This window comes from Genypterus blacodes, unplaced genomic scaffold, assembly GCF_046128005.1.
Source record: "Genypterus blacodes isolate CSIRO-AG114 ecotype Tasmania unplaced genomic scaffold, CSIRO-AGI_Gbla_v1 ptg000015l_1, whole genome shotgun sequence".
NCBI classification, from domain to species: domain Eukaryota; kingdom Metazoa; phylum Chordata; class Actinopteri; order Ophidiiformes; family Ophidiidae; genus Genypterus; species Genypterus blacodes.
Genome location: NW_027466829.1, coordinates 4,185,001 through 4,247,500, shown reverse-complemented (window position 1 = coordinate 4,247,500; position 62,500 = coordinate 4,185,001). Strand labels below are relative to the sequence as shown.

The following is a 62,500-nucleotide window of genomic DNA, read 5'->3' as shown; positions in this document are numbered from 1 at the left end:
TTATTTTGTACTACTACATGTACTGTAGTTGATAAGATAGGATAAGATAAGGTTGGGAGGGGGGGGGGGGTACTGAAGGTATGAGAAAAGAGCACTCTTCCACGTCTTGCTACGAAAGGAACAAAAGTGTCGTCATCAACCTGACAAAGTGACGCCATCAAACTAGCAAAGTGATGTCATCCAATAAACAAGCAGCCGCACCAGTCTAGAAACTGTTGATCTTAGCTAATAAAGTTGACATTGAATGTTGTGGGAGGAGCGTAGTTCAAACCCCTTTGGCTCCGCCCCCTTCCTCCGTCATTTACTGCGGAAACAGTGGAGTACCAAAACATCACGCAGTGCACATCAACATGGGAAACGTGTCGGAGACTCCGACGGTGTGTCCGCTGTGCAACGAGCAGGCGAACGAGCTCGTCACCCTGAAGTGTAATCACTTCTTCTGTCGGCGCTGCATCGGGGATCTATGGAGCGTCTCCCCCGACGGGCCGTACTGCTGCCCGGAGTGGAGGTGCACAGCGGTGTACAAGAGGCTGCCCTTTGGTAACGTTATGACCCGGCCATCGACGTCCAACAGATGGACATCAGGTACGCAACCATGACCTGTTCGCCATCTAACCTCAGGCTCCAAACAAAGCGTCGCAACATTCTCACTGCTGCTACTTTCTATTTGGACCGCCGAGTGAACGTGTGACGGCCGTTATCACCCAGCTGGGAAGTAGCGTGAACTAAAACACGAGTGGGTAGAACTATATACCCTATGATATGAATTTTAAATTGCGGCATTTATATATAGCCTCTATCACGCGTTTTATATGACGTGTGTGTGTTATCAGTGACTTCCTCTCTGAAAACGTCTCAGGCTCCACTTCCTCTGTGACGTCACAATGTTTCACTGTACAGCAGAAGAGCAAAACAAACACAGAATCCGTGATTGTAACGGGGCATTTAGTCTGCTATAGTCTTTGGTGCTTTTATGTAGTTATATTTATATATTACACGATTTTAAACTCAAATGTGTTTTTTATTATTATTATTCCTCCAGTTGACTCCAAACTTGGCACACACACATTGTTCATGTCATTTAAATGTTTGAATTTATTTGCAAGAAACAAAATATGTCACAGTTGTTAATGACATCATGTCAGGTTACAGGAGGGATGATGTCATTTTAAGGACCTTTTTTTTTTTGCATGGTTTATCTTTTACTTAAAGGCGCTTCCAGTCTGGGTGAGGTCAAAACGGATCTGACGAGACCCTCACTCCCCAGCCGACTGCTTGGGAAGAGAAAGGCCAGCACATCTGCACCGGAGCAACCCGTCACAAAGCGACCAACTGTGGAGTCACGTCTCCAGTCCTCCAGTACCAGTGACCCGCCTGCCACTTCCTCTACAGGCGCAATGAGCCAGTCGACTGGTGCTGAGCCATCTAAGGAAGCGGGGAGAGGGGAAAGTGCGCAGCCTGAACTGGGTGGTAGCATTTCGTCCAGTGACCTCTCTGGCAGTGACGTCATACTGATAAATGATGAGCCACCAAGCGCTCCCGGCCAACCAGAACCAGACTCCGACAGCTCCAGTGAATTAGATATATGTGATGCACCTGCTGATGTGACGCCCAAGAAAAACACACAGCCCACAGAAACACCTGAGTCACCAAAGATGGCCTCACCTGCCTCACCTGCCTCACCTGCTTCACCCTTTCCAACTCCAGAAAGAGTCAAAAACCATGGAACCCATGTCAGCAAGTCTCCTTTGATGTTTACCAAAGTTCCTGAGGCCACCAGGGGCTCCTCCAGCAGTGATGGTGCCTCTCCAAAACCCCAGAGCAAACATGCCAGCTCTGTGCCGTGCCATTACTGTCCCAGCTCTGGACAGCAGTCTGCAGTGAAGACCTGCCTGGTGTGTGGAGCCTCCATGTGCACAGAGCACCTGCGCTCCCACCTGGAGTCCCCCGTGTTCCAGAATCACATCCTGGTGGCTCCCTTGGATGACATCTCCTCCTGGAAGTGCCTGGAGCACCAGGAGATGAACCGCATCTTCTGCCGCCAGTGCGGGGTGTGTGTGTGCACCGTGTGTACCGTCATCGGCTCCCACCGCGATCACGCCTGCATCAGCATCAGAGAGGCGGAGAAAGAACTCAGGGTAAGAGTGTGACAAAGCAGACTGGTGACTTCATGGCAATGTTTAGAGCTGACTTCAGACGATGTTTAAAGTTGAGACGTACCTGGATTCAGCACCTACAGTAGGTTAATGTCATCAGTGTCAAGCTAAAGATTTGTTTTAATTGGCAGTGACTTTATGTATTTAACATGTAACTGGAATAACAACCAGTCTAGAACTAAGACAACAGACAAACAGAGAAATGCTAACAGATAGTTGTGTGATTTCTGTGCCTAATTGTTCGCAGGGGAACCTAAAAGAAGAGATTAGACAACTGCAGCATACTGAAATTCATCTGAAGAGCAGAGTGGCTGAACTCTCGCAGAAGAAAGGAGACTTTGGTGTAAGTCTGAGAAGAAACGGCGCAGCTGAAGATGCATTTGTTTATTTCTTTGTGTTGCTTTGCATGGCTGTACAGAACATGCACAAAGGATGCTGCTATGAAGCCAGAGAAGAAGAATCCACACACACACACACACGCTAGAGCTGCTGAATGGTGCTCCTTGTGTTGCTGTACACACATACACGCATGCGCTCTCCAATGATAGTAGTATTAAGAAGATACGATTACACATCATTCAGTTACATTGTGTCCACCGGTGGAAATGCAGCGTCCGTCCTCTCGTCTCCAGGCGAGTCTAAGTGATGCCCGAGCGGGGGTGAAGCAGCAGTACGGCGCCATCAAGGAGGCCCTGGAGCAAGAGGAGCAGTCGGCTCTGCAGTGTGTGATGACGGAGGAGACCAAGGTCCTGGGTGGGCTGGAGGAGCAGATCTGCCACCTCCAGAGCTCGCTGGAGTCCATCCAGGAGGGCCTGCACTCTCTGGAGGGGCTCGCCGACGCCAAGGGGGACAAACGCATGCAGGACCAAGCCTTCATCATGGTGGGTAGAGAGGCCGGGACCTTGTTCATGTGTTTGGCTTTAGATCACACAGGCCACTGAGAGATGAACTAAATGTGATGGTATGATTAAGTTCTCTTTCTTCTTTGTGTAGGAATACAACAAGATGACCCGAATGTAAGTCATTTCCTTTAAATCTCCACTTTGTTATGCCGCTTCTTCACTTCTCCTGCACCTGAAACACTGTCAGGACAAAAGGCAAGTGTCCTTATCGTTGTGCTAACCGTCCGAGAGCTTTACGGCCCGGCCTGCTCCGCCTCTTCTCCCTCCTGCAGGGTCGGTGACGTGGGCAGCAGCGTGAAGCAGCTGGAGCCTCCGGAGGAACTGAACCAGGCTCGGCTCGAATGTCTCCAGAGGTGGACGGAGAAGCGTCTGGACGCCGTCGTCCTCACGGCGCCAGACAGAGACTTCTATCGTCTGCTGTGTAAGAGAACCTGCTTGCGTACTAACATCTTGTTTACCCACTAATCAGCTGAACATCCACGATAAATGCATCATGACATCAGATGCAATGTCAAAGTGTGAAGCACGTGTGAAGTACTTGTAAAGTCTTCTTATGTCCTGATTTGCTTCCCACGTACAGACGGCACGAACCCCCTTTTGGACGCAGACACGGCTCATCCCAAGCTGCTGCTGTCCGAGGACAGCCGCAGGGTGACGTACACCGAAGCAACACGACAAGTCAACACGGCCAGCGAGGCTCAGTTCATGTCCTTCCCGCAGGTCCTGGCCTCCAGCGCCATGCAGGGAGGTCGCCACTACTGGGAGGTGGACGTGACGGCGCAGGACGGCCGCTGGAAGGTGGGGCTGTGCGAGGGCCAGATCGAGAGGAAGGGCCAAAAGGACGGCTCGCGTCTGGGCTTCAACTCCTTCTCCTGGTGCATCGGCTGCGAGAAGAAGAAGGTGGAGGCTCTGCACGACAAGGTGGCCGTCCCCGTGGCTACAGTCGGGCTGGAGAGGGTGGGCGTGTTCCTCGACTTCGATGAGGGCACTCTGTCATTCTATAAGGTGACACCAGAGGGCGGTATGGTCTTGCTGCATTCTTACCATCACCAGTTCTCTGATCCTCTCTATCCAGCCTTGTCTGTGTCCAAAACACACCTGACCGTCTGTGATCTCTTCCAGCAGCAGCAGTAGCAGCATCATCTCATCTTTGCACTCTTTTGACTTCTGTGCCTTTTTATCTCTTATCTTCAATCATTTGTTCAGTCTAAATGCTCTTGAATGATGATACTTTTAATGTTAGATTGTGTAAATAACATTAAATCTTTGTAGGAATCCTTCAATGTGATTTTTATATTGTTGTTATAAAAAAAAGAATGAGCCAGGAAGTCTGTTTACTTTTAGCCACAACATTCCAGGGCTGCTCAGGTTTTACACTTTATATACACTTTTCAATCATCAGTAAACATATGGGGACATTTTAACAATGCTGTGACAGTATATTAACAATTTTTACCCTTTGTTTTAGTCTGATCTTTCCTCCTGTAATGACGTCGTCTGTTGTCTTACTGCAGAAATTCAGTGATAAAAGTTTCAAAAGCCAAATGTGAATCACAGTTTGCCTCGACTCTTTTTTTTAATTGCACTTGTAGAGAGGAACACAGGTGTGTGTGCGGGGGTGGGTGTGTGTAGAGAGGCACGCAGGTGTGTGTGTGTGGGGGGGCGGGGTGTGTGTGTGTGTGTGTTGTGTTTCCCTCATAACAGGTGACAGGTGGTGTGAGAAACTTTGAACTCTGGTTGCCCTCACTGCATGCGGGATTTACAGACAACAGACAGCGGCTGGCACAAACTCCTCACAGATCACTGCTGTGTCTCACTGCTGTGTGTCTCTGGCTCCCGCCCTGAAATCTGTCCAGCTTATTCGCTCTGACTGGGCGCCGCTCTTTTGTTTACATCTACATCTTTACATTAATGCCTTTTTGATAGTAGTGATTCAGAGAGCTGTCTCGAGCCAAACATAGAGAGAAAGATGGATTACAAGTCAATGTGACCTTCATCGACAGAGAGAACCTCTTTGAATCGGTGAGATACGGTGAAAACAATCCCTACAATCGGGAGCTTGGTTCTTTGGATGCGGCGCTCTCAGGGGCTAATGGAGTGCTCTCAACTACATTCAGAACAGATCGCCGGAGATAAATGACGCTCTCACAATCCAATACTTAATTAGGACCAATCCAGACTCATTGATGACGACTCATCCGAGTGTTGTGACTGCTCTCACATTCATGCTCAAAATATCTCCCCGCTCTTGACTATTCACTGTGACACTGTAAGTGGGCTTCAGTGGTGAGACCCTGCTGTCAGCTCGCTCTCTTCTTTCAGTGTTTCCCTTTCACTTTCCGCTCCATTTCTGTCAGGAGGGAAGGGAAATGGTATAAAATTACTAAGGGCAGGTTTTTCAACAAATGGCAAGGCTGCAGCTCCTCCATTCAAACTGTCTGCTGTGATGCCACCAAATGTCACGCTTACTCAATTCCTGCTCGGTGACTCGGATGTTTCATTGTGCAGAGAGGTTGATACAGGCTGATGATGACTGCTGATCATCCGCACCCGGGAAAAGTTGCCAACTTCATTAGCATTCCTTTCATGAGACGATCTGAGGTCTGCGGCTTCTCCTGGATGGAGAGCAGTGATGAGGGTGTGAGTGTGAAACCCACTCGAGGAAAATGTGACCCTTATAGCGCTGCAACCAGACAGTTGCCTTGATAACAAAGAGGAAGAGATAACAATTAATTGCCCACACTACTGATCTAATTAACCACTTGGAGGAGTGTTTGTTATTTGCTCCCTCTCCTCTGCGAGCTTTGATGATTTCACACATTCCCTCTTCCTCCACAAACCGCTAACATGGCCGCTGCCTGAAACCTACGGTGTCTGCAAGAAATAGTACCTGTGCTTATTTGTTTTTGTGCTCGTTAGAGAGATCATAATTGCATGCAGTGTGTATTTTCCTCCTCAGAGGGCAGGACTGTGGTTTGCCAGCTTGTCAGGTAACATTTGAGTCGTGGGCTGCCTCACCATGCAGACCACAGGTTTGACAGATCCAGTACAAGTTTGACATATCTAAGTACCAGAGTGGGTTAATTATTTCACTCTGACTTTCCACAAACCAACTCTAAAGGAATCCCACATCTAAGCAGAGCTGGCCGCACATGATAAGCGAAAATAAGCTGCTTAGAGCTCCGGGAGTGCCAATTATCCTTTAAGATTTTAATGGTGTGTGAAATAATTACTAAACCAAAGAAATGTGTCCGCTTTAAAAAACATTCTCTCATCTCTTCTATCAAAGTCTCTCTCTGGAGGATGGGTCCAGCTCTGGCTCCGTCCCTGTACTCTCTCACCTGTCACGCCTCGCCATTATATTCCCGTCGGCATGGCAACCATTTTGGAGAGCTCAGGTGAGCGGGGAGTTTCATGTGTCTGACCCGGTCACCTGCACAGGCTCTGGTTCAACTCCTGGAAATGTGAGAGAGGCGATAGGCGGCCGTGCCTATTGTGGAGTGACATGTCTATTCTCTCTCCTCCACCTCTCCCCACGGCAAATCAATTTCCTCAGAGCTCCACCACAGAAGAAGAAAGGCCCAGTGACTCTCACGTGCCGGCTTATCTCCTGAGTCTGTCCATCAGCCTCGCCTGGTGAATATGAAACCGTTTCTTAATCATAAAGTCGCCGTCATTGAAGCATTTTTGTGGAAATGCACAATTGAAACGCTCGCTTCATTCCATCGCACACGTTTCACGTTTGAGTGACAGGCAATTACTGTATGTACCACATCTGCTTTGGTCTCCTTGCCTTCCTGTTCCTGGCTGCCCTTCGTCTGTCATTATTCTATGTCAACACGTTAAGACGAGGAGGCAATCGGCTGCATCTATTTCAAACACTCTCTCCGTTATCTCCCTACTCTCACGTTACTCTACCTCTCCTCTTCCTCCATGGCTCCATCCTCTTTACACTCGGCCTCATCTTCCCCCGGGGAGGTCAGGGTGCAGGGGGAGGTCGGAGGCAGAGTACGCCTCCAGGAGCTGGCTCGGAATTCTGTGTTGTTATTTCCGAGACATGTGAGGGGAAAGGTCTCACAAGATGTGGATCTGTTCCACGTCGGCCCCGCTGCCCCGGCGTCCTGCAGGGAACAGCAGGGGAGGAATTACTGCACTGCCCAACGGCGGAGAACAAATGAAGCCAACCCTTGTTTCCACATAAGGAAATCACAAAAGCAGCTTATTTAAAGAACATGAAATATAAAAAGATTATAACCACTATATCCAATTTTTCCCTTCTATATCTCAAAAAGTTATTGATTTGAATGGAACTTGGGATTCGGGGGAAGAATCTGTTCAGTTTTACAATCTTTTGAGTCACAAACTGGCAAAGCTACACACATGGAATGACGCAAATCCTATCTTTGTGTTTTGGCTCGTGGATGAATGAGTCCATTAAGACCAAACTGCTCTCTGGATGCCCTCTGGTAGTATTTTGTTTCACTATAACACAATTGATTCCTTTGTCTTCTCCCCATTGCAGCCATCAACGCCATCTCTCACTGAGTTTTGCCTGAGCCGCTCACAGAGGGACCAACAAGCAGGCCCGGGATCGATGTTATTGATAAGCTATTACCATGACACAAGGACACAGTGGTGCTGCTTGTGCATGCATTGTCCCGGTTCAATCATATCTGTGTGGGTGAGGCTGCGTCTCCCCCTCGCCTCCTCCCCCCGAGGTCTCACTTGTTCTATAAATCAGTAGAAATGAGATCAGTATAAATCAGAGTTCATTATAGACTCCTGTGACCCGACGCACACGCAGCTTCTATCACAGAAACACAAACAGGAGGAATGAACAAACAGAAAAATGATCAAAACACAAACTCAAAGTCGGCGAAAATGAGAATCTTTCCGAATATGTGAGCGATCATCAATCATGAGCTGCGATTTCCACACGAGCCGTCATCTTCCGGAGAAATAAGCAGCAATCCCACGAGGCAAACATTTACTGCTCGTCAGCGGTTCTCAATCCCGACCCCACGTGACCCCAAACAGCCCGTCCTCCATCTCTGCCCACCCAGTGAGGTAAATCAGGTGTAAGACAGGAAACCAAAGAGCCGCCGCCTGCAGTCTGGCTGGCGTTTCGTAACATTCCTGCAGGTGGTGATAAACACAGCGTGACATCTGCGATCAGTCACCGGGGTTGTTTTGCATTCGGTTCCTAATAATGTCTCGGAGAGCCGCGAGGAGGGACGACGCTGCGGAGTTATGATCCATTTAGCGAGACGCCGATCCGGGGCAAACAGCAGCCACAGTGCGCCGGCTCCTTTATTGTTTGCAGTAAATAACACAAATGTGACAATCCAGACAATTAACATTCATCTATTTTGCGGGGATGTTAACTAAAGAGTGTGTACGGCACATTAGGGAGACACAACGAGAACTTTGTCCCTCAGATTGATACACGCAGGAGTGTACGAGTCCATTCTAAAGGAAGAACAATCAGACTTTGCTTGAGCGAGAGAATTGCATCGTTATTGTAATCAACCGTTGAAACCTCGCCCGCCTCATTTCCCTCCGCCGTTCCTCGTGGGCCCACTTCTACTTCGTCTCTTCGCCTCTCGCTGGCGGAGACAAAGGCTCTGCGGGTATCAGGGTGATGCTGGGGGCGGGTTCAGGCCTGGCAGATGTGACCCCCTCAGTATGAATCATGAGGTTAGTGCTGTTTTTATGTACGCCGATGACGTGCAGAACATGGAGGTGATTTAAAAGCTACAAATCATAATCGTCTCTCCTCTAATGAGCCCTTTGATTGTGTACAATGAACCACGCTCATTAAAATGACATCTCCACTGCTCTCGCTCGTTCTCTCCTTCACTTTGTTTCAGTCCATTAGGAATTCCCAAAGTTCTCTCTCTCTCTCTCTCTCCCTCTCTCTCTCTGTCTCGCTCTCATTTGTCTCCCTGAAGCTTTTGCTGACTGAGTAATTCCATAAGTCAGCCTCAGTCCCCCTATGGTGAGATGTGTGGATGCTTGGGGGCAGCAGACTGAGAGTCACAACTGAATTCAGATTCTCCACACCGGCCAGTCTCAGACTTTATGACCCAAAACATCGACTATCTGTGAAGGCTTTTCTTTGTTTGTATAACATTTCCATACATTTCCATATATTGAAGATGTTTTGAATCTCCGCAAGGTAGCATAGCACAGTAGCACCGCTGGCATGTCCTGCAGTTTGAGAACCACAGCTCTAAACATTATTAGTATGTCCTGACCAATATAACAACATTATGAAAGTATAATTTATTCATGACACAATAAAACAAACAGCTTACGGCTGCGGCTTCACGCTGCAGCTCAGAGCCGTCAAAAACCCAATAACGTTCTGCAGGAGCTGATCACATTTCCTTTGCCTGAGGCAGCGGTGTGCTCCAGGTGAGAAGACGTCCCGGTCCATAGCTAACAGGGACGGATGGAACACCTTGTAAGAGGAGTCACCCTTCATCCCACCTCCCAGGAGAGTGGAGGTTTAAATCCCCACACAGAAGCTTTCAGAGGCTCATTTCACCTCAGCTCCTGTCGGGGAGGAATTCTGCAGCACTCTCTGTCCTTTCTGCTCCTGTCAGCAGGATGTGGAACCAATCAATGTGTTCCTTTACATGAGAACGTCTCTGATGAGCTGAGGTGTGTCAATCCAGTCAGCTGGATATCCAGACACACTCACTCAAACACACCCTGAGGGAGATTCAGGGACACTCTTATTAAAACAGAGTTTAGCAGCTTTGTGATATTCAGTGACTCTCTGAATGAATTCATACCTTTGCCCAAGGCTCATGGAGGTCCGTCCATTACCACCAGGTTGTGTGTGAGTGTGTGTGTAGTCACTCCTCTGTGCCGTGCTGTTTCCCTGTGCTGGTGTTTACTGACGTGTGAACCCCGGCGATCCCGAGTTCCTGACGCTCAGCCTCAGCTCTAATCTTCCAATCTGCCAGAGAGGAACACTTAAATCCTCCTAACACACACCAGGCTGGACCTCCCTCTAATCTGTCTGCTTTCACATTCTGCTGCACACTGGCAACTCTCTGCTGTTCTCAACGGGCCAGTCATCTTATATAATTTCCCCTGCGGCTCGGTGATTCTCACTGATCTATGCAGTACTACGGAAAAATCATTCAATGGTTGTTAGTGATATTTTCCTCCCACGCTTCATGGATACGTGTGTGTTGTTGTACACAGTCTGGGTCTGCAGCAGCAAAGCATGTGTGTAATAATATATCTGCTTAAACATTATTGGTCTCTGTGTGTCCTGTGATCTCCCGTCTCGTGTGTCTGCAGGGTAGAATCCAACCCGTTTGACGCGACATTAGTCACCTCTGCATGAGCCATTTCCTGTGTAATGACAGGGATGGCATGTAAATAGCACATGCAGCTGCAGGAAGTCATATCTTCACTCCGGAAGATGGAGTGTGTGATGATCTGAGGAGACACACTGTGCAACCTGACCTGAAACACGCTGGGAGTTATCGATCGGAAGGATTTGACAATTTGAAGCTATTGGCGTTTTCCATGGTGTGCAGACGTGTGTGTGTGTGTGTGCATCTATGCAGATGATTAATGAGTGTCAAACAAAGCGTAAGATAACTGGACTCTGCGGTGATGTCAGTGTTTCCTCTGTGACTCCTCATCCTCCCTATATGGTATATGCAGTGTGCTTCATCCTCTATGTAAGACTCCTGCAGCATCATCGTCTGCTCCTTCAGGCAGCTCGTAAAAAAAAGCTGCAAATCTGAATTAAGCCTCTTTTGGATACATTACTTTCTGGTGCTCATGACAAATAAGTCCAAGGTTCTTAAAATAGCTCTCTTGGCTGGAGCACAGAGGAAATTCAATTAAGAAGAACACCATTGTTTCCGTAAGAGAGCAGCTTAGGTGTTAAATATTAAGTGTGAGCCCACGCAGGAGAACTCCTTCATATAAACAGGCAGCTTCTATTTACAGAAGCTTTACATACACATATACATCCTACAGACCAGGGAGTGGTGATTGAAGATTTGCAAGAACTCTCACTCGCTCCTGGATTTATTATACTTATGGTCATTCATGGGGAAGTTATTCGTATTCATCTGTGTGTTGATGATTACAGCTTCTGCAATTCTCTGGAGCGCCGAGTGGAGAAAATAATGATTAGTCACAAAGTAAAGGATGAGTCAGGGGGGGGAATGATTAACGAGCCCTCCAGTCTGGTGGAGTCCAGTTCAATAAGCATTAGAGTGGAGCGCGGCTGTAGCTGGAGGCCTTTAAATAACACTTGACCTTTGCTTCCTTTCACTTTTGAGCAACTGTTGTTCTGGAGCCGAGCTTCATGCAGAGCCGGAGTGGATAATCGGGAGGGAGGTGGGAGGATTCCCGGTGGGCCGCGTGACTTCTCACCGGCCCTCTTTCTCTCTCTCTCTCTCTCTCTCTCTCTCTCTCTCTGTCTCTGTCTCTCTCTCTCTCTCTCTCTCTGTGTCTCACTCACTCGCTCACTCACACACACACTGCAGCTCGTACCAAAACCCGGCTGTTCTAAGGAGATAAGAGTCCTTCTCCCAAAATTGGTTGAGCCCAATTTTGCTTTCGAATCGATAGATGGTGTGGAGTGAACGGAGGCGTTGGTGGTTCTCTTCCCTGACCACATTATAGTGAAGCACAAAGGCTCATGGGAGTATTGTTAATAAAGTTAAACTTGACTTAGAATGTAAACATCATAACTCAAATGTTTATAGAAATGAATCCCATCCATCTGGACAGACACAGGGCGTCGGTTGTTATTGGTTGTCATGTGATCGGTGTGGGTTGAACACCTGCAGGCTGCTCTGAAGGTCGTGCAGTGTTTGGGGCACAGGAAGTGGGTAAATAACAGAGAACTTTATCACACGAGCAATTCTCAGAAACAAGTTGTCCTCATTATTATTAGCACGCCGTTACGAGATGATTTCTGATGATTACTCACTTCCCTCCCTTATTATGAGAGAGATACAGACTTATCTTGGGTAATATAAAGTTCATAAAAAGAGCTCAAACAGGTTCCTCTTCCTCCAGATCAACCCCACTCGCTCCCTGTCCCTGATGCTTTCTGATAAATAAACATCCCAACCTTTGACCCAGTAACCTGCTGCTCCTCAGATACTGCCAGTGTGACCCTCATGCCCGTATCTTTCAGTACAGCACATACAGTATCTTCCTCTGCAGCCTTTGCAAATCCACCTCCCACACCACAGCCATCTCTCCTCCTCCTCCTCCTCCTCCATCTCGCTTTACGCTGCCACGTCTTATCACCGTGCCATTACTCGCTGTACTCAGCACCGGGCGCCTATTCTTCTTCCTTTTCCAGGAATTCTCTGTCCTGGTCGATTTCTTCCTCCCGTCTTCCTGCGAGATGGCCGGCTTCAGTTTCCCGCCTCCTCAGATTCCTCACTGGCAACATCTCATCCTAATGAGACAAATACCACAGTCGCATATCGTATCTTCTCGAGGCGAAGGGGGTGGAAGAGTCATTTCTGAGGCCATGTGAGGACCGCCGTGCGATGTGAGGTGAAACGAAGCATAGCAGGACGTTTTGGAAGCTCAAATGATGAGTGGGAGTGAGGCTCTGCTAGACGGAGCTGATTGGAGTTTCTATCCCATACTTTTGTGTTCAGCATCGCCTCAGGGAAACCCAAAGAACTCAGTTTTGACCAACAAGTGGCCATGAAACAAACAAAACATAATTGGAGTCAGTACCTGATGAAGCAACAGCACAAGCTTGCAGATGAATTCACCGTCTTCACGCGTTCTAATTAATTTCTGCTGCACGCAGGATGAATGTTATTATCTCCGTCCCTTTGTTGACAGAAATCAAAGAGCAGGGATTCTCACTGGAGACGTTCCTGGTCCAGCAAGCAGGATATTGAGTGCTGCTGTGAGCTGGGGGTGGAGGAATTGTTTGTTTGACAGGTTTGAGTGTGGGCAAAGACTAAAGGCACATGCCACCCACTTACAGCCCCGTCCCTCAAGCCTATCATGTCTTGTTTATTTCTCAAACAATATCTCTCACACATCCACATTCCTGTGCCCGCAGGCTAAAGATGGCGCCTATTGATACGTGTAATAGGACAGGAAATGAAAGCCTTCGTCACGCCCGCTCATCTCTCTGTTGCCCATGCCTGTGTCTTCTTCTCCCCTTCCCCAAACTAAACATCCAGATCTGATTAACCTCGTCTGCAACTTCAGCTAGAGCACCGAATGTCGTCTACGAGTTTATTTGGCAGATAAATATTCATTTACCTACTATCAGTCTGATCTGCACATCTGAAATAACAATACCACAGACGCCTGGGATCTGCATGTAATATTATATGAACCAAATACTGGAAGACGCTGACTAAAGTCGCCCCATAATGAATCTCATCCGGGGTTATCATGTAAAGTCTGGCTCATTGTAAAAGGCAGATGTTATCCTGAGCACAGCTGCTTGATTTATTTGAGTCTTGAGCGTCTCTAAATTTAGTATTAAGGCTTTAAATTTAGCACAGGCCTCTTTCATATCTGCCAATGATGGGGCTGACGTCTAAGCAGATATCTAATATTCCTGCTTGGATGTAAAAAAAGAACACCACCGCTCTATTTCCATCACAGAAGCACATCTCCTGGGTCCAGATGAGGAAAGGGAATCGGCCTGTGTAAACACAGCCAGAGCAGGAATGCAAATCACTGTGTTTTGTTTTCGATTCACAGTTCACGAAGGCAGATTTGTGCCATTTTCACACGCCGTATCACTGCATGTGCCGTATCTGCTTTCATGTGAGTGTGAAGCCGTTGTTTTGAAAGCGTCTACTCTGCACACATACACACACACACACACACTCGTTCCTGCCCTCAACCCATCTCCTCCCACCACTTCCATTCTTCTTCTACCAGCGTATTCTCACTGGTCTCTCTTATTTCTCTTTGACAGCTTCCTCCAACACTAATTCATCACCTCTGTTCAAAATCTGACGAGCCGGGCGATCATTCATTAGCACGTGCGCCGGTTCTCTTGATGCTGTTGCTTGATAATTAACCCCTGCCGCTCACACTTAAACTTGGAGCAGAAAATGTGAGAATAGAACTCTGACACGCCGCGACTGGGCTTCCCTGTTATTAACGGCTGGATGTGAAAACAGATGCTGCTTATTCCTCTGATGAAGGAATAAGCAGCCTCTGTCACTCCTCTGGGGGAGGATGTTCATATTCATTGTGTCGTTTCTGGAGGCCATTTTCTATCTAAACTCCGAAGAAAGGTTCTTGTATAGATCCTAAACATATGAATAATTTATTGTAATTTAAGTTTGTGGTGGTAAGCAAACCTCTTAATGTCTCCCCTTGAATTTAGATGCTGTTTACATCAGCGCGATTTAATGCAATTATTTCAGTTGCTTTTAATCTGCGTAGACAGAAATGTTCTAAGAAGATTTATTACTGAGTAAACTTATGTACTCTTTTATGTTCTTGCTTTCTGCCGTTCTCTCGTCTTCCCCGGCCCGCAGCCAAACACACCAGAGAGGGCTCAGTGTAGGACGGAAAGATCAACAAAACAAACAAACAAAAACAAACTGAAATGTTACATTTTCTGTGTGTTTGAAGGTACAGGGAGGTCTGATACCACGTTTCCTCCCTGAGTTCAGCTTTAGCGGGGCATCACCTTACAGAGCTCCGACTGGAGAAGGAGCCGTCTGACATTTGGGGGAGATGTGCAAATTCACTATCTCAGCTGCAGCCGCACGAGAAGGTCAACGTCAGATTCATCTCTGCCTCTGGACGAGTCTGGAGTGTGTCTACTTTGACGACTGGCAGCAGAGGGAAACATTTAGTCTCAGTTTACAATGCAAAGCCTTCCATAACCTTGTAAACCTTGTTAGTAAGGAGGCCTGTCTCCAAAAGTCAAACAGGCTTTGTTTAGAGTTCCGACAGCAGAGACGTTGCAGCTCCAGACTACGAGGGTCAGACTGTATGAAGCCTGTAGGTGAAAATGCATTGAGCTTGTTATGTAGATACTCTTTCAACCACATCATTTCAATGTACAAGATTCTATGGATAGAAACAACTAAAGATAACAGCAAGGACAAGGAGTACAGGTGAGCTGAAGCTAGGTGTCTTCTATACATTACTGGGGCAGCCCTGTAACATCTCAAGCGAAATTATTAGTTCCTTGGAAGTAAGTAAGTCTTCTTGGTCGCCTTGGCTGTGACGTAATGGATGAACGAGTGAATAACGAGCAGCACAACACGGAGTTTGCGCCTGTAGTGGACACGTTACGGTAGCTCGGCCCCCCTGCGCGTTTTCGTTCGCGCTCCCTTCTTTACGGTAACGCGCAGCTCCGCGTGGGATCGCTCGCTCTGCAGCTCGTGAAAGCGCGGAGCTCGGCGATGTGACTCCGCACTGTGACCGCGCTCACGCACTGCAGGAGCGGACACACTGTGGACCAAAGTCCCGGGAGAGGCGTTCACGGTCACCACACACCCGTAAGTTCCACACACACGCGTTAAACACACTTGGGCGCGCTTGTTTTTCTCACTGTGTGGTTTTTGTTTGTGCTTGTGAAGATGTTGGACATTTGTCTGTTGGGTTTCGGTTAAAATGTGCGTTTCTTATCTTGAGATCTCCGCGTGAGACGTTTGTTTGGAGGGAATTGCGTCGTACAAACTTCTGTGAATCTGCTTTGAGGTTTGCGTTCCTGGCCGGAGGAGCAAAGTTGCAGCGTGGTTGCGCTCGACGTCTCTGTCCAAACAAATTTCAGCAAACGCTTCAACTTGTGCAAAAGCAAGGACACGGATTTATCTTCACCAGAGGATGAACCCGAACTGTTAATTTCTCAATCGTGTTGCTCTATAACCGCCTCGTCTGCTGCGTTTGCACCCCGCCCAGTTTCTGTGAAGTTATTTGTTCATACACCCCATAGTTTATGACTAATGATGCTCCTGTAGGTGTTGTGATCATTCAACAGAAGACACATGAACCCACAGTCGGTGGGGATCCGTTTCAAACATGTAGATTCGCCTCCATATCTGGATCTATGTGACATTACTCAACATTTTAAGATAGAATGTTTGGAGGTGGTGTGCTGTGATTCATCTTAATATTGTGTTTCTGCCACTTTTTTTTTATTGTGAATTAATTTTGGCTTAGTAATGAAATGAGCTGGCTGCGAACGGCAGTGGGATGTGTTGGAAACTGTTTCCTGGAGCCACAGGTGAGTGTGCTGTGTCAGGACTTGTCCCCATGTGCAGCAGCTTCACATTGTTGCAGAATACTAAGCAGAAGCCAGTACCTCCACAGCTGCTTTTAACTCATCCTGATGCCACATTGGAATTCTTGTACTTCAAGCATGAAATTGACAAAACTGTGGTTTCTGTAGGAACCAGAACGCTTTGATTCTTCCTTCCCCTCAAATGTCCCCGTTGCCGAATTCATCAGGCATACAAACGACATCATTGGCAATGCTTGAAGTATTTCAACACAAAGGCAAACCTGAGATGCTGGTTTGAGACAAACAGGCAGACGGCAACATGAGGGGAGCGACATGATGGCCTGTACTGTCCTAAAATAGCAGAATGAAATAAGATAAGGAGACAAACAAGGGCCTTTATCCTTCAAGCAATAAGCCTTTTGTCTTTCCAGGAGTCAGACCTGACTGCCATGGCAGCGGCAGCACTGTTATGGTCTGATCATCTCGTGATCAGGAGCGGCCACATCCAGGCTCTGTGGGGGTGTGTGTGTGTGTGTGGGGCGGGGGCTCTAATTGGCCGGAGAAATAAGTAGGATGAAAGGAACGGGGGCTTCCTCCGCTGGTCTCTGTGCCCATGGTGACCAAGTGTCGTCTTTGTGGAGCATGAATCAAATCTATGCCATGTGGGCGTCGGGGTGGTGGGTGTCAGTGAAAGACGCCGCGGCCGCGTTTAGCCCTGGGCACTTTTACCAGCTGGGTTTCACGGTCTATGGTGTTTTTGTCCATTTCTGTCTGATGAGATGTTGTGTGAACATAATGCAGCTAAAGCATGGAGTGTCCCCGCTGTTCCACGCCTGCTCAGACGCAGCAGTGTCACTGGTAAATGGGTCAGATCCCCTCCAATAATGACCTTTTACTCTTTATCCAAAATGTTTCTGACAGCGGGACACAGACGCCTCGGTACACGCTGATATGAAATTCCCGTCTCAATGAGGGCTCTTGCGGGGACTAAAAGCATGAAGGGGTGTGAGGTCGTCCTATATTCCATTTCATTCCGACTGGGAAATGCTTCATTAAAATCTAACCCCTCATACCGCAAAGGGGGGGAGTGGACTCCACAGCGAGGGCCCAACAGGTTATTACATTTACGACAGACGCAAGGGAACAATGAGAGTGTCGTCTCTCCAAATTGGATATTTTGAATGTGTCTGGCTGAAGTCCACCAGGCTGGATGGAGAAGAGCTAAGCCGGTCTGAGAGGAGACGCTGGGCTGAGCCGATCCCCCAGAGAGTGGAGCAGTGCCACAGATGTAGACGGCCCAGTTTGTCACAGAGGAGCTCTGAGCTGGAGCCCATAGGTGCTCTACACACTCCACACATGAAGCCGTCTCCCAGTTAAATATGATCTAGCTGACGTCTTGTTTGCGTAGTCTGACACAGTGGATCCCTGGTCTCTATTCTCCATTCAGCCATAGAACCTTCCTTTTTTAATTATCTCTAGATTTGGTGCTTAATGGCAAACCAATATGATTTACTTCAGCAAACATGGCGACAAGCTATATATAGTTCATGTAGCCGCTTCTGGTATTTGTCTCCAGGGGCTACTGTATACCAGCTGTATTGTTCTTCCGTTGAGGAACGCGTTCTTCCTGCCATCCTCGCGTTTAATTTATGGAATAACGACCCTAACGGCAGCTGTGCGTCTGTTTATTTCCGGTTTCCAAGATTAGAACGGTGGAGCCCATATGTTGCTCCTGAGACGTGGTGGTTTTATGGCACTGATGGGCTGAGCGGCTGGTCGCTTATATCCCAGGAAGACGGTTTCCACAGTGGAGCGGTGGCAAAGAGCTGTGGACCTCTTCCGTGTGTGTGTGTGTGTGTGTGTCACAAGTCATTTCCCTCAGGCAGCCCCAGCTGTCTGCAGAAGCTCATTTTACATTCATTATCTCTGAGAATCCCTTAATTTCGCAATCGAATAATTCACAACTGCTGCTGTCATTCTTTGTTTACCTCGATTTTTACAAGGCACCTCCTGTTTGGTTTGCAGGGAATCTTAAAGGCGTCCTGAGGATCATTTGGAGGAAGGACGGCGTATAAACAACAGCACCATCATCCTCTTCGTCTGAGGTTTGGGAGCAGATCTACATACAGAAGGACATAAACAGTAAGTCCAAGTTTAATTGTAGATGTGTGTAATGTGCCAGGCAGATGTCCTGTGACGAGCTGCTTACAGCCTTCAGCTTCAGACACGCTCTCACAGTGAAGCATTGTGTCCACTCTGGCTCGCTGTGAGTGTGCGCGTGAGTGTGTGTGTTAATAAGGTTTCACATTTCCGTCTGCCATTTTGACAAAGTCACCTTTCACTTCTCTCCAGCTGCACTCGGAGTTCAGGTGAATGTGTTCAGCAGTCAGGGGGTAACTGAGGCCGCTCGAGCCCTCTGCAACCTTCTGAGTGCCTGAACTTAACTTTTACAAAGCGATTGAAGAGACAGACATGGCCTGAGCCTAAAGCTTAAGCCTTCTCTCAACCTACATGAATCTTTATACTGACCTCATTCTGTCACCAGAGAACTGCACAAAATATAAAAACATTTATTAGACAAAATCACAACATTTTCTACCGACAGTCAACAACAACGACAAGATTTTTACCTTTCTTTAACCTTTTCTTCTATAAATCAAGCTTTTCCTCATAACATTCCAGACAGTTTTCACAGCCCTGGACCCACTTCCTGTCTTTCCCTGGTTTACTCTTATTGATTCCATGAAGACATCAGAAGTCAACAGCAGCCGTCGCTCACATTTCCTTCCCACTGCTGTCGCGGCTGTTGCTAGTTTGCTGAATAATGGATCGCGTTAAGTGCCCGGTTCGTTTTGAGGTCGTGTCGGCAAAGTATTTTTTGTGCCGGTGGGAATGCAACCCACTGATCTGAGTCAAAATGTAATGATCATTAATTCTCACACCCACTGCCATGCTAAAGGGAGAGCAGGGGACAGACGGCTTAGCACGGAGATTTAAGATGCTTCCTACGGCTACATTAGTGAGTTTGCACCAACACTTTGCAGAGCTTTTTGTGTCTAAACCTCCTGTTGTGTAGGTTTAAATGTCGTTCTAATGATGCATCTCCAATTAGCTGTGTGTGTGTTTGTGTGCCGCAGTCCAGATTCAAACTGCAGGCTGATTTTCAGTGTAGCTGGCAAGGCTAATGAGCTGCCGTCCCTCTAAGGCACCGGTGTCCAGTCCTGTGCCATGGAGCTCCGTCATGAGTTTCCACTCTCCACACACACACACAAACGCACAACACAGTAGCTGGCTTCACAAACCGTTAACACTGATTAATGCTTCCCTCTGTGTTGGAAGACGAATCAGCGGAATCGGACAGTTTTCTGCTGTTGTTCCAGTGAAACAGACACACCTGCGCACAAACGCTTTTTTTGCTACACAAGACGAGGTCGCAGTGAACGTCAGCGTGTTGGGATGAAAGTTGACGTGAGGATTGTGTGTACATGTTACGTAAGAAAGAAACGCACACTCGGCACCTTATGTTCAGAGTGCTCTCGTTTGTCACACCCGTCCTGGTGTTGTGAAGGGCGACATACAAATGATGCAATGTTAAATGTCACCCATACCTCATTTGCATATACTCTGTACAAACACAATCATCCGCCCCTGTTGGACGTTTGTGCTCTATATTCTTACTGATTAACGTGTATTACAATGAGGCTGAAATGGTTTTGATTATATTCCAAACTTTGAAGTAATAAATCAAATCCCTGGAAAGCTTAAGCTTATATAATGAAGGCAAATTCATGCATCTAGCCAAGCCCCCCCGCTCCCCCCCTCGCTGATTGATTGCCAGCCAAGGTAAATTATAATTCCGCCCTGAAGGCAAAGAAGAAACCCCTCTAAACCCCAGAAGTTACATAACATAATGTGATTTTGTTTATGAGACCTCATCTCAACACGGCCAGAATTATCCACCCCCCCGTCCCACCCACCAACCCCCCTGCGTCCAGAGCTCACGAGGCTGAAACACAGAAGCTCCACAAGACTTTGTTAACACTGAAGCTTTATTACCACAGCGTCGTGCAGTTTTAATGCTCGCACACTCGTGTGTGTGTCCCGCTGAGAGAGAGACGGTGCCATTTCCTCGGTACATTGCTGACATAATCACCCAGTAATTCTGATGTGTTTCCCTCTTATGTTTGTCTCGGTGCAAGATTGCATCAATTCCAACCGCCTCATCACAGACCTCTGCATGCATACCAACTGATCTGGATATTAGATGTTATTTTTAAAGCTCGTTATGCAGTTACAGTTGCAAACTAGGCAGCAGTCGGGACTACTAATGTAACTCTCCCCTAACCTTTTGTCGTCTTAGATGATTTCCTGTTGCTGATTGAGTTTTTTGATAAGAGCCGAGCGGGAGAAGCCCGACAACTAGCTGCCATTTACTAGTTTAATTTCCTCCCTAAATACAATACAGACGTCAAGCGCATCAAACTGAATCTAACGCCGCTGGGAGGCAATCGTGACCTTTTTCCTGATTAGATATCCGCCGCGTCACTTTGTCATCACCAACCATCGCCAGCGGGCATTGATCTGCCACCTGCACTGAGGTTGAGTCCCTCATTTGTTTTTGTGTAAACTCAGCCGAGCCCTCGTGGCATTTGTGGTGCTCGGTTTAAAAAAAACAAAAAAAACCTGATTAGCGAGCTGAGTTGGTGTGTTTTCAAAGAGGTTTGTGTGTGTGTGTGTGTGTGTGTGGACGTGTAGAATATGATTGATAGTCATAATGAGGTTCAGTATTAGGAAATATTTAATCATAGAAATATTCAGAATAGAGAAGAGCTTATTTTTTAAATAATGGTAAAAATCTGATGGTGGGTTCAAGTAAAAACAGAATAACAGCATGAAAATAGAGAAACAAGAGTGTGAAGTGTGTGTGCGTGCGTGCCCGCTCGCTCGCTCGCTCAATACCGACATCGAGCTGTGGGCCGCGTTCCACTTCCTGAACAAGGATGCAGCATTCCCCAAAGACGCGTAATGACTCTTCTAAGGAAATGTCAGGAATTCCTTTGCCTGTGATCTGTTTGCTTTGCGGCCCCCGAAACAATCAATGCATCCAACACAAAGGCTGCAATCCCGCCTTATAAAGAGCCACTCTGCATGTGTAGATATGCAGTAGTTGGATCAACCTTCACTCTGAACCTTCGTCGTGAATGCAGAGTGAAGGAATTATGGACAGTCGTGACGAGGGAACGAGGCTTGTATACGTTTGTCTGGATGTTTGGTGCCAAAGTGCTCTGCCTACCAATGGAACACTTGAATCAACCACCTTTTGTGTCAGGACGAGAAAACACGGAGGCAATGACAGCGTGATGAAAGGTTCAAACAAGTGTGTGTGTGTGTATCGTTGAGAGCCAGCGGCATCACATCTTTCTCTGGCAGCTCTTTGAGAAAATTGTGCATTTTGAACTTGTATGTTTTGTCGCAGTCTTCAGCTCCTTCGTCTCTAAAGCAATGGAGGCGGCTCGTTAAGCTGGGAAATCTGAAGCAATTTCCTTTATAGATTGTTAAGGAGGTGCAACTATCGATTATCTATAAATCAAGGGTGAGGAGGGACTGCAGCTCATATTTATTTATTTATGGGCAACAAACAGAAATCCGCTCTTGTCCTTTTATAAAACCCTATTTGTTAAATATTGAAACACCTTTTCATTCTTCAATTAGAACTTACAATCTACACGTAGAAATAGTCAATATTTTCAATTTGGCCCAACAGATTCATGGTGTAGAGTGGTTGTAAACTTGTTGTCTTCTGCGGCTCGATAGCTGGCTCGTCTTCAGCTCCTCTCAGATACTCCCGTTTGTAACATGAAAACAAGGTGATTTGTCGCACCTTCACATGAAACTTAGCACCGTATCCATCAAAAACTCAGCGTGAGGAAGAAGTAAACTATTTCCGCAATCAGTGGAGGAAATCACAGGGTGCACAAGGCAAAGTCGCCCCCATAGCATGCATTTCTTTTTCCCCGAAACCATCATATTTGTAGTAGTGATTGTAGTGAATTGACTTGAATCAAAACCCGACCGAATCATTTTGAGTTGCGTGGATGTGGATGTGAGCCAGCTGTGCACTCTGGGCTCCGATCATGAGAGGATGGATTTTCTCTTTCCTAAGGAGGGGAAATGGACTGAGGCAGGCGGCGGAAAAGCTTAACCAAGAACAAGCCAGTCCTTCACACACACCAGAGTGTCTGTAATGACGTTAAAACCTGCTGAAGTGTTAAACCTCTGAGTTATTACAGGATTCTGGAATCCTGGGAGGGAGCGAGAGAAGTCAGGACCAGGATTTGCCTTTGAAATCAAAAAATGTCGCAGGGGGAAAAAAAATGTTCTTCCCATGTTGGTAATGAAGAAAAATATGTTTTGAAACATCAAAACTCAGTCACATCCTGCTGTGTGTGTAAGCCCACATAGTTTCCTCCTGTTGAAACGTGTGCGGTGTTCTGATGGGAAGATGATAGTTACGTGTGTGTGTGTGTGTGTTCCTGACTGAACCACCATCCACACTTTAATGCTTAATTGGTTGTGCCCATTACCGCCTCCATCTTAGTAACTCATTTATTCTTTATAGGCAATAGCAGTGCTGTGAAGTGGTTTATGTATGTGTGTGTGTGTGTGTATGTGTGTGAATGCGTCTGTGTGTGTGCATGCATGCATTAACAGCTCCCCGCCTGGAATGAGATTACATAACTATTTTCCTCAACACGTGTTCAGGAGGTAAAGACTGTTAACATGTAAGCGCAGCTGAGACCCAGATGTGACGGATCCTCTCCGGTTTGGGATTCGACCTTTTTACAAAGTGATTAAAGCCAAATCAAGAGATCATCCTTGAATGACGCAGAGCCAGAGCCCTCGAATTAGCGCTGCTCGTCATCCGCCAGCGCTGCCTAGCAACCAGGTAGCGCATCAACCAGCAAGACGAGTCGAGGGGGTGTGGGGGGATGAGGAAGGGGCGGAGTCAAAGGCTTGTTGAAGTAGTGGCGTCGTGGCTCTGGCACATGATCACGTCTGATAGCAGAACACTGAGGCTGCAACAGGTGGCCAGCTGTTTGTGTGAATGCTGCAGCCCTCCTGCTTCACTAGGAAAACACTATGTGTTTGTGTATGTGTGTGTGTATATGAAAAGGTCTGCTATGTGTTTACAAATGTTTAATCGGTGCAACCAGAGCAGCACAGGAATGTAAACGGAGAAGGAACAACCAATCTAGATTTCCCCCACATCTGCAGCTCTAAAGGCATCATAGTACGTCAGGTTATCGTTTTGCATAGACGGGCATCAAATATCACAAGCAGTGGCCTAGATTTTAGAGATTTACCACAGGAGAAATGAGTGTTTGCACAGAGCTGATGATCTCAGGTGGAGGCAGGACTGTGGAGCAGCAGGTAGGGAGGAGGAAGAAGAGGAGGAAGGGAGGTGGGGGGTCGATCAAATTATCTCTGCGATTCCACCTGCAGCATAATGTCAAGTTACGTTTAGGTTGCCAGGTTCAGGCGCCCCAAATCTGATTTATGGCCCGCTGGTCTCATCTGCATCATTCTGGCTGCAAAGCTCACAAATCAGGTCTGAGTCGGTGTGTGGAAGTGATCAGGTGCTGCTCAGAGTGAATGAACCAACTTGAATCCATTTGGTTTCTCTTTATAACCTCAAAATTGCCCACTTTGCTACCTGACGTGATATGCACTGGCTGACAATGAAACGATGATACAACTCCGCCCCCCCTGGCGTCCCTTCCTTTGTTGCAGGAGGTAAACGTTGCACCGTCACACTCGGCCCTTTCACCGAGCTCCAGCCTGTGGCCTCTGCTGGGAGTAATCACTCTCAGCATTACCGATGGTTACCAGCAGCTTATTACGGAGCCGCTCATTATTCTCACGGCCTCTTACATAAATGCGCTTCGAGCTACGATAAAAGCTCTCTGCAGTCATCCTCGTCTCGGGCTGCGGAGGAAAATGACATCATTCACAGCACGTCTTTAAAAAAGGCTCTGCTGGGCCGGCGGAGCGGCTCGTCGCACGTCACACACGGCCTCTGGCTGTTTTTCAATCGCAGAGTGGAAAATGTCTGGTTGTCCGAGGCTTTTCTCCATTGGTAACCATATGTTGTGCGCCGTTAAACACTGTCTCATTAGATCAGCTAATTACTCTTTGCTAACAGTTACCCAGAGATCTGAACAGTTGGCGTCTGGTCTTCCAAGCCATCACACCTGTAATTTCACTGTCAATTCCTCCCAGCTAACGAGGGCAGGCTGGAGATACGTCGCCATAGAGACTCGTATTAAAGCTTTCTTTCAGTCGTAATGAGATCTGTCTATCTCGGCGTTGCAGTGCTTAAAGAAACGGGAAGTGCATGCAAGAAGTCATGATTTTTGTGTGTGTGTGTGTGTGTGTGTGTGTGTGTGTGTGTGTGTGTGTGTGTGTGTGTGTGTGTGTGTGTGTGTGTGTGTGTGTGTGTGTGTGTGTGTGTGTGTGTGTGTGTGTGTGTGTGTGTGTGTGTGTGTGTGTGTGTGTGTGTGTGTGTGTGTGTGTGTGTGTGTGTGTGTGTGTGTGTGTGTGTGTGTGTGTGTGTGTGCTCTTTCCCCTCCTCTCCGTCTCTCCACGTGAGCCTAGTCCCCCGCTGCGTCGTGATGGGTTTGCTCTTTGAACGAGATCACTCACCTCCCAGCTGCGCGCGGAGACCAAGTGTCAACTCTGCTTTCGCCTCACCACGTCTCGGCTTCACAGGGAACCGACCGCCGCTGCTGCAGAGATGAGAGCTCCAAACAGTGAGGGGAAGGGCTGGGTGACCCGGAACCGACGGAGCCCGCCCGGCCAGTTATCACAGACGGGCCCAGAAACGACCCACAGTTCTAATTGGTGTCGCTGCTTGTCACACATCAAGCTGGAGACTCAAACTCGGGCAGCAGTTACGCTCCATTTTAATACGGATATTTAGATTCTGCCCATTCTGCTGAACTGTTTCCATTCTGCTAAAGTGGAGCTGAATGGCTGCGACAGTTGAGCCTTTAAACCAAAGTCCTGCCTCTAACTGCAGAATACACACATCACACACATTTCACTCACAGCATTCTGCATTTCTACAGAAATCTTTATTTACTCTGGGTTTATTTATTTAGCTGTGATGTTCCAGCTAGATTCAGAATTTACCCTCAAATCACCAGTTCCAAGCAGAAGGAAAATGTATTTGGCCGACTTGTTTCTCCTTCTGGTTTATGAGGGGGTAGAAGAAATGGAAAGAAAAGGGGGGGGGTGGGGGGGAGGAGGAACCTGCAGGGGGTCCACAGAGACTCAGCTGGGCAGCTGTGCTGTGAACACAGTCATTATCCAGCATCACTACAGCTGAGTTCATATAACAGAGCTGCAAACAAGTTATTCTCCATCTCTGCTCTGCTTTGATGTGGCAGCACAGCAGACTGGCAGTAATCCTGATCAGGACGCGTTTGAATTGATCACATTTAGTGGTGGATTGATTGTTTCATCCATCATCTCTGTTATACATTTGCCTCTTTGTGTTATTTGTGATCCTCAGCGATCGCTTTGACGGGGTGCCGATCAGACAACAAGCCGATAAAGTTACGCTGTGTGTGTTTGATGCAATGATAACAATATTAAACTGGGAAACCCCAAATCCCAGCAATCATTAGCCCTTGTTAGTTCCATGGTAACGCTTCACACACCATTTAACAGTATGAATCTGCAGAGCACAATAAGCTATTGAGGGCCACTGAGGAGCCGTTCTCTCGGTGGACGCGTGCTGGCACATATCTTCTCTCTGGCGTATGACGCTCTCCAGAACCGCGCAATGGAAGTCTGTTCTGACTCCAGGCAGGAATTCACTGCCCTCCCCATTGTCCTTTTGTTTACGAGCGGCTGTCATAAGCGCTGCTTTGTGTGGTCGTGTGTTTTCTCTGCCCTTTTACCAGCGTCGGACCTCGTTTATAATCTGCAGCACAGAGCGAGAACATGTCAGGCAGGGGAAGCAGCGAGCCGGAGTCTGACCACTGAGCTGCTGGAGACGCTTACAGGACCTACAGGTGGAGACTCACAGCGTCTGAGCACAGTCTGTGTTAACGCGGCGTATTGATCCATCCTGCTCCACTGAGTCATAGTGATTATTGATAATCGTCTGTGCTTGTTTCGAGAGTGAAAGAAGCATTTAACCCTTCTGGTGCTGCTCAGACTCAACCTGCATAGATCTGTTTTTTGATTGCATTGCTTTTTAGTTTTAAACAAAAGTTATGTGTTGGTGGTTTTTGTTCAATTTAAGGACTCAGAGATTTATTGTCTTCTGCACAGACGATACAATGGAATTTTTACTTAATTCCATGTAGATTTCTGAGTTAATCAAGCTTTTCGTCATAAAGTTTGAGTTCTTTCCAGCATGGTACACCCAGGACACATGATCACTGCAGGCTAAACCTCAGAATAATGAACCATTACACCGAGCAGAACGTATTTTAGAGGCTTGTCCATTATTAGTCTGAAAGCCTCAGATTTCAAATGAAAAAGAATGATGGTTTACAATTTCTAACAGGGTTAAAGCCATCCTGGTTAAACAGCATAATTGCTTTGTTTCATTCCTAATTTCCTTTTCTAATTAATCAAACCAATAAAGGGTTTATCACAGTTTTATGAAAAGTGTTACTGACAAATCTAATTCAATAGCACTTCAGGTTGGGTTCAGGGACGTGCGGGCGTGCGTGTGGGTGTGTGTGTGTGTGTGGGTGAAGAGGGAATGAATCTACTGAGAGCGAGTTCACCTGGAGACACAGATGATTCACACATTAAATTTGGTCAAGACTAGTGAAGCACTCGACACAGACACTCAGACTGTGTGTAGCCATGGCTGCTGTGTGTCAGGTCCAGGTTCTTCCTCTTCAATCTCCTCAAACGGGAGGAAGGGGCAGTTTGTAGCGTGCCGGGAACACAAAGAGACGCACACTGTTAGGCCGTCTCCAATCCAATAAAGGGTCACGGATGCTCCCTGTAATTCCATCAGAGCACAGGAGAGTGGCTCCTCCTGTCCTCAGCTTTAACTTATAGCCTCAGTATTCCCCCCGGCAAACGGAAATCCATACGGTGAACGCCAACCAGGAGAAGTAATGCGTTTACTTATGGTCAGTGCATCATTCTGAGTGGACACTGGAGACGGACGTTTGGTTGGGGATGAACTCCCGGCAGTTCGTCTCTTTAGGCAGTTAGGTCCAGGTGCCGTTTGCTTCAGGAGGAAGACGAGCCGAGTCTCCACTTGGCCGTCTTATATTTGAGTAACACGTTTGCTCCCAGGTTGCTGCTCAACACTCCGCCCACAGCTTTGTTCAGATGATCCACAGGCTTTGCTTTTCTTACCGGACTGAACAATAACTCGAAATCCGAGTTCGCACCTTCCCCCCTGTGTCCTATGTTTAGCAGCTTTTGATTCCGAGAGAACACAAACACACACACACACTATCGGGAAATCTCTGGGGCAGGCCGAGCTTCTCCTCGCTCGCAGGGATCTGATTGCCCGCACAACTTGTCAGGTTTTGATTCATTCTTGGCACCGTGCGGCCCGACCTGGCCTCCGCCTCGCACGCCGTGATGAATTTAGACGTTTTTCCGGAGTTGTTTACCCCACAGGGAGGAAACCGCATTGACACTCCGCACAGACTCGCACGCTGACTCACAGGAGATGAAAGCAGCTCTTTCTTTTCAAACGACACCGGCATCCCAGTGTCATTTTCTAGACCCCGGGGCTGAGACACCCACCTGCTTCTCTCACCGCAATCCCCCAGGCCATTTCCTGTATCGGTCTTTCATCAGTCTGCATGGAAGCCTTATGATGTGCTTCTTACAGGGAATAGAATCTGATGTGAGTGGCCTTCCTAAAGCGAGCGGTGAACAGCTCTATTGCTTTCCTCCATCTCTTCACACTCGTCCACCTGATGCTATACGCTTGAAATGAGAAACCTTATTTCCCCAAAGCTTACAGCAAGAACAACTATTTCTTCCCGACTGCTTCTGCCTCTACTTCCTCAAGGAAACGATTATTATTGATTGATTGGTTTGCCTTTTATTCTGGCGGTGCCGAGTTTGTCGTCGTAAGCTCTCCGGCTCGTCGTAAATTCTAAATTTGATGTTCTCGTCAGGAGAGGCTTTGTTCCTCCGCACGGACGCTTTGATCCACTCAAGGCGAAACAAATGTCAATGTATTCAAACTCTGTCCGAAAAGGGCACAGTCACATTTAAAGATGATTAATATTCCAAGATAAATCCATTAAAAGCATTTTCAAGTCTAGACCCTCGACAATGGGCGGAACAAAACCCTCCCTGCTGAAGTGTTGGGGAGCAACGGATTGAGACGTGAGCTTTCCCGTTGCTCCGAGTTGAAAGTACCGGGTGAGATAACGGGCTGTGTCAATAGGGCTCTAAGCTCTTTACAGCAGGATTGTGATCTGTTTCATCTAAAGTACCCCTCATAGAGCATACCTGGTGTTTGCACACGTGTCTGCAAAGCCTGTAGAGACGTCGCCTGAGCAAACACGGGAACATTAATCTCAGCCGTGGCTCAGTTTGCCATTCTTGGATCCTGTAGCTCTTCATCCTTTCTAGCCGACTCCATAATTCATAGTTTCGCACGTCTCGTCTTCGCTTTCAGCCCGGTCCCCGCATCATCGGCCCCAGATGCGTGTTTGGTTCATGCAGACGTAGCGAGCGCCGCCTGATCGAGCTCCTCTGGGTGTTGTTTGTCCGGACAAGAGGGCCGTTCATTAGGGAAACCGTCTTTATCCCGGCGGAGTCAGATCTCCCTCATTTGCGAGCACAAGAAGAGCAAAAGGAGCCGCCGGTGCCTCTCAAAGCCCTCGTCATCAAAGTTCAATCACGAAAGGTGGCGTTTGATAATGAAGAAGTGAGCTGCTCCGTTGGCAGGTTGCTAGGAAACTGCATCAGTGAAGGAGCACTCGTAGGGAAATCCAAACGGGGAGACGTGAGTGAGTGCGCGTGTGCGTGCGGGGCTATTTTTGCATCTGGAAGAAACGCAGAAATTGGCAATTTATGAAGTGAGGTGTGTCTCATCTGCTGCTGGGTCACAGATCTGTGATGGGCGTCCTGTTCTCACACTCTGGGGCCCAGGAAAACTTGATGAATCATTGTAGTCGTCTCTCTTCTCCTCCGGGATGAGATGAGCTGACAGATGTAACAATCAAAGCACGATGAACAATTCGATTATCAGTTGGTAGATCTGTGTTTTCTTCATGGAAGTTTAGTAGTAGGAGGATTATCTGCGTCTTCCCACCGACACAGCTGTTGGAGATCTCGGCGTCTCTGAGGCTGCGTTGGGATTTCGCGTGGCATCTTTGACGCCAGAAGCCCAAACACATGCTGCCTGACCTTTGAGTGACCCCTGCTCTATATGCAAGAGCTGTGATTACAAAGTGCCGCTCGCACGTCCTCGCCACATGCATCTCAGACAGGCGCACGGAGATTAGAGGCTCTTCCTGTTCCCACCTGTTCCCACCGCCTCATACAGTATGGAATGTGTACAGTGTGTTTGTCTTCTCCTCAGTTTAATGACTTTTAAACCCCCCTCGTTCTCTTTTGTTTACATAATGCTGACCTTCTTTTTCGTCATCCGCTCTCTTATTTCCCAGTTGTACCAACATACTGTATACCTTTTTTTTTTCTTTTATGCCGTCGTTTTATCCCTCTGCCCCCGTCAGCTTTCAGCGAGTTCGCCGTGTGTGGCTGCACGCGTTCGCCGGCCTCCGGCTGCGGTGGCAGTTATCGAGTCGGCCTTCTTCTCCCCTCATTCGGCCCCCAGGCAGCGGTCGTTAATGCTGATCAATGGAACCGCGCGCAATCAACAGCCGGCAGAGGCGGATATGCATTCATCATTTAAGTCTAATAATCCCTTACTTGGGCGTAGACGAGCTGGTCTGGTTGGCGGTGCGGCGCTGTGCTGATGATAACGGGCTGTAAGAAAAGGTGCTGGAAGCTTTCACTGCTAGAATAAATGTAGAAATCCTAACTTTTATTATGAGATCTTGCAAATGAGTTGAACTTTTGCACTCCTGTAGTTGCTGGAGTTTTTCATTACTTCTCAGCACTTTGTGTGTCTGGCCTCCGTCCAAACCAAACCCGAGCAGCCTGCCAGTCAGCTCATCAGTGCTGACGGAGGAAGTGGAGGAACTGGGATCGATGTGTGTGTGTGTGAGACCCTCCGAGTCCTCATAGTCCGACTCCCCTTACACCACCTGCACATATCGACCCGGCCCGGCGGAGGCAGAGGACATCTGGCTCCTGCCTCCAGACGCCACTGAAGAGGCTCCTACGGGTCGAGGACCGTGTTGTGTAATCCCGTTGCATAAGTCGAATCCCCCGGGGGTTTATTGGTAGATTGGCAGATTCTCTTCTGTCCTTTATCGTGACAATAACCCGAGCAAACGTCCCCTGGTGCTGCTTATACAAATTAGAGTAATAAGTTATCATCTTTCTCTTTTTTACTCTCTTTATCCCATCACCCCCCCCCCCCCCTTTCTTTCTCTCCCAGGTGTGTGTGCGCCATGGCGTCTAAACCTCACCCTCCCCTGATGAAGAAGCACAGTCAGACGGACCTGATAAGCCGCCTGAAGAGCCGGAAGATCCTGGGAGTAGGCGGCGAGGATGATGACGGTGAAGTGCACCGCTCAAAGGTCAGAGCCTCCTCAGTTAATTAGTTATTGTGTCGTTACACAACTCGCTTGTTGTCACTGGCAACACTTGAAATCACCCGTTTAGGCCTGCTAGAGGATTTGTACCCATTTTTATTGTCTAGATTGAGTGAAATCCTTTACATTATGTGCTTGTGAGTGTGTGTGTGTGTGTACCGCAGGAAGATTGCCGATGCACTGGAGATCCAATGAAACGAATGAGTGTTTACCACATTAAATACAACTTATAAATGTGGACGCTTGCGTTAAGCTGTCGTCAATTACACGGATTCTATTGCAACAACAAACACACATAAAGCGTCACCAAACCACAGGAGCGGCAATTAACCAGAAGAGCGGCTATAGATTTGTTTGTCGCCGGCACAATGGCTCTGTAATTGGCTCATCGCTCTGCAAATGTCCCCTTGTATGCATTTGCCGCTTACGCTTCATTGAATCTACATCACATAATCCGCCGGCTTCCAGCAGGCTCCGCTGGGACACGCCTGGGCCTCCGCTGGGAGCCTCACACACACACACACTCGTGCTGTCACGGTGCGTCGACGTGTATAACAATGCGTTTCATGCCTGCAGACTGGAAGGCACTCGTTGTACGAATCCTTCTTTGTTATTGCGCTCATAACAACAACAACAACAACAACAAATCAAGATTCAGTTTGAGGCCGAAGACGAGTTAATGCTGCTCAGACTGACGTATGAATCAGCCGTGCGGGAGAGAAGGGAGCAGACGGCAGCAGCCATACGGCGGCGGCGAGCTTGTGGCGAGATGTCGGCCCCCTTCCTTCTCTCGGCCCTCCTGAGTGTTTGTTTTCTCTCTCAATGTTTTAGCGGAGGAGGCCAGCTCAGACATCTGCCGCTCAGATCCATCTAATGCGCCGATAGGCCGAGATACAGAAACGCCACAGACGAAGTAAACAGTTGCTCGGCTGGGAGATTAGACGCCGGCTCTGATTTCATCTTTGATTCTGCGGTCGGGGATCTGGCACATGCTCACAATAGAGCGCTAAAGTGTTTCTATTACAGGCTAATTGTTTGGCCGTGGCTGTTATTCTTGAGACCATTCACTTGTCCTTGCCACAAGTGCATCTGATAACAAACACCCGTGGGAGTGAGTTAAGGCTGCGGAGGAGGAAAGGGTTGATTCTGTGCCTGTGGTCTCCGTAAACAAAGGAGGGAAGTGCTCCTGTGGCCCGCTGGCTGTCTCTTCCTGCCTCCCGCTCGCCGCGTAGAGACCGCCACACTCGTTCCTGTTTCTGTTCCAGCGTGATGCAGGCTTCCCGTGCGTTCTGCTCCCCCCCCCCCCCGCCCGCGTCGCTCTTTACTTCTTTCAGCCTAAAAACTAGCGGCGAGATAACGGCAGCGGGAGATCACGCCGCCGTGAAGAAGACGCCTTAGATTGCTCCCCGCTATTGTTATGATTATTGTCTAGTGTCCTTGAGCGTTGATGGGAGCCTAGAATAAGCACGAGGCCTTCAGAGGAGAGCGATGGATGGCTTGGTGATTGTGTTTCTCCTGATCATTCTTCCCTCTGCTATCTGGCTGAAAGTTGCTCTTTGTTTATGCGACGGAGCGACTGAGAGATTGATGACAAGCCCATCGATAACAGCTGTGATTAAGCACCGTCCATTCTCCACATTGTGTATTTCTTCCTTTTCCTGTTTTCTCCCCCCCTCCTCTCTCTCTCACACTCTCCATCTCTCTCACGCACTCTCCCTCTCTCTCTCCTTCGCTCTCTCTCTCTCTCTCCCTGTCTCCCTCTCTTGCTTTCTCTCTCTGTCTCTCTCTCTCTCTCTCTCTCTCTCTCTCTCTCTCTCTCTCTATCTCTCACTATCTCTCTTTCACTCTCTCTCCCTCTCTCTGTCTCGCCCTCTCTCTGTCTCTCCCTCTCCCTGTCTCTCTCTCTCGGTCTCTCTCTCCTTCCGTTCACGGGCCCCTCATCATTGGAGGCTCTCTTCCCTCCCGAGCGTTTCTTTGCCAGTCATGAATATTGATGCGTCCTCTCCCTGTCAAAAACAGCCCCTGAAAGTACGACACAGGAAGTTCTGACTCACCTGGTCACATGATTGAGAGCGGCACAGATGGGGCCGAGGCAGATTCACGTACATTAGCCTCCAGAATGCCGTTCAGATTTCTAGTGAATATTTGAATAGGTCGAGCCTGACAGGAAGCTGCCACAGGAAATGTTAGATAGAGGATTTAATGGTGCATTCAAGGCCACATTTGCGCGTTGAATCTCTCAACTTCACATCATAACCTCGCTTGCATTTGTGACGACTCCTCTCTCGCGATCTGATGGCGTAATTAGGCGCCACGCGGTTGTTTGTTTATAAAGGTTCCTTCATCTTTCCTCCCGCTCGCCTGAATCATTTTCTGTTACTCACTCACATTTCACAGTCTTGTCATGCTGAAAATGACTTTCCGTTTCATCCCGAGTGCCTCTCGCCGCTGCCAGGCCAGACGGAAAATTAACCATCTTCCAGTTTCACTCTCGCAAACAAAAGAGGCATTCTTGAATGTGCGAGGTGTCGGAGTAAACGAAGAAGAGACGGCTTCCATAGAAAGCAGCTTCTCTGTGAGCTCGGGTCCGTTCATGCAGAGAAAAGGCATTCATTTTGTCTCAGGAGTCATAAATATGCTCTCTAATCCAAAGCTTCATCCTTCAGCCAGAGGTCAAACTCAATATGGGCTCATGTTTACTGTTTCCATCTTGTATAACTCTATACTTACATGCTGTGTTCTGCTTTACTCTTAACTACACACTACACAATGCTTCAGCCCACTAATTATAGCTTTTGTATAGAGCTCTTGTTGTATTTACCGTCGTACCGTCATCATGTTGAGCCTCAGACGGGCGCTGATGAATGTTTTCTGCCGTTCAGACATGGAGCCCTGCGGTGCGTTCGATTGCTCTGTAAACATTGCTACCGCCCGTGTGTTTCGCAGGGTCATGTGAATGCACGAAAGCCGCGCTGCAGATGCCAAACAGAATGCAGTTGGTGGCGTTCCAGCGTATTCTGGCATCTGTCTTAAGTTATGATGAGACTAATGGATATAAACGGGGGATTTATGCTGCATTCTGTCCATTTTTGGGGTAAAGATAAGTTGTAGAAGCTCCGTCAACTTTTCTGGCTTAAGCATCTATTTGAATACATTTTCCAATTATCCCGTCTTAATTCCCGTACCGCTTCCGCTCCGCTCGCCCGCCCACCCTCACTCTCCCATTGTAGCTCACTGAAGCTTCTCAGAATAGATATTTGTTAAAACGACATGATTGCTTTTACACTCGCCTCCTTTTATGTGTCTTATTCTCTCCCCCTCTCTCTCTTTCTCTCTCTCTCTGTCTCCGCTTTTCCTCTTTGCCTTGTTTCGCCCACAGATCAGTCAGATGCTGGGAAACGAGACCAAGTTTGCAGTGCGTGAACCCGCCGGGCTGAGGTGAGTCCAGGGTTAACGCAGCAGATTGGGTCAGAGCGTCTCTGCAGCACGTCCAGCAGTTAACATCTTCACCTTTCTCTCCGTCTGTCTCCGTCTCTCCCACCCTCTCTCTCTCTCTCTCTCCCCCTCTCTCTCTAGGGTGTGGATTCTGATCTCAGCCGTGGGTTTCACAGTCATGGCCTTGATGGTAAGATGTTTCACATTTATGATGTAACACTCGTCTATTGATTTTTGTTTTGTTTTACATTTCATCGTCAAGTTCAGTTATCAGGTTCAAAGTCAGTCTAAGGTTTCATTCAGCGCCAACAGACGATAACTTTTCAGCCTGAGTGAAATCTGCTCGACTCGTTCTTGATCCTCTGTCCCGTCTCGAGGGATGGGGGATGAACGGGGGCGAGCGAGACGGGGGCGAGGCAGTATGGGCTTTAACAACAGAAAGCAGGAAACTGGGTCTTTAAGTGACTCGTTCCAGTCTTGGCCATGATGTATAAACCCCAGCACTGTGTTACTATAGACTCCCTCTAACTTATCAATGGTGGACATCTGGAGGAAACAGCTCCGTCTTTGTTGGCGTCATCACCTCGCATCTCAATTTCCTCACTGTCCCGACCCAGAGACTGACATTCGCTCAGACATTCGCTGTATTTGTGACGGAGGACAGACCGCTGCTGTGTTGATGGGACAGAGTTGTGTTGTGCTTCTGTCCTCCCACACAGGCGCTGGTGTTCCCCAACCAGCTCTATGAGGTGCTGTTTGACGAGGAGCTCTCAACAACCAGCATCTCCATTCGCCTCTATGGAGGAGCCCTGCTGAGTGAGTCGCAAATCACCATACACACGTACACACACTTATTTATATGAACGCTATAAATACAGACTACTGCACATGCTCCTTAGTGACAGTGTCATCAAACACACACACGAGCCAAAGTGTGTGTGTGTGTGTGTGTGTGTGTGTGTGTTCTCTTGGAGAGGCAGGCAGACACTAATCCAAACTCTCCCTGTAGCTTGTTTCTGTGCCTCATATATCAATGCTTAGTCCTGTGAGAACACTGTGGGGGATGGCCGATCTGTGTGTGTGTGTGTGTTCTGTCACTCAGAGGAGGAGGCAGTGTGTTTCTCTCCACATCAGAAAGTTTGAGGCTTATTCATTTCATCACACTTCAAACTGAGCCTCTCTGCTCTCCTCTGCCTCGCCAGTCGACCTGCGCACCTGAATTTGCCGTGTAATTATGGCGTCGACCGCTCGCCTCTCTATAAAGAAACCATGTGGGACATGCGAGTAATTAACTTAATGGCTTTAGTCTGAGATGAGGCTATCAGGGGGGAGTCAGGTGTTGAGTCATGGACTCAGTTAATGATTACAGGGTGTTTGATGTATCTGCACAGAGACACCACGGGACTCTGGCACAGGCAGGTAGCACACGGGCGCCTGTGATGGAGGAGGAGAAGAAGAAGAAGGAGGCATTAGGTGGGCGGAGAGGGAGGGGGGTGAGAGAGACGGTCTAAGGGAGAGAGAGAGAGAGGGCTTAACATTATTCAGGAAGCTTTGTCAGGTTGCTACTCTCTCACCTTAATGAAAGCTTAACATGTGTCAGAACATCAGCGCTCAGATTACAGGGGCGTGTGTTCAGGTGGAGGAGGAAGAGGAGGAGGAGCAGGAAGTATCTGTGGTGTGATGCATCCTCGTACTTCATCATGAGAATGCAGCAGAGGACAGAAAGTTGCACGTCATCTGTCGTATGTAGAATATATTGATATGAATATGAGCTCTTTGATTTAAAATGTCATGCCGTCTGTGGGGATCAGCAAGAGGGCAGGACGCCATCTTTGGTAAAGGGGAGAGAGCATATAGATGGAGCCCTGACAGGGAGAGGAGAGGAGATGGTCCATCAGTCCGCCCACCTGCACGCCCACCCATCCCCCCCGCCGCTCGTCTCCATCGCCTCAATACGTGTGTGTGTGGGCAGGAGAGGAGCGCAACGCAGGGAAAAGGAAGTGGAGAAGGGCAGAGAAAGAGCGGATAGAGAGCAAAGAATCATGCTGAGGAATCAATGGAGCAAACATGATGGCATGAGGGCATATTTGGGAGTTAAAGTTAAAGCTTTTGCAGGTGTGTGTGTGTAGTCAGTGTTGTTATCATCTTGATCTTCTGCAGGCTTGTCCCTCATCTTGTGGAACGGCCTCTACACTGCAGAGAAGATCATCATCCAGTGGACTCTGCTCAGTGAGGCCTGCTACTTCGCCGTCCAGTTTCTAGGTATTTCACTTTGTATACAAATTTAGTTTTTCTTAGCTCAGGAGCTGCATTTTTTACCAGATGTAAGAAGAGAAATCCATCAGGTAGCACAGAACATGCTGCTGATTAATGCAGCCACACTGCCCTCTAGTGGCCATCATGTCGAATCACAGCTTTTGCATTGAGTCAAAAAAAGGAAAACTTCATTCACTTTGTGTGTTTCTGAATCTAAAACGTGACATTTCATTGACTGTGTTGTCTCTGTGTGGTTCCAGTGACGTCCATCACTCTGATGGAGATCGGCGTGCTGCCCAACGCCGCCGTGCTGCTGCTGCTCAGTCGAGTCCTCTTCCTGGTGGTCACCCTGGCCTTTTACTACCACCTGGGCCGCAAGCCAAAGAAGATCTGAGCTTCTCCCCATGCAGGTTTTTGCCCAGCACAGATCACACACGCGGGGGTCAGAAGGTTTGGAATATTTTACGATGGGGTGCATCGGAGCATTTAGTTTCCTCAGCCTGCCCCTGATCCACTGGACCTTATGTATGCTAACCCCCCCTGTATTCCACAATGGGCACCGTCTCACATTCCAGACTCTTTTAAAGAAGGAGAAGCCTCCATATTGAAAGCTGTGGTCAAGCTCCTCTTGTGACGCCTCACAACATACTTCAACTCTAGCCAGTAGGGGCTCGCAAATCCTAGTGCATCGTGTGTGTGTGTGTGTGTGTGTGTTATCTGCTAGTTCTGTGATTTGATATGTACAGAGTGACTTCAGCCCCGAGCCGTTCCAGCTACAGGTTCAGTATTTAGTGTTTTCTGCTGCGTTAAAGTCTAAACAGCTTCGCAATCGCACTCGAGGGCCCGGACTTTGTTTTTTTGTTTTGGTTTATTTGTCATTAAGCCATTGAAAGTGAACACCTGATTGTATGAGTGTGTGCAAGTGTGTGTGCGCGCTCTTGCATGCTTTCATGTCAGTTAGCTCCGATTCTGCTCTGGGTTCCCCGTCAGTCACGTTTAGACTCACAAGACGCCCAAATCAGCTTAGCAGGGGACCGACTGAACCTGTCATTGCGTACATGTACAATATTCACACTGATTACATGAATATATGTAGTTTAGATAGAGGAACAGCAGCACAGTCCAGTCTAGTGTAGTGTTGTCCATACAGAGCACCGTTGGCTAGGATCTCAGTCCGAGTTATGTTACTGAAAGTATTTATTATCCTCAGCTTTCTTTACTGTAAAACTATTCTCAGTGTATTAGGCCAAAGTACTTCCTTGTCGGTGATGTAGCAGTTTGTTTTTTACACACAACTTATACTTAAAAGAGTCGACACAGCGTCCTACTTCTTGTATATATGTAGATAAAAGCATTTACCATCATTTGGTGTTTTTGTGAGCGGACCAGGGAATTAGTTTAGCGTTAATGTTCATTTCATTTCTCTTATTTGTAGATGAGTAACATTTTACCATACAGATATAGTGTAGCAAACTTCCACCAGAATTGTAGCTGCAATGCAAAAGGTAATAAACGTGTGTGTGTCGAAATCACAGCAGGGGGGCGAACGCACGAGCCAAACACACCGAGCATGATTAAAAATAGGAAGTAATGTACAACAAGCAGTTAAATCCCTGCTCAAAAACAAACATTACGCAACACTGAACAGCTTTAATCATTTACAGGATCAATCCTTCCTCTACCTCCCGTTATGTGGACGCCCTCTCAGGTGCTCCACATTCCCGCCCCTCTGTTCTGTGCCGGCGCTCTTAAATTGGCATCTTTGATTCTAAACATAGTTCCCGTTTGGTTCTGTGACTTGAAACATCTCAAAGCTAAACGGGGAAACGTGGTTCTGCCTACAAAGGTGGTCCACATTGTTGCAAATGACCATGTTGGGTCCGGCCTCAGAAGGGAGTAGTCCTGGGCTCAGTAGGGATTGTGGGTTTGCGGTCGCGTTCGTCCGACTTTCAAGGCAGATGTGCTTGTTCCTCTGGTGAGTTTTCGACACAGATAGGGGATGTGAAACATGGGTGAGGTCTCCCGTACTCCTGGAAAGCAGCAATTATCCCTTTTTTGCAGCGTTTAATTAGACGCGGCGTCTCCTGGAGTGACATGGTGCAGCCCCGGCCTCGCTGCTCTGCCCCGACGAAGCGCCCTAATTATGGAGTCGGAGAAAATATCATCCATTTCCGTGGACGCGAGAGGCCTCAAATCATCGGCCTTGTGAAAAACTGTTCAAAGTTCTGGACGGGCGTGTTATTTTGGATGAGAGACGGGCTCAGTTTCACTTAGACGCCGGCGGGGCGAGGGGAGGGGGCGGGGCAGGAGGGAGGTAAGGACACGGCGTCCTCCCCATTCCGCCGCCGCAAATTTGCAGCGTCATGTCGAGGCCTTTATTAAGATATTAATTTCCTCTCATGCGGATCCAAACTCTATTTCTGCTGTTGTATATAAGCACACAAGGTTTGTTTGTTTTTGTTTCCAAGTTGTTGCGTTGTGTTTTTATGTATATATGTGCTATATTGTACCTCGAAAGGGAATTGTTATGGATTTCCACTATTTACTTTGAAATAAAGAACACAATTGTTTCTAACGATGACTCTAAACAGTAATGTGAAGACACTTTGTTCCCTTCTGAGTGTTTGCAGGCTGAGTGAGCTGTAGTGATGTAGAACACACAGACATAGAGTGTATGATGTAAGTAAGATGTAAGTGCATGATAAGTGTGTGTGAGACAGTCAGTCAGTCAGTCCCACAAAAAATAACCTGAATTCCAAAGGCCAGGACAAACGATCACTGTTAAATGTACCAAACTTTTCTTTAAGTGTATGAATCATACATTGAAACCTCAGTTTCAGTTAGAATAATGAATAATTTGACCTCTGGCTTTCATCCTGAGCTCCTGTATGAAATTACAATTCAAAGGCATGAAACCAGAAAAGCTGCTGTGGCTGCGTGGAATCCATTAACCTCATTTGATTCAATGACTCAGATCAAGTTGCGCCAAAATCCAAACCTAAATCCACCTTCAAGACGACTTCAAAAGAGATACTAACCCGTTTTGCCTGAGGAGGCGGTTTGAGACGCATATGGGCCAGATGTAGTGTAAATACATCCTTCTCTCCAAACGCACGACAATCAAAACCTCACCCATGACATGATGATACATGTGTAGGTGATATATTCATTCTTGTGAGGCCTCTCCCTCAATCGGATACAATCCTGTATACGGGGCCGAAATGTTTGATCTGGACACAATCCAGATAGGAAGTACATGAGATGACTTCGGTTCTGCCGGTTCTGTGTGTGTGTTCCACGTGTGTGTGTGGATCTGTCCCCTTACATTCCTCGATCCCGCTTCTACAACTTCCTGATCCTCAGCCAAAGCGGCAGCATTCCATTCTCCACATCTGTTCGCCGTGTCTTCTCATTAGTCCTCAGCACTTTCCCTCGGTCCTCCCCCACGTCGTCTCATTTAGCCACTTGCTTGTTTTTCTCGTCACCTGACTGATATCTGAACCCTTGATAATCTGCCACAGGCCCAGTTGGATTGCTGGTTTCTGAACACAAGCCTGAACAATTTGACCGTTGCTTGGATTGTTTGCAAAATTGCATCTTTGAAAACTGGTTCTCCATCCTCCATTGTGTTGTGTGTGAGTGAGTGTTTGTTTACAGTCGAGTCCCACAACCCGAGCCTCCGTGTGACGGCTATGGACAAACAATAATCACCATGTGGCTGGGAAAAGCTTAACTCGCCCTCTTTTTCCATTGGTCAGACGCCTTCAGTGTTTGTGTTTGTGTTATGTCGGCGTCCCAGGCATGAACAGAAAGTTGTTTTCATAAATTAGAGATTCCACAACAGGATGGTGTCTGTCTACCTGAAGTAACCTCGGCAAAGGGACTACAACACTCACGCGGAACCGATCATACAACTATACTCTAACATGTCTGAACAAAGAGGAATTGGAGACCTGTTATGCAATCTCAGGCTTTGTTTGGTGTTTTCACTGTGGATGTCATCGAACGTGTCACAACACAACCGTCTTTACGTCTTGTTGTGTGCAAAGGATCCTTTCTGTGGATTTAAATCGATTTAATCTCCGAAAACATCTTGAAACATTTCCCATCCCAATGCTCTTTCCCCTCTCTCTCTCTCACTCACACACACATACACACACACACACTCAAACACATTAGGCAAGGGTGAAAAGAGGAATTGTGTGGCAGAGGAAATGTGTGTGTGTGTGTGTGTGTGTGTGTGTGTGTGTGTGGTTGGGTTTGTTTATAGGCCAAAAGCTCCCATGTGTCGGTGTGTATGCATTCTCCCCATACTTTCCACCTAATACACGGCCTCCTGGTTTATGTCTTCAGCCATGATGGAGGTCTTAATGTTGTTAATTGCTGTGACTGTTGTTTCTAGTAAACATACATAATTTATTCAAATTGATCAGCTTCCTTTTAAGGTGCAACAACCGCTAATCAGTGATATTTGCACATTCCTCAGGGAAACACAGTGGGAGTCTTTTTATGATGTATTTGTATTGATCGCAGAATTACCTAATGAACTTGTGTTGTTTTTGGTATTAATATTGATCTCAAGCTCTCTTGTAACATCATAACATCACTGTTTTCTTGTAGCGATCCTCTCTCAGCCACCCAGACTGTCTTCTCATGATGAGTAGATGCTAAACATGCCAAATTCTGAAATGGAAATCAAATGTAGTCAGCTATAATCAGCTGGCATAAGGGCTCTTTGGGTTTACAAAGCTGCAACTGAATTAAAAAAATCTCCATAATGTCTCGTCGAGATCATCTGATCTTCATCCGTGTAATCTTGAATGATATTTTTTACTTTTTATGGAGCACATTGTTTAATTACAGATGAGCATAAGATGAGCATAAGTAGTTTGTGTGTGTATTTTGTGTAAGTCAGAGAAGAACTGGGTGACTGCTGTTAAGTCCAAGATGTATTGGCCAACAGTTACATCAGTGACGTCATTCAACTTGTACAATACTAGTATAATAACTAGTATAATACTAGACATGTATAAATATGACATCACTGTTGTAAATCGTGATGTCATATTTATACGTGTTATGTCTTGTATAAGTTTTTTAGGAACTAAATCAGCCTAGCTGCATTTTAAACACAAAGTATGAATGTTATAAATTACGTATGAAGCACTTGCAGCCAGTACACGTGTACATCGTGCTGTATGTTGATATACACAGTATCTGTGATCCGCGCAGGAAAGAGTTAACGAGAGTAACGGCGTCTCGTGCGCTGGTGGGGGCGTGGACGCGCATGGACGCGGGCACACGCGGACACGCACGCACGACTGCTCGTCACAGGCAGAAGCAGTCGGCGCGCGGCTCATTCACTCACACACACGGCGGAGGGACTCTGGACCATCAGCGAGCAGCTTCAACCGTAAGAAGAGACCGAAAGACGGTGAGTAAGAACCTCCAGCTTGTAGTAACCGAACAAACTACCCGGTGTTGGCAGCTTTGTCGCCACGTTTACTCGCTGAATTAACTTTGTACCGAGTTTGTCCAAAACGCAACTTTCTCTCTCAAACTAACCAAAGTTTAATGGCTGTTACCTCTGTGCGCCGCTTTAGCTTAACGCACTGAGCTGAGGTGGTCTTAAGGGTTAAACGCCTCCGTCTTAATTTAAGACACATAGCTGTTTATACGTTGAAACGTTTTCCGTGAGTTTTCCAGCAAGTAGCGTCATTTGTAGCCGAGATTAACGGTTCCCCCTCCCCAGTGTTTGCTCTCATGAAGTGATGAGACCCGACGTGTCAGTGGGTCTCACAGTCCGGGGACCACCGGGGGGTTTGTGGTTGTTTCACCCGGTTGGTAAAGACTCGGTGAGAACGTAACTTGTTCTTCTTCACTGGCCCATCCCAGCTTAAAGTATAGCGACGGAAGAGTTGTGATGCTACAAACATGTATTACCAACATGAGAGTAAGTACTTACTCAACATACTGAGAGTACTTAACCATATTGCGTCATAAGTGATGTGACAAAACAACACTAGCTCACTTCTTCACCAAATGTCGTCATGTCCTCCACCTGTGACTGGCCTCCATCAGGGCTCTGTGCTCTCCTGACAACATCTTTATGGACTAATTACAGGACCAAGCTCCAGTTGCTGTATTCTATAGTTTTATTATGTTCCTGTATTGTCACATCTTTGCTGTGTTTGTCTCTTTGCACGTGAGGTAGATGTGATTTGTGGTCATCTGACGTACACAGACAAGTTCATACAAACCTGGGCGCAGTAAACAAACATTTTGTTAAAAGGTTTTACGAGAGCAACAGGAGCAGGGAGGTGAAGAGCTCTCAAGTGATCCACCCTGATTTATCTCAGTGAAATCAGCTGTTAAATAGTTATTAAAACGTTTTTTAAAAAGTAATATAGAATTCCTTTTATGGCATTGTGTAACGGTCCTGGAGTTAAAGAGATTTCATAACCGTAACCATAATGGTTAGAAATATAATGGTAGTTGTCCTAACTTGTTCAGCCATACTGCATATAAAGATGGATTTTTATTTCATCTTACAGACGTGAGTTCATTTGTGATCGCACGTCCCTGACATAAATTCATAATGGCCGTCTGCTCTCCTGCCTTGTGTGCATTTTGGTTCTGACAGACGGGAGCTCCTCCTCGGCTCACTTAAAAAAACAATAACAGCCTCCTTGTTTTCATATCGTAAAATACATTTGGCAGCAAGTCAAATCCGTGAACTACATTTAAACTTGAAATTCCTGAAGTGCCTGTAACATTTCATTACTACGACATTAGATGGACTAGATTATAATTCAAAGAGATGACCAGCAGCCCTTATAAAGAGTGAGTCTGTGGAGTCCAGGCCTCACTCATATCAGAGGCTTTATCGTTCAGCCTCTGGGGGTCGGTTCACACCTTCATGTCCTCAGAGTCCAACAGATGCTGAGGGGGAATTCCCCTCCCTCCAGTGGAACCAGTGACTCATCAGAACTGATGATTCTGATGATTCCACAACTCCATACATCTGACTCTCTACTCTTAGATACACCAAGACTCTAATGAATGGAAGTATTTAATTTGATTATAAACAATAGCAATGGTTGTAATCAACCTTTCCAGTACTTTGAGCTTGTGCAGATTTGTGTTTGGTGCTTTCCATTTGATTGCACCGTCCGGCTCTTACCCAAACTAAAAGCCCTGTGTTGCGTTACAAATGTGCCCCAGTAGATCCTGAGCTACATTTAGTCTTTGTAGGGGGATAACCTGCATTGTTTCAGATATTTAAGCAGGATTCCATCATGGTATTAAGAGATTTAGTAGGAGGGCAGTGTAGCCGGGGCAACACAGATGTGTATATGGGTCATATAGGAGGATGAAGGAGGGGGGCCACTGGAGTTTGGCACGTTCCCCCACTTTTTGGGGACCACAGGGCTGTAGATGCGTTACAGAAGCCTGATGTTGCCTTGCTGTCTTTACTTTGCAAACCTTCAAACTGTATCTGTGTGTGGAACAAACTCAGATGAAACATTAGCACCTCTTCTTCCCTAAGCGGGGCTGAGGAAGGGGGAGAACTAGTCTGTAGGAGGTAAAGTCATTGTGAAAGTTCAGGTGACTCATTTGCTCATTGTCCTCTTCTGCACGTGGCTTCCTGTCCCATTTCACATCTCAGATAAACCAGACCGTCTCTTGACTCTGGCAGCGTTAGCAGGGTCATCGTGGCAGTATTCCTTGGAGTTGCTGTTTTGGCTCCGCTATGAATTTCCATGACAGTCTCCAGTCTTGTATTTACGGAGGAACAGATTTGTCATTGGCCGTCCAGAGCGTTCGGCGTGATCGGGCCTCGCCGCAGCAAGGGTCAACCAAAATATTTCTCTGGAACAACCCCACAGATTGTCCTTTGTCTTGGCCTGCGTGGGAGTTCGAGAAAAAGTTGAGATAGCACGAGGTCATTACTTTAAAAATGTTAGAGCATCAAGTCGTTCTTTCCGACGGTCTGGGCTCAGTATTCATAATTAAACCGTTGTTTTTAAATCTGTTCTGCTGCTAACAGTCGGACCTAAAGACTTGCAAATCTTCTTTAGGGATTATGTTCTTTGTTCCATCGATTAGGCTTTGTACTCAGGTCTGTGAAGTTGATCTGTGTTTGCATACTGGTGCAGATAACAGCCTAGTAAATGTTAGCTAAGAGTAATAGTAACAATAACGGCTGATTTAGGGATTTGACCCGTCGTCATCACTGCTCTATGTGAGTTGGTCATCTCCAAGGTGGTTTGTATAGTTTATCAGGAACTTGAGCTATTAGTTAGAGACCTCTCTTAACGCACAGCATACTGTCATAAAGAGTAGGGCTGCTCTTCCTCCAAAACTTAATTCTGTGTTGAATCTGGGCCCTTAAAGTTCAGATTCCCCTCTGTTCCGTCTCAGTGTTTAGGCTAGGCCAGCTCAAGGCTAGCTGACTTTGTTTTCTTACTGTCTCTGTGTTTTGCGTCTGTTTCCTGTCAGTCTCCCTCTGTACACACACACACACACACACTATACTGAGGTTTCACCCTCTGATGATCGGTTTCACTCATTAACGTGTTTACTGCTCTCTTTCAGAAGAACCAGCCATGGGCAAAGGATGCATCGCTGCCACAAAGTACTTCCTCTTCCTCTTCAACCTGTTCTTCTTCGTAAGTCTTCTGATTTCTTCATCACTTCGTCTCTGTTTCGCAATAGCTGCAGATGCACCCGCTCGCTCTGTCAGATCCTTGTCACAGGACTTCAGCACCGTTGTTTACCTGCCACAGACAGATAGAGGCGCTCTTTCAGCTGACATGTGATGCCTCTAAGCTGTTGGCGGCCGTTGTTTGAGCAGGCCTCCTTATTCAATTGCCACCATAGATTAGCAGGGATCCAGCACGTAGGGAAATGTCACGCGTGGCTCTGCTGGAGAGGCTCCGTGTCGCACTGCAGCACAGACAGATGGTTTGCGTTTGCCGCCTCGTCTCTCACACACCAGCCACAACATAAGGTCCAGGGGTTGATAAAACCTCCAGACTCCTAAAATCTGACTCAACTGCGAGGATGTCCAGACTTTTCCATCCAGCCTGCGCCCGTAAAACCTGACACAGAGGCTTTTTTGATGTGAGCGCTCGACTGGTGCCTAATAGGAAGCTTGTGTGCGTGCGTGTGTGTGTGTCAGTGTCGGTCCGCGTTGGCAGATTAGACCGGTGGGGGCAAAGGGGGAAGCCAGGAAGTGGTGGGCTAATGATGGCTGCTCAGAGCTTAACAGTCAGCCGCCCGCCCCCTCCCCCCCCTCAAATGAACAGCTCTTACCCGGGGCTCTAATTACTGTTGTGGCTTGAGGGTGGAGGTTGAAGGGGGGGGAAGCTGATGTATGAACAGAGCCTCTCATCCATCGCCCCCCCCACAATACAACGCTCAACATCTCCTAACCTCCGGCCCTCTTAATTACTCTGAGTGTCTGAGCGCCATAACTTCTCCACTGGGGCATTGGAGGTAAAACGGCCCCCTGTTGTGGCTTTCATGCACCAGTCATCACGTCCACATGCACACGGTACCCCAGCATGCACGGCGGTGAAGAGACAGTAGAGTCAGACAGTCAGACGTATACGGGGTCATCATGAGTAGATTCTGACACGCTCACAGTACAAGTCTTACTCCAGGCTTGTAAGCAGTGAGAGTGTGATCATGTATTTATTAAGTGGCCTGAATGTTCAGAGGTGATGACACAATTTACTAACCCAAGTCGGGTTTTTGACATTTTGTATTGAGCCTCTTAAATCTCCAGAAACTGACTGTTCTGACTTTGTTTCCTCCAGATCTTGGGAGCGTTGATCATGGGCTTCGGCCTCTGGGTTCTCCTGGATAACGAGAGTTTCATTGCTGTTCTACGTAAGTTGTTTTTACACGCGCACACACACCTGCATTCCTACTGCCCCGTCACGCTCACGTCAGCATTTCTCACCCGTGTGTGTTCAGCTGTCTCGACAGTGGAGAAAATAGAATCGTGTGTGTGCTTGTCAAATGTTAAAAACCCTCATGCGGCTTCTTTCCCGCATTCTCATGTCCCCATGGGAAGCAGGCTGTAATGAGGGATGTTCACACCAACCAGAATGAGACTCCTAGCCCAAAGCTGATGACTTCCTCCACCGCTCTGAAGCAGCGCTGTAGACACACACACACACATCCACCCACTAACACAGCGGCGACGCTCGCTGCATCGTTACTTAGAAAATAGCAGGTTACGTCCACGCAGTTCCCACTTTGAACGTGTCTGTGCACAATCTCTGACTTCCACAGACTGCAGCGGAAACAACATCACACCCTCACGCCATGTGGCAAATGTATCATCCCTGGCAGAGACGCCACGGGTCTAATTTAGGTTATCTACTGTAAACACAGCAGAAACCATAATGGAAACCAGTTTAAGTTTTGGCTGCAGAGAACAGGGGACCATGGATGGAAACTCAAATGGCCATAAATCTTGAGAGAAATGCTTCCAATGTGTTGAGCCCACATGGAGCTTTGCTGAGAGCAGCAGGGAGGCTTTCCGCCAGCACCAAACCATACACAACACTTCTTTATTTATGTGTGCTGTTTAATCTGGCATGTTGTCACAATGAGATAGAGACATTTGCTGCTTATAAACAACAGCGAGTCTTTCCTTTAAGTGTATTTGTTCTTGATACCTTCCGTTACTAAACGAGTGTTTCTGGACGGGAAACATCCGATCTGTGACGTGCGAGCGGAGCGGAGCGGCAGAGTTGCGTGTTGCGGATGGAGGTCTGCGCTGCTTTGACTGATGAGCTCTGAGACGTCTGGAGGCTCCGCACTGAATCATCCTGGCTTCCTGCATCGCTCACACGGGCTCCTCTCCTCCTCTGGCCTCCTCTCAGCCTCCCAGGCCGCTGCCCTTTGGCGGAATCCATCCGAGGTCATATTTTAGCTGAGTTTGCTTATCGCTTGTCCAGGCATTCAGAGCGCAGAGAGAGAGAGAGTGAGAGAGTGTACAGTATCCATCACCGCTGCCAGACCTATTGTTGTGATAATCCAGCTGCACCTCCACAGATAGCTAAGATCCCGCTGCTCCGACGCTATCTGAGGATATCCCTCCACATGTGGCGCTCGGTGACCTTCTCTCCGACGTTCCTTTTGTTCCCCGTACCCCCGGGTGGATTATCCTCAGCTCCCCCCTCCCTCCTCTCCCCTCGGGTCTCTGGAATACTATGTGGAAATCCCTGGCTACTCTTCCCAGAGGAGAAGAACCAAAGCTGCAAGCAGATTTGTTTATTGACTCGCTGGGTTCCCCTCAGAAGTCGCTCCGCTGTCCAACCTAAAACAGGATTTCAGTGTTTTCAGTTTCCATTCTTTATGAGTTGTTTTTAATGGAGCTTTCTGCAGCTGACCTGGATGACTTCAGGCAGGGGAACTTTGAGAATGTTTTGGTTTCAGGCCACTTTATTTTTTCAGTTTAAAAAAGGGCCGCTTCCTTTCAACACACACTCCGCCTCTCTATCAGTGTAACTCTGACTGTTAATAGGTTACCATGGTGATGCAACATGTTGAGTTTATCACGATGCCACGCTGCCAAAACACAGCTTGACCTTATAGCTGAGGAAAGATTGCCTCATATTTGTCCTGAGCTGAGTTCACCCAAAACAACTTTAGTTATAAGTTCAATATGAAGTTATATTTACCATTTAAATCTGTATCAGGTAAAGCATGACTTTACTTTCTCTGTATACAGAGTGTGTGTGTGTGTGGCTGGTGGTGTGTTTACAGAAGCTCCTGCAGCACCAAACAGTCCTCCCTCTCCCTCTGCAGCCTTCGTGAAGGGCACTATAATTCTTGCTTCTTTAAATGGAAATTTCCATGGAAACCACCCGAGGACCTATTTTAGAATATGTAGCAGAGAGACCCAGATGGAAGCGAGCCACGGTAGAAGACGGAGCAGCGCAGTTACCAGGCAAACACATGCTGACTGCAGAAATGTGTTCTAGACTTCCAGCCACAGGAGACGCAGAGATGCTGGGCTGACAGAGGGAAGTTTGTAAAGCTTCTTGTTTCTGTGCAACAGCAACTTCTACACACCTGGCAGACGGGCTGAGAGGCAAAACTCATATTTAAGTTCATATACATGTCCGTTTGAATGTGTGTGAAGGTAGAGTGTTGTTACTGATTCGCTGACACACCGTCTCAAAGTGCTCTTCCTGTAAAACTGGAGTCACTGTTGTCTCTTTAGCATCGCTGCAGCAGACATTCTCCTGTACGCTGGAAGCTCTGAAAGCTCTGCAATAGGTGATTTTATGTTTCTGTGTGTGTGTGTGTGTGTGTGAGTGAGAGAAGGAGAGAGACAGATGTGGCAGACCAAGTAGTGTAACATGCATCAGCCCAGTGCAGATATAGATCCTATGCCTCCCTGTAAATGCTACCCTACAGCCACACACACACACACACAGGCTCTATATGTTGCCTGCTCTCTACTTAAAAGAGGTGGAGGGCCTGAGAGACCTTTCAATTACTCTAAAGCCACCACAGCCTAAATGTCCTCCTTGTGTGTGTATTATGTGTGTTGAGGCACAGACTGTATATACGCACAGATGTTCTCGGCTCTGTCGACATCAGGAGATTTAGTTGGAGAGACAGGTTTTTATTATTAATGTACTTGCACATCTTCCAGGATTTATATGGGAGCGATTGCTGAGCGAAGCAGCAGCAGCAGCAGCTAATGTGACACAGGGATCCAGATGAACTGTGGTCTGTTCAGCGTCACGGGGAGCCGAGCCGAGCAGAAGCATTGTGGCGGCACCGTGTTGGATCCGTAAAGCGGCGGTGCAGGAGGCGGCTGGGACCGTCCGCTCCCAGTTATCCGATAGCGTCGGCCGGTTCGCTCAGACCAGGAATCTGCAGGAGTTGGATTGGTTTCACAGAGACCAGATCCTGGCTTGGTCTTCAGACCGAGCTCCGGCTCTCTGGAGTTCTTCCAGGCCCCAGATAGCAAACGCCCACATCCACATCATGGCTCCCGTTTATCTTCTTCTCCAACCGTCAGCTCTTCCATTCCACTGCAGAGGAGCTCCCTCTCTCCCTCTCTCCCTCCCTCCCTCCCTCTCCCCGCTGCATGGTTCCTCTCGCTGTGCATACCAAACAGGCAAATCGATTAATCTGGTAGCGTACTAGCTGGTCACGGTTCAGATCTCTCCGTCGGCCCATTAAAGAGATATTGTGTGTGAGAAACTCATCTGAGTGCTCTGAATCAACGCAGAGGAATGTCATTGTGAAGCGTTCTTGGCTCGCTCTCTCCATCTGTGTCAAAATAATCTGTGTGCACGAAGCCGGCTCACACCGAGGCTGAGGAGGGAAGGAACCCTGTTTGAAACTTTGATCCAGTTCTCCAGGTGTGTGTGTGTGTGTCTGTTGTAGTTGACCCTCTTCCTGTGTTTCCTCCCGTGTTTCCACCAGAGAAGTCCTCAGACACGGTGAAAGTGGCCTCCTACATCCTCATCGCCGTGGGTTCCCTGTCGATGGCCATGGGCTTCTTTGGCTGCATAGGAGCCATCTACGAGATCCGCTGTCTACTGGGCCTGGTGAGGCGTTCACACAGTTCACTCACTCTAATGCCGATAACACACACAGCTCGCTCTCCTGATCTCAGTGATGCACCGACATGTTCAAAGTTCAAAACACAACACACTCTTCTTGCTGACAATAACAGAATCCTCGTTTCTGCTTATGTGTGGGCCGGGGGTGGTGTGGATTTGCTTAGTGGAGTGTGTGTGTGGGGAGGGGGTGGGGGGCATGGGGGGGTTACTAGGTTAAAGCTGGCGTGAAGCAGCGGGTGCAGGAGGAAGAGTGGGGATGGGTGCATGACCCACTGCAGGGTTAAACCTGCTCAGGGTGACCTACTTACCCCAGTGACAGTTACCAGCTGGCAGCCTCTGAGCCTAGTCAACGGAAGACCTGCCGCTACGCACACACACACGAGAACACACAGGGGGGATATACTATCATTTTATTCCCTGGCTAAGACGTTGTAGATGATGTTTAAAACACTGTGGGGTAAAACAAAACAAAACAGAGCAGGGAATGGAATATGTAAGATTTTGATATTCTGAAAAAAGATAACTTGACGCCTTTCCTCTTTGTCCTCTACAGTACTTCACCTGCCTCCTGCTCATCCTGGTTGCCCAGGTGACGGCAGCAGTCCTGGTGTACTTCCAAAGCGATCGGGTGAGTCCCCAGCTCACTAAAGGCTTTAACTCTCCGCTCTAATTTTACCGTCTTTCACTCTTTCCTCTACATATCAGTCTCTCTCTCTCCCTCTCTCCCTCTTTTGCCCACCGTTTTGCTTCCTCCCCTTGATACAGCTGGGGGGCCTTGTGGGTAATTCCCGCCCCGCCCTTTAAACCTGCAATTGTTCTCTTTTAAATCAGTCCTGAAGCCTCCCTGTGACTAAACAGACGGTTAGCTGTGAGTGGAAAGTGTTGGTGTTGATCAGAGATCAGTGAGGGAAACGTCATCCGTACAGGAACTGGTGTCTCATGGTGTGGGTGTTTGTGTGTATGATGTGTATCACTGATTCAACCAAGAAGATTATCACACACCCAGGGCCGGAGGCTGCTCTCCTCTGCTCTCCTCTGCTCTGAGGTCTCTGCTGCCCCCTACAGACCGGATCCCTGCCTCACCAGGGCTGAGTCACATCCTGCTCTGAGCGCTGGGTTGAATGCCAGGCGGCTCCACAGCGACATAGCGAGCAGCGCCGGGATACAAAGCTCATGTTTGCCTGGAGGGTGTGTTGTGTTTGTTGTCGCTCGAAACACTGCGACCTCTCAGACGGGTTTCATGTTCTCAACATGACCGTTCTCTCCTTTTGATAAACCTCTCCCCTCCTGAATCGGGATAGGCGGAGGCTGTTGTGAGTGTGTGTTTGTTTAAGGCTCTGTGTGAGCACGTGTGCACGTCTGCAGCCTAGAAATGCTCCCTATGTTTAAGGTTTACCACAGGGCAGGGTGCTGCCCTTTCCCAGAAAAGGGTGAGGCCCTCGCTCAGCTACTGCAGAGCTCTGAACATGTCTCCCTGCTCCTGGCCTGTGGTCTTCCTCACGTAAACACAGCAGCGGCTCTTATTAAGCTGTATATGTGAGCACCGGGACGTCACTGTGGCACAGCGCTGCCAGCTGACATGTTAGTGCAGAGGGAGCAGAGTGTTACAGGAGAGAGGATCTGCTGGGGGAGTGTTTCCTCTTCCACTGCACCAGGGGTCAACTCCTCTCTCAGCCATTGTTAATACTGTATAAATATACAATCATGTGTTCTTTAGATAGGACACAGATATTATTGGACAGGGGCCAGACTCCATTAGACAGACTGAGGAATATAAATTCAGATTACATCGTATGAACTCATGTAGGGAAGAAACAACAAGACATTGGATCCATGTTGGTTTAAATCTAAATCAGAGTTATTAGATGAACCTTGACCTCAGTTCATTCATGTCCACGCTGTCTGATGTGTTGTTCCTTTATATAACAAAACTTTTATTGTCTGTTTTCTAGTTGAAACATGAGATGTCCAACATCGTCCACGGCATGCTGATCAACTACAGGGCCGAGAACAAGACCACCGAGGGACAGCTGGACTTCATCCAGAGATCGGTGAGTTGGACAGCTGCAGGTTTTCATTCACTGGAGGTCAGGAGATACGAGTGGAACCAGGAGCTGAACTCACTGAGCTCAGTGTGAAGGATACACAGACACTGATTCAGATTCATTTGTCTCCTGATGTTTTCCTGTATGTATTTGGATTGCATGTGAAGTCTTTGTAAAGTGGACGGCCCCAGTGGGAGCCTCAGCCTCAGCCTCAGCCTTAGCCTCAGCCTCAGCCTTAGCCTCAGCCCCGCTGGCTCTTCATGTTGTTCTGTGCACGGCCACATTGCAAAAATGGCTGCAGCACATAAAAATACATTTGTAGCAAGTTAAAGTCACATTTCTCCAGGCTCTGATAGAGGGCTGTGTATTTTCCTCCTCCTCCTCCTCCTCCTCTTCCTCCTCCTCCTCCTCTCACTCTCCTGCCAAGTCTTTCCCCCCTGTGATCTTCATGGAAACAGCAGCCAAGAAGTGATTGAATTGCTCATTCAGCACAGCTCTGAATCAAGCCAGTTTGTGTTCATATTATCCACAGCTTCATTAATCTTCATGTTTCATTCTCTCCTTTTCCTAACCCCTTTTTTCTCCATGTGTCTTTATCTCATGGCCTTCTTCTTCTCCCCCCCCCTCCCTGTATGAAACAGATGAAGTGCTGCGGCTGGACCAACTCAAGTAACTGGTCTGAGAACCTCCTGATCAAGAACAGCACCCAGAACCTCTACGCCTGCTCCTGCCGCAACGAGACCCTGGCAGGCACAGACATCAAGGAGAAGGGTCTGTGTGAGAACCTGTCCCCCGAGCTGCCCGTCTACGAAGCGGTAAGCTCGCTGAAACAACCCCTTCTTCAAACGCGGAGAGCTTGATTGATTGACAGGTGTTGGCCACCTCCCCCTGCTGGACAGAAGTGAGCGGCAGCAGACCGGTGGATTGTTTGGGATTGATTTAAACGTGACGCTGAACTGAGCACTCCGAGCCTCTGACGCCTTAATGAGGCCGCCTGATTAATCCTGCTGTGATAAAAGCCTTCATCTCTATGTAAATGTCAGACGCTCGTCTAGACAAAGGTTTCTTTACTTTACTGAACAAAGCTGCAGACACACACACATTACCTACACTGGTTCTACTGGTGTTGTGTAACTCCTGCTGTGGTCTCGGTGGAGCTCCTGTGTGCTCGTATCAGGATCTCCTCTCTCTCTCTCTACCTCGCTCGCTCCCTCGCCCGGTCCCTCCCTCTCTTTGTCCGCCGCGTTCCTCCGCTCAGCTAAGCCGTGTTATTCTTCCCCCCCGGTGACTCGGGCCAAAACCAACAGTTGTGTTTTGAAAAAGGCTCCGTCCGTGTCCGGCCGGGATCACAGAGCCATTCATCTCTCTGCACATCTGCCTGCAGCTCCCCCCACAGGCCGCCTCTCCATCTTTCTTAACCTCATTCTCTCTGTGTGTCTCTCTCTCCCTCTCCCTCTCGCTCTCTCTCTCTCTCGCTCTCGCTCTCGCTCTCGCTCTCGCTCTCTCTCTCTCCCCCCCCCCCCCCCAGGGCTGTATGAGCAGGATTGAGAAATGTCTCCTGGATAACTGTGCAGTTATAATTGGAATCTGTGTCGGCGTGGTGGTGGTTGAGGTATAAATTTCAGCACACACACACTGCACATGTGTCAGTTATGCTCCTTCCATCATTTATTGAAAGTCTTTTGTTGGTGGGAGTGTGTGACAACTTTATGAGTTGACGTTTCCTCTCTCTCCCCTCAGTTCCTGGGCATGATCCTGTCCATGTGTCTGTGTAAGAACGTGGTGCAGGAGGACTACACACAAGTACCCAGGTACTGAGCCCAAGACGGAGCCCCCCCCCCCCTCACACACACACACCCCACTCCTCTCTCTTTGTCTCATATTCTGACACTCTGACACACACACACACACACACAGATTTAGACAGCTGTCTCCACCACTAAGCTTCCCCTGCCTTGACAGCTGTGCAAATTTCTCACTTTGTGCGACACACACACAAACAGACACACACTCACAAACACAGCCCTCATTCAAGCTGACACACTTGTTAGGACTTCTGCCTTTTCTGTCCATGTGGTCAGGAGTGTTCCCACAGGCTGCAGGTACATGTACAGTAGTATATACACACACACACACACACACACACACACACACACATACATATAGAAACTTTATATAAGGTCTCTGTTTTTCTTTGGAGACACTTACAGACACATTTAGGTAACAAATTTAGCTGGAAGCCGTAGATGTCTGCAGGATTTGTGTTGAGTCGTTCCTCTCAGCTCGTCTCTGTGACTGAGCACTTTACAGAGCCGAGGCTCGGGCGGTAGAAGGGAGGTGTGGGTGGGTGTGGGTCCCTCTGTGCTCCTGTAGCTGGTGTCTGTGGTCCGGGGGTGAAGCAGAGGCCCCTGGCTGAGCCTGGGCAGGGTGGGCTGTGGTTGAGGGCGGAGCCTCTGGGTTCTTACATTGGTAGAAAGTCGCCCTGATATTAACCTCCACCCTCCCCACCTCCACCCAGTATCTGTGAGGGTCTGATCCACCTCTGTGTTCTCCTGGGGTGTGTCCAACTGTTCACCAGCAGCCTCCAAATGAGTCGTTGTGCTCAACGCACACACACACACACACGTCATGTGTTGAGTTCTGTCTGTGCCCTTTTTTATATTCTGGTGTTAAACCGTTCATGTTTCTTATACTAATGTATATATGTCTGTGTTAGGGATCATTGCACTCGTGTGCTCTTCAGTGTTTTATATGGGACACATGCTTCAGTCTGAAGCTCCCTCTGTTCTGCTTCATCTCTGTGGTTCATGATGTCACCATGTGGCTGTCAGCACTGTTTCACCCCAAATCTGACAAAGTCAAACCCAACGTGTTGATAACGGCTTTATTTGAGTTTTCTCAGTGTTTATATTTCGTAGTGAGAGAATGAAAGCAGTTAGACCTGAAACTGTTACTGTTGTTTTTCTAGAGCAGGTTTATGTTAAAGTAACAAGACAGAGAACAACTGCTCACAACCCTGCTAACATCTTCATCTCAGTCAGTACATTTACAAACACATTATTATAGATCAGTCTCATCCACACAAAGGGAGGAGACGGACCATTTGTTACTCAAAGGGGGGGGGGTATTTTATAAACTGCCAAATTGAAAATTTAATTTAATTTAAATATAATGAAGGCTTTTTATTTGTTTAAAATATTTTTACTAATTTTTTAAGTAGAAAAGAAAGTGTTCCTGGACCTGGAAGCCATGTTTGAATACAGATTGTATATTTCACAAGAGTTTTGAATAAACCAAACCTAAAAGAATTCATTGGATGCTTGATTTCTTTTCCTGTCATCACTTCAGACCTGCAGGCTCAATCTGATCTGAACTGAGTCTGAGTGTTCCTTCATGGTGATTAATCAGGTGGTGTGTGTGAGGCAGCCAGCAGGTGGCAGTATACACTCAGCTCTCACTGACAGAGAGGAATGGAGCAGAGACTGAAGAGAAGCTTCATATATTTATTTATAATAAAACCAAAGATTCATTCTCTTTCTGTGCTTTGTTTGTTTTCACAGTAATCTAACCACGTCTGCACCTTTGACTTATTTGTTCCTTTTTTTCATCATTTGCCAATTTAGTTAATGTAGCCTGTGGTTAAAGAGAACAAAGAGCTCCATATCCATTAATTAGAAGATAACAGAAAGGAATTTCCCTTTGCAATAACTGGCCAAAGGGCTTTACTCATAAGATTTAAGTGCAGCGACTTATGAAAGAAGAAGGGAGCCGCATGACATCATGCCAGGCTCAGAGTCAAGAGCTCACCACTGACTCACCGGTAACAAAACAAGAGCACGGCGCTGCAGACCGCTGTGCTCCTCTAATCTATTGTTTCAGACGCTTCACATGGACATGAGAGCAGCTCAGAGCCTCAACAGCAGCCCTGCAACACAACTACCGTCTTTAACTTAGGAGCCACAGTCGAGCTCTAATGCAGAGAGACCATGATGGGAAACGTCCACTTTCATGGCTTTCTAATACATTTGGAGGATTTCTATGTTTATCTTTCCGGTGAGGTTGGGTGCAGCTCCTGTTTGTGGATGGGTGCTTGTTTGTGTGTATGCAGGAGGAGAATAAACAAGCTGAAGCAGGCTTACAGGCAGGAAGGAGCTGCTGCTGAAGAGCTGCTGCTGCTGCTGCTGGATCCAGCATCAAACCACACACACACACACACACACATTTTCCATTCAGGCCAAGCAGCCTGAGGAAGGACGGCTTCCTCTGCTTCTTTCCACATGGCTGTCACCAGGTCCCGGGCAGAGGAGAGGATGTGGGACGGATGAGGAGCCCTCAGAGACTGACAGACAGAACCCAGCCAATAATGAAGACGTCGCCTCCTCGTGTCAGGCAGCACAGACTCACCTGGGCTCATTCACTATCCTGCTAATTTCAGACGCAGGTCTCCAGCGTGTGTGTGTGTGGTGTGTGTGTGCGTGTGAGAGAGAGTGTGTGTGCTGACAGTACCTGAAGGCAGACACATTTTTAGTGAGTGTGTCCTCCCTTCACGTGGAGACGGTTCCTGCCTGTGACATCACCGTTAGGACCTTATGGGACAGATAATGTGTGTGTGTCGTCCCCGTCCGGATGTGGCCTGAAAACTATCTGGCTCTCTATCAGTGTGTGTGTGTGTGCGTGTGTGTTTTTACAGTCAGCTCTCCGCTCCACTGGTGCTCATCTCATCCCAGCATGGATGATGGCAGATGATGATGATGCTCGTCTTCCTCTCTGGCCGCTGCATCCTGTTCACACTGTGTCAGGGCCGTGTTCAGGCGGGGATCCCCCCCCGCCCCCCTCACCCCCTCTCTGCCCCCCCTGGCAGACCTCCAAACAGACCTAGGGCTGCTTTTTCCTGTTTTTAATCTGTCAGAGGAAACAGACACACACTCACACACACTCACACACACTCACACACACACTCACACACACATCAGACGGCGGCCCGGTGTAACTAGTTAGATCCCCTCCTCTTGTCTGTGCTTGTGAGCCTGGAGGAGCCTTGATGAGCGATGATGTGTGTGAGTCACGCCGCCGCAGTATGAACAGCAGCCAGGATCAGACTCATTCCATTAGCTCCTTAAATTGTTTCTGTGATAGGCTGAGAGGCGGCAAGTGGCTGCAGGTCAGCGGGTGCCCTGCGCCTCATTTCCTGCACAGCGGCTGGCACCAAGACACACACACACACACACACACAAAGACACAAACACACACACATAAAGAGCCACCCCTTTTCTCCTCTCTCTTCCCTTTTGTTCCTTTCTCTTCTTCCTCTAATCCAGTGTGATAAGGTCCCCCCCTCCCCTCTTTCTCTCTCTACAGGCGGCCTCTTGGAGAGAGAGAGAGAGGGAGAGAGAGAGAGAGAGAGAGAGAGAGAGACCTCTGAGATGGGTCTGGAAGTGTTCCGCTCGACTCTGCCAAAGATCAGGGAACATCAGTGTATACAATTCTGTGAAAACACACCGCTTCCACTCCCAAAAGGGTGAGATGGAGGCGAGGGAGCGAGAGAGAGAGAGAGAGAGAGAGGGAGAGAGGGAAAGAGAGGGATGAAACCAAGGAACAGTGAAAAGAGAGAAAGAATGAGAAGCCAAGCATGTGAATATGTGAAGCCTCCAGCAGCAGCAGCATGAATGGAGATGGATGTGAGGCTGCTGGGTGGATCACACACACACACACACACGCGCGCGCGCGCGCCGCAGCAGCATCAGCTCGTTAACGTCGTCTCCATCGTCACACCTGAGGCTGGAGTGTGTGAGGCGTTAATTATCTCTTAGAGTCCATAAATACCTCGTAATCACGCTGCGGAATTACATCTCGCATTGTGCTGCTGGTAATAACATGGAACCACCGGCAACAATACCCTGCTCCCTCCAGGGTGTGTGTGTGTGTGTGTGTGTGTGTGTGAGAGAGAGAGAGAGAGAGAGAGAGGCCTGGTGTCTGATCTGATTGATGGAGGTGCAGGTAGAGGCTTTGCTCTCCTACAGGCGGCGCTCGGCTTCTCATTAACCTCTGATAATGCACCTGTCACACACACACACACACACACACACACACACAGAAGGGATAGAAGCGGACAAGCTCGTCTCTCGTCCTCCATCAGTCTCCTGCTGCCTGAGATCATTAACGACATACACACACGCACACACACACCCTCGTCACAAAAAAGTGTTTGGAATCAAAGCCTGTGTGTGTGTGTGTGTGTGTGTGTGTGTGTGTGTGTGTGTGTGTGTGTGTGTGTTTCTCTCCCTGTTCTTCATCTCTGGAATACACGCTGACTGTTACTGACAGAACGTTTAACTCTCTTTCAATGTAAACACCAGCAGTCAGCATCTTGTCTGTCCATAAGTCATTCCTCTCTCCTCCAGATGTCTCCTCTATTCCTCCACCGCTGCCTCTTCCTCTTCCAGCCACATCTTCCCTCTGCTCTCCAGAGGCGCCTGGGAGATTTATCTATCCTGCTCTCCGCTGCCAGGAGCTGCTCAACCCGGGAATGCAGGTGCAGCGCAGGAGGACGGAGAGGAGGACGGAGAGGAGGACAGAGACACTGTGTCAGGGACATGATGCAGCCATGAGTGGTTGACTTTGGAATATGCAGTGAAAGATGCAGATGTGCAGAGTGTGTGATTTGTGCCTTGTGTGTGAGTGTGTGTGTGTGTGTGTGTGTGTGTGTGTGTGTGAGTGAGTGTGTGTGTGTATGTTGTTGTCCTAGGGTTTCTCCTCCATTAGTTACTCCCTCAGATGTGAGAAGATAGAAGAAGACTCCAACTTGGTCCCTGTTTGATACGGAGCAACCTTTGGAATTCCAACGTATTGGCAAGGATTCATCATGCTTAAGGAATGAGCTTGTGTGTGTGTGTGTGTGTGTGTGTGTGTGTGTGTGTGTGTGTGTGTGTGTGTGTGTGTGTGTGTGTGGTGTTGGGAATGCCTTGCTTCCTTCCAACCTCATAATTTTATCTGTTTCATCCGTGCCCTGGAATTCTCCTGTAGCCTGATCCAAAATTCCCGTTTTGGAGTCTCTGGTCTTTGGTTTGCTGGTGTTGGATCCCAGACGCCCTCGTTAAAGGACATAACACAACAGGAAGTCCCGCTTCACTGGGTTAGGCTCTTCCTGTTCGACACCTCACCAGGCTCCCTGTGGGACGCCTTCATGTGACACACACACACATCTGACTGACAAACTGCTGACACTCGTTCCTTTTGTGTCCGGGAATGTTTAAGAGTCGACATCCTCTCCTTCCCTAAAAGGACTGAAACATACTGCACCACTTTACTCATCATCCAAATGCTGCACACACACACACACACACACACACACACACACACACACACACACACACACACACACACACACGCACACACACCCAAGCTTATAAATGTAAAATAATTCCCTAGCAACTCCATTAATTGGTGCTAACAACTGTGAAAAGATAAAAGGATCAAAGGAGGAACGTTCCCGTCAGCAAAGGACAAATTACAATTATCACATACAGACAACCTGGAATTTTTGGTGTCAGCGTGAACGACGAATGGAAGTAATTTGTCTGTTTATCTGCCGAGGTGTCGCCCGGAAAATAATTCTCTTGGTGGGATTTACTTTAATTGTCCAACATGGCGGATGTGTCAAAATGAGGAAGAGGAGGAGGAGGAGAAGGAGGAGAAGGAGGAAGAGGAGGAAGAGTGGACGGCCTGCAGTGGAAATGTCCTCAGATGTTGATTAGAGCTGTGATGTTAATGAGATTCACTGGCAGAGTGTAAGATGGAGAACAGGCGCGGCCCCCTGCTGAGGCTGTCTGCTCCGTCCCTTCCTCGTCTCCTCTCCGTCCTCTTCCTCGTCTCTTCTCTTGGCTCTGTATCTGTCCCTCTTCCTCTCTCTGGTGTTGACACTGAGCCAGGTCAGCGGGGGATTCTGGCCTCCTCCTGTAATGTTCACAGCGCCGGGAGTCGAACCTTTAACATCATCATCATCGCCGCTCTGTCTCCTGCTTCCTGTGAGGAGCGAGGACAGCCAGCCAAGACACACACACACACACACACGCGTACACACGCACAGCACCTTGGGATTGAGCCGCGGGTGGCGCCACGTGACGGGCAGGCAGCTGGGCCACATTAGACACAGTAATGACAAAACGGGCCGCTGCTGCTGGTTTACAGCCTCAGACTCAAACTCATCTCAGCCTCTCAGGTGCTGTCACTCAACACAGCCCTCCAGCCTGTTTGTGTGTGTGTGTGTTGGACTGTGTGTGTGTGTGTGTGTGTCCTACCAGCCACATCCTGAAGGAGCCGTCTCCTCAGTGGAAAAGCTGTGCAGAGAAAGTCTGGGCCCAGATGTTTTAGCTCAGTGAGCTGCGCGATGAGTTCATGGCGAGAAAATCTGAGACTTGCGGCTTTTGTTGACCCCAGAAACTCTTAACTCTTAATCCAACTCCAAGTTTGTGCGGCGGATATGCAGCGTGTGTGTGTGTGTATGTGTGTGTGTGTGTGTACGTGTGTGTGTGTACATATACTTTACACAAGACGAAGGAAAACAGGAGATGCACGAGTTTGACTGAATAGTTTTGTTGAGTTAGAAGTTAATCTCTGACCTAATTACTGTTTTTGGAATGAAAGTGTTTAGAAATGAGGATGGAGTGGAATAAATCAGACGCAGAAACAGAAACAAATGAGATGGAATGTGTGTGTATGTTTGTGTGTGTGTGTTTAAGAATAGCATTGTGGATGGGGGGGGGGGGGGGGGGGACGCAGGGGGAGTCAGGCAGAATAAGTGGCCCCTATCAAGCAGAAGGACTGTGTCTGTGTGAGCCAGACGATCCTATTTCACTTCAGCGTGAAGGAAAAAGGAGAAGAAAGTCCTGCGCTAATGGCTAGTGTGGCTAATGTGGCTAATGTGGCTAATGTCTTCCTCCCCCAACGGGTCACATGCAGGTCCTCATGACCAAATTGTTAGTCAGGAGAAGTCAGGGTACGGGGGGTTGGGGGCTGGGCTCAGATCCCATGGGTGCCACGCTCGCTCGCTCACTCGCTCGCATCGGTCACGACAAATCACCAAAGCACAAGGAACAACGCTGCTAACGGTCCAGTTATGCTGCTGAACGGAGACGAAGGCCTGAGACAGAGTGGACAGCAGGAGGACACACACACACACACACACATAGGGGGGTGGGGGGGTCTGCTGGTCCACGTGAGACCAGTTAAGACTTTATAAGGCCAAACCGGACAGACGGGAGGGGACAGGACAGAGACACTGAATCTTTTTATAGACTAGTGAGGACGCTGTGCTCCCATCTCCAGACTGTTAAAGGAGCCCAGGGGGAAGGAGGAGGAGGAGGAGGAGGAGGAGAGGGGGGGGGGACACCTGGACACAGGCTGGGGGGGGGGGGAGGAAGAAGCTTAACCCCTTCACTCCTGAGCTGCTGCTGCTGCTGCTGCTGCTGCTGCTGCTGTGAGACGTCTTCTGTCTCCCACACGTCTCCATGTGTCTCTATGTTTGGATCAGGTTGCACAGTGTGACTACAGAGTTAATCCAGCCTTAGTTACCTGCTGCAACTTCCTGTTTTGCTCCTTGCGTTCTCTCTCTGATTGTGATGAATCCTGGCACATTTCCTGTCCTGTGTATTAACTTGCGTGTGTAAAAACAGCTCACTTGTGTGTTCGGCTGTGTGAGAGGTGACTCAGCCTTCAAAAATAAAACATCCACACACACCTGCTGAGTGACTCTGACCAGGCCTAGCCACAGTAAACAGCTCCCAGCCATTACCCAGAATGCTCAGCAAATCAATCACATTCTACACAAACCTGACAGCTCAGTGCGACTGTGCGAGTCTGTGTGTGCAAACTTCTTTGTCAAATCTCGTGTTAGAAATAATGAAACACCAAATGAAATGGAGGCTGAACTTGCTGATGATGTGCTGCCTCCATGGTGCCGTTGGATCTTTTGGAGGCGGCGGTGAACACGCGTGTATGTGTGTGTGTGTGTATGTTCCCTCTTGAGGTCGGCTTGTGGTTCTGGTTAGTTTTATTCACTACAGCAGCTGCAGGAGAAGTGAACACACTCCACTTTTACTGACCTTCCACATCGCTGCTGACAGGCCTTTGTAAGACATATG

General features: G+C 48.0%; 3 protein-coding genes across 4 annotated transcripts; all 3 read left to right on the top strand.

The window, feature by feature from the left end:
* The first annotated feature begins 286 nt into the window (after positions 1 to 286).
* Positions 287 to 4,609, top strand: LOC142990329 (tripartite motif-containing protein 14). The gene is made up of 7 exons (XM_076140082.1): positions 287 to 585; positions 1,213 to 2,138; positions 2,404 to 2,499; positions 2,789 to 3,037; positions 3,150 to 3,172; positions 3,331 to 3,479; positions 3,639 to 4,609. Exons 1-7 carry the CDS (start codon positions 351 to 353, stop codon positions 4,190 to 4,192), a joined length of 2,232 nt encoding a protein of 743 aa, XP_075996197.1. The 5' UTR covers positions 287 to 350; the 3' UTR covers positions 4,193 to 4,609.
* Positions 4,610 to 15,404: 10,795 nt separating this feature from the next.
* Positions 15,405 to 39,288, top strand: LOC142988311 (tumor protein p53-inducible protein 11-like). Its single transcript, XM_076137442.1, has 8 exons — positions 15,405 to 15,561; positions 18,312 to 18,428; positions 30,862 to 31,003; positions 34,398 to 34,456; positions 34,595 to 34,643; positions 35,173 to 35,269; positions 36,614 to 36,715; positions 36,970 to 39,288. The coding sequence occupies exons 3-8, from the start codon at positions 30,875 to 30,877 to the stop codon at positions 37,101 to 37,103; spliced, it is 570 nt and encodes a 189-aa protein (XP_075993557.1). The 5' UTR covers positions 15,405 to 15,561; positions 18,312 to 18,428; positions 30,862 to 30,874; the 3' UTR covers positions 37,104 to 39,288.
* A 2,739-nt stretch (positions 39,289 to 42,027) lies between these two features.
* cd82b (CD82 molecule b) lies at positions 42,028 to 55,669 on the top strand. Of its 2 annotated transcripts, none has more exons than XM_076138095.1 (9): positions 42,028 to 42,143; positions 45,308 to 45,381; positions 46,534 to 46,606; positions 50,177 to 50,301; positions 50,870 to 50,944; positions 52,269 to 52,367; positions 53,003 to 53,176; positions 53,890 to 53,973; positions 54,102 to 55,669. In XM_076138095.1, exons 2-9 carry the CDS (start codon positions 45,319 to 45,321, stop codon positions 54,177 to 54,179), a joined length of 771 nt encoding a protein of 256 aa, XP_075994210.1. In that variant the 5' UTR covers positions 42,028 to 42,143; positions 45,308 to 45,318; the 3' UTR covers positions 54,180 to 55,669. The 2 variants fall into 2 exon arrangements, with proteins under 2 accessions (XP_075994210.1, XP_075994218.1); XM_076138103.1 differs by having other exon boundaries at positions 42,035 to 42,143; positions 45,311 to 45,381.
* Positions 55,670 to 62,500: the final 6,831 nt, after the last annotated feature.

Excerpts from the sequence above, each read along its gene's own strand:
- LOC142990329 (XM_076140082.1), top strand. The coding sequence starts at position 351 with ATGGGAAACGTGTCGGAGACTCCGACGGTGTGTCCGCTGTGCAACGAG. Across the intron at positions 3,038-3,149 it reads AGGACCAAGCCTTCATCATG|GAATACAACAAGATGACCCG; the intron begins GTGGGTAGAGAG and ends TTCTTTGTGTAG. Across the intron at positions 3,173-3,330 it reads TACAACAAGATGACCCGAAT|GGTCGGTGACGTGGGCAGCA; the intron begins GTAAGTCATTTC and ends TCCCTCCTGCAG.
- LOC142988311 (XM_076137442.1), top strand. The coding sequence starts at position 30,875 with ATGGCGTCTAAACCTCACCCTCCCCTGATGAAGAAGCACAGTCAGACG. Across the intron at positions 34,644-35,172 it reads TCACAGTCATGGCCTTGATG|GCGCTGGTGTTCCCCAACCA; the intron begins GTAAGATGTTTC and ends CCTCCCACACAG. Across the intron at positions 36,716-36,969 it reads CTTCGCCGTCCAGTTTCTAG|TGACGTCCATCACTCTGATG; the intron begins GTATTTCACTTT and ends GTGTGGTTCCAG.
- cd82b (XM_076138095.1), top strand. The coding sequence starts at position 45,319 with ATGGGCAAAGGATGCATCGCTGCCACAAAGTACTTCCTCTTCCTCTTC. Across the intron at positions 46,607-50,176 it reads GAGTTTCATTGCTGTTCTAC|AGAAGTCCTCAGACACGGTG; the intron begins GTAAGTTGTTTT and ends TGTTTCCACCAG. Across the intron at positions 53,177-53,889 it reads AGCTGCCCGTCTACGAAGCG|GGCTGTATGAGCAGGATTGA; the intron begins GTAAGCTCGCTG and ends CCCCCCCCCCAG.